We start from the raw sequence: 72,089 nt of genomic DNA, 5'->3' as shown, positions 1-72,089 counted from the left end.
GTTACATTGCATAGGTTTCTTGGTGTCTTCCATACAGATACAGTTCAGCTTTAATATTATTCACATTCATCATGGTATACTGTTTCAATGGAAGGTCCCATTGTACATATATTATTGTGACAGACTGAAGATTTAAATCTTTTTTAAACTTGTTTTCCTAAAGGGACCCTAGTTGTAAGCATGGTTGTCATAATATTAGCCTTGAATGGTTTGCAAACAATCTGAATTAATATGGAAGTATCATAGCTGTCTACAACAGCCTAATATTGTCTTGGTTTGGAGGATGAATAGTAAAGACTGTCATAATAATTCATTTGAGTAATGTTACGACTATTTTGCCCTCTAAGGCTATCAGCATATATTGAGATTGAGAAATGCATCAATGAAGTAAAAAGAACCATGTGGATTAGAAGAGGAAATAGAAATTCTTATCATATGGAACTATTGCTCTTGCAGTTCTGTTACAGCAATGGTCAGTCCTTAACTCTGTAACGCTTATGCCTTTGTTGTCAATGGATCTCTGAATACTAGACATCCCCTAAGCAAAAATGTAAAGGCTCAAGAACAAACCCAATATCCATGTTCCTTTAATCTAATCTTCCAGTCCATTACTATTTATTTGTGAAACTAAGCATCATTCTGTTCAAAGGTAGTAGAAAACGTTGGCGATTTTTGACAAAAAACACTACTCCTTTTAAATATTTACATGTGAACAAAAACTTGTTTGAATGATGATATCACTAATCCACATTTTCAAAGTAATCCCGATGCCAAACTGAACCTGTGCACAGTTCTCTCTAAGCTTTGCACTGAGCAATAGCAATAGAAGCAGCTACACCTAATGTTACCTCCTAAGGGAAAGAAATATTTAGCCTCAGAAATTATTTCCTCCTGTGGAAATTAAACTTGTCTTAATGGGTAGCCTAGTGACCCATCTGCCTCCAGTGGGAGACCTATTTTTTATGTTACTCAGTCTCTGGTTGGTTCAATGATCTTGCATGAATAATTGCTTCTGGAGCATTTTATCTGATTACATTGTATACAATTGCATTAAATTCATCAGATTCCAAATTCCAGGAGAACCAGACTTCCCAACTATACTGAATCCATTTATGTGCAGTAGGAAAATTAGGTTTCTACATTCATGTCTTCACAATAATGTCAAAGAGCAAAGATCTAATGTGATTAATTAATAAAAAAATTATGTCAGTATGTTACCATATTGAATATATTTTGAGGGGCATGCATTAATGAAGTTTGGGAATATGTAGAACGGATGTACGATGGAACAACACATGCGTAAATCACGCATGCCTTTACATGCGTCGTTACGACATATGTCTTTATCACATATGCATTTACAACTAAATTTGTTTTAAAAGCATGTTTTGTAAAGGAACATGTGTGGTAAATTCTCCCCCACCCTGAACCGTACTCCTGACACCATGCTCCACCCACCCAAGCCCTTAAAACTGCCCCTTCCACCCCTGCCCTGAGCCCTAACCCCCCAGCATAACATACTCTGTCCTAAAACCTACCCGACCCCCACCTCACCCTAAACCATAAAACCTACCTCTTCCTAGAAACGACCCCACCCTGTTATAAAATCTACCCCAGCCCCCTCCCTAAACCCTAAAAGGTACCCTGCCCTGTCCTAAAAACTTACCCCGCCCTGTCCTAAAAACTACCCACCCTAAACTACAAAACCTACCTGTCCTAAAAACTGCCCCTCCTTGTCCTAAAAACCAAGCCAACTCCCTGCCCTGAAACCTATTCCGCCCTGTCCTAAAAACTACCTACCCCCTTCCTAATCCCTAAAACCTACTCTGTCCTAAAAACTACCCCGACCCCCAGTCCCCACCCTGAACCATGAAACCTACCCTGCCCTGCTCTAAAAACTACATCAACCCCTGCCTTGTCCAAAACCCTAAAAGCTACCCTGCCCTGTCCTAAAACTTACCCAGCCCTGTCCTAAAAAACTACCTGTACCCCCGCCCTAAACCCTAAAACCTACCCTGTCCTAAAACCTACCCCATACTGTCCTAAAAACTACCCCAACCCCCACCCTAACCCTAAAGCCTACCCTGTCCTGTCCTAAAAACTACCCTACCCTAAAAACCCAAAAGTTACTCTTGCCTGCCCTAAAACCTACTCCATCCTGTCCTAAAAACTTTCCCGACCCCCCACCTAGTCCTAAGCCCTAAAAGCTACCCTGTCCTAAAAACTAGCCTGACGCATAAAACCTTCCACAGCCTGTCCTAAAACCTACCTGACCCCCTGACCCTGTCATAAAAACTACCCCAGTGCCTTCCCCAAACCAGGTCCCACTTAACTTTTTCTCCTCTGGTCGCTGCTCCTTCCTGTCCTGCCCGGACTGCTCTTTCTGTCATCACCACGCATATGCATGGTAAAGGCACGCATGCTAATCGCATGCGTAGTAAACGCATATGAGTGGTAATGGCAGCGTGGTCAATGCATAACGTTGCATTGACCGCGTTGCTAGTAATGTTTCCTGTGTAGAACCATGTTTAAATCAGCAAGCTTGTGCCCTCTATCAAATGTTACTTTCAGCAAACCTTCATCCCGACAGTGTCTGTGATAATGCTGCTAAAGGCTTGACATAAAGTAGAGGGAGCTCAGGCCACGTTGCTGAGCTAAACATGGCACCAAAGACCCCTCCTCGATGGCCTGTATATTCATGCATCCTATGTGGCTGTGCTGCGTGCCTCATTGTCATTATCTGCCCAACAGAAGTCCCAAGATTAAAGTGTTCCCTCTGATCAGCAGGTAAGCAGCCAGATGATGGTGGATTCCTGTAGATGAATATCAGTTCTTGTAACCATGCCATGAGACTAAAGATGGTGGCAGTGGTTGCAAGTTTGATAGTAGCTTCAAGGACCCCACCTTGAAGTATCTGTAGTTCACGATCATGGGGTCTGTGATAGGCAGATGATGGTGATCTGGTGCAATTGGGAATTGATGTGGACTGCCACTGTCACTGGAAGAGTTAAAGTTAGTGTTTTCCTGTCTTGAGCAGCAGAGCTTATGGCTTGAGTGTGGGTGTCACTAAGGTGAAAATGCTCCATGCTTCATCATGGTAAGGCATAGTACCCAAAGCTTTAGATATGAATTATTCACCACTTCTGCCATATGAGAAGGAGCCTAGATTCTTCACCTCACCATAGCTGAGAAGGTAAGGTAAATTGTATGACCTCCACCCCTCATTCTTATTCTTTGATGGTGGCCTAGAGCAAGGCAGTGCATGCTCAATGATGGATAGACAGACTTCTATAAGTCAAACCTAATGTGAGGGCTACCTTTAACTTCATGATTTGATGTGTCTACTGCTGGACTTTGTCAATCAATCAATCAGTCGACTTATAGAGAACAACTTGTCACCCATGAGGGTATCGAGGTGCTGGCAGGGTCCAGGGTCTAAGTTGAAGAGCCAGGTTTTCAGCGTCCTAAGGGACAGGTGGAGGGGAAGCTGTTCCAGGCTATGGCCCTGAGGTAGGAGAAGGAGCATTTTCCTATTCTGCTGAGATCTATGGGAGGAATAAGGGTCAACAAAAGGGAGGAGAAGCTGAGGTGTCTGGAGGGTTTGTGTAATCTTAGTCGATAGTTGATGTAGGTGAGTCCAGAGACATGCAGGACTTTGAACATGTAAGTGAGGAGCTTGAACTGGTGTCTCTTCTGAACTGGGAGCCAGTGGAGTTTTTTCGATGAGAGGTGATATGGGTGTGATGAGAGAGGTCCACGATAAGTCTTCTTGCAGCATTCAGGTTGGTCTGTATACTCAGTAGTAGATGGGCCTTGATTCCTACGAAGAGGGTTTTTCTGTAGTCCAGTTGATTGGTGATGAGGCTTGGGTTATTGTACGTCTTTCATTTTGGAGAAGCCACTTGAAATCTTATGTTATATGCACAGGATGAAGAAGCAGGAGGATGACACTGCGTTGACTTGGGACCTCAAGGTGAATTTGTTGTCCAGGATGATACCGGATACCTGGCATGGTCAGCTCGGGTTGGAGGGGCCCCAGTTCTGTGGGCCACCAGGAGGGGTCCCAGGGGGAGTGATTGACACCAGAGTTCAAGACATCCGTCATGTTTGTTTGGAACTTGAGGCAGTTGTTCCTGCTCCAATTGGTGACGTTGGTCATGCATTGAATAAAGGTAGTTGTGGTGACGGTGGAGTTTCTGGAGAGGGAGAGGATGAGTTGCATGTCATCAGCATTCGATATAATGTTGAGTCATTAGAATCTGACTATGTTGGCAAGGGGGACATGTAGATGTTGAACAGGGTGGGGCTGAGTGATGAACCTTGAGGGACTCCACAGATCATTTGTTTGGATTCGGAGGTGAAAGATGAATGGTGGACCTGTTATGTTCTGTCAGTGAGGAAGGAAGCAATCTATCTGACGGTGGCTACATGGATGCCTATATTGTGATGTTTGACGATGAGCATGTGGCGGGAAATGGTGTTGAAGGCTGCTGAGAGATTGATGAGGATAAGGGAGGATGTCTTTCCTTTGTCAATGAGTGGCCCAATATCATTTGTGTTTGTGAACAGGGCTGTCTTGGTGCAGTGGCTGCTGCAGAATCCAGATTAGAAATCATCCAGGAGGTGACTATGTTCTAGGTAGATGATGACTTATTGGTTAATTGATTTTTCAATTACTTTGGCCGGGACAGGATCAGGGAGGCACGTCTGTAGCTGCTGAGTTTGTTGGAGTGCTCTAAAGGTTTTTTCAGCAGGGGTTTTATTTCTGTGTGCTTCCATTCTTCTGGCAAGGTGGCAGAATCCAGTGAGGTATTGAGTAGTGGTGGTATGACACACATAGGCTGACTGCAACATGGTGTAGACCTTCCTTACGGAAATAATGGCTCTCACTCAACCTATAGAGCAGCCCTAAACAAACTATAGAGCATCCTTCTAAGTTGGTACAACACTCATGTTTGATAGGTGGAGAGTAAGCCACTACAGATATAGGTGGTCATTCTAACCCTGGCGGTAAAAACCGCCAGGGCGAATGACCGCGGTAGCACCGCCAACAGGCTGGCGGTGCACCGCTGGGCATTCTGACCGCGGCGGTTCAGCCGTGGCCAGAAACGGAAAGTCGGCGGTGTACCGCCGACTTTCCGCTGCCCTTGAGAATCCTCCATGGCGGCGGAGCGTGCTCCGCCGCCATGGGGATTCTGACACCCCCTACCGCCATCCTGTTCCCCTGGGGGCCCCTGCAGTGCCCATGCCAATGGCATGGGCACTGCAGGGGCCCCCGTAAGAGGGCCCCAAAAAGAATTTCAGTGTCTGCCTAGCAGACACTGAAATTCGTGACGGGTGCTACTGCACCCGTCGCACTCCAGCAACTCCGCTGGCTCCATTCGGAGCCGGCCTCATCGTTGCTGGGTCTTTCCCGCTGTGCTGGCGGGCAGCCTTTTGGCGGTCGCCCGCCAGCACAGCGGGAAAGCCAGAATGGCCGCCGCGGTCTTGTGACCGCGGTGCGGTCATTTGGCGGTAACCGCATGGCGGGCGGCGACCGCCGCCCGCCGCGGTTAGAATCACCGCCATAATCTGCTCTGTGCTAGTCCCTAAATGTTGACACTACCATATTCACTTGTGAATATTGGAAATGGGTGTGTCAATCACTGACAATCTTACACAAATTGATAACTTACTAGTGAATTAATGTACATACAGGGGCTCATTTACAAAGAAATAACGCAGCATGGCACTGCAAGCCAGCTTGCTGTGCCATGGTGCATTATATTGAAATTGCAGGGATGCGTTGAATTTATAGAAATACAACACATTACAGTACTTTCTTCTGCACTGGCGCACAAACTGCTGCCTAGCACCAACATAGGCACCTTTGTGTCATGGTGCAAGGGTGTCTGTGTTGCAGGGATGAATGTTTATGTGCAGAAAGGGACACCCTCCTGCACATAAACAATCATTAATGGTGTTTCCCTCTTTCTATTTGTACTGCAGAGTGCAGCACACATAGAAAAAGAAAAAGGGGGAGAAATAATGTTAATGCCACCCCGGCCTGGTAAATCTGGGAATGCACCAGATTCCATGGGTATGGTAGCATAGTGTATTGCTTTTCACTTAAGATAAGAGGACACAATGCCAAAAGGATTCCGCACTTCCTAAACATCAAGCATAAGAGAATAAGCATATAACTCAAGTGCAATAGAACGCGTGTCTTCTAAGAATAAGTACATCAGTTAGGTGATCATGAGAAGAAATGTGCAATGCATTAACAGAGCATGTATACATGAGCTAAATAATCAAGTTTGAGATACTTCACTGATTGAGTTAAGGTCATCATCCTTGCCAGCGGGACCGGGAAGCCCTCAGATCAGTCAGACAGGAGACTTGATCGGGATCACAAGCAGATATTGTGCAATGGGCCAGTTCCACAGGTAAATTCCTGCCTGAGCCTCAAGTCTCCCCGTCTTTTATACATGAAAACACCTCAAGGAGAGAGTTCTAGAATCCCCTGCCCTCTGTTATGAAACTAAATGCTGGATGTATTTCGCCTGCATCGACAACAGTCACAGGAGCATGCCAGACTCCGAAGTTTGTTCCCAGACAGATCTGTACATTCCTCTGGTAAAAACAATCTCAGCCTTGTGACCTCTTATCAAGTGCACATCCCACACAGTATGTTCCGAAACTGTCTGACTTGGTACTTGTGAACGGAACAACAATCTCTGAAGAAAAAAACTTGCAACTGCTGCAGGACACAAAATGGAGTCACTCAAACAGAATGGAGTTGATGGTCAAATCTATATAGCATCACACTCCACGCTTTAAGCATTTACTATCATAATATATTATTTTGATATCAACTTTCTTAGGTTGAAGAATGGATATTCAATTTGGCACACATTGTATACAGCAACATAGCATTATTATGACATGGATTACCATAATTATTTCACCTGAAATAGAACATAGCTGACCATAATCAGGTAACAATCTAAATACCCAGTCCCACACCATTTATCTACATCCTGTTTTACTCGCTTGACCAGTTGTCAGAGTCACCAGATCCTCGGGGTCTGGGCACGTTCCCAACATGTCCACCACAAGACAGCTCCAATACTCTGATTAGAATGTCACAGAGTCTAAGAGAGTCCAAGTGGGAAAAAGGGGATTAGGTAGGGAACAGCTGGGAAGGAGACCTGCAGGAAGCAAAAGGTTAAGCAACACAACATCAGAATAAAATCACATTTAGGTTCATAAAAACTCTCTGTTGAATCTAGGTTTCAATGTTACTCAGAACATGAAATAACACTCTGTTGAGTCTAGAGTTCAATGATACTCGAAACATGAAGGAACACTCTGTTGAATCTAGAATTCTATGATACTCGGAACATGAAATAACACTCTGTTGAGTCTAGAGTGCAATGATACTCGGAACATGTAGTAACACTGTTGAATCTAGAGTTCTATGATACTCAGAACATGAAATAACACTATGTTGAGTCTAGAGTTCAATGATACTCGGAACATTAAGTAACACTCTGTTGAATCTAGAGTTCTATGATACTCGGAACATGAAATAACATTCTGTTGAATCTAGAGTTCTGTGATACTCGGAACATGAAATAACACTTAGACTGAAAGAACATGAATGGCCTAGTACTAGACTTTAAATAGGCCTCAAGAAATCTAGGTACCTGAAAAGGAATCAAGAATGGTTAATGCTATGTTTCATATGAGCTTTTCATAACATGTCACATAACGTCTAGAAATACAGGAACCTTCTAGAAAACTGCTGCAGAACAAACACTGCCTTTTTAACATGAGGACTAAAGGCCGTCTGAAAACCATCCCTGGAAAACAATTGGAATTGTACTAGGAACTTAATATGCACAAAGAACGTCACATTTAGGATTTGTCATCTTCACAAAATAAATATGTGCACATTAAATAACACTACACTTCAAAGTTTTTTGTATGACCATGAAATGATTTCACACACTGTTACCGATCTGGGAATCAAGTTTTACATGAGGGAAATGAATCGTGCAGTCTGCCGATTCCAACAGGAATATGTAAATGCCATGAAATGATCGCGCAAACCTTTGCCGATCCTAACACCAAGATTGTCATGCAGGAAATGAATCGCGCACACAGCCGATTCCAACAGGAATATGTAAATGCCATGAAATGATCGCGCAAACCTTTGCAGATCCGAACACCAAGATTGTCATGCAGGAAATGAATCACGCACACAGCCGATTCCAACAGGAATATGTAAATGCCATGAAATGATCGCACAAACCTTTGCCGATCCGAACACCAAGATTGTCAGGAAGGAAATGAATCGCGCACACAGCTGATTCTAACTAGAGCATGCAAATGCCATGAAATGATCGTGCTAACCTTTGCCGATCCGAACACCAAGATTAACATCAGAGCAAAGATTTGCGTATTCTGAAAGTTTCAAAAATAGGCCCAAAAATTCAAGAGTCTTTTTAGAGCGGGGTCGGGAGCCCTTCCCGACCACCGTCTTACCACCCTGCTCTAGGATCACCAAGATAATGCCATGCAGGCCTGGAACTTCAAGGTAGGCCTCCGGAACAGGAGCTTAGGAAATTGCTGCTGCTCTGTACCGGGACCTCTGAATAGTGAGCACGTGGAGCTGGGCTGGCTCTCTTATATAGAGTCTGGCCCAGCCCACAGACCACACCCAGTCATGCTGCAGAGAAAACTTCTAGAAGGTCCTAGAAAGGGACCACATCCTAACACACTCAATAAGTCTGCAGCAATACCGTGCAATTGAACAGTTATTGCAAACATCATTTATAGTGTTTTTCAAGGTTAAAGTCTGCAATGCAAAATGTTTAAAAAACAGCATATAAACACAATGCATGAATTATGCTCTTGCATATAGGCTGAGTTTTGCATTTTCGTTGCCCGTAGAGCGCGCACTGTCCTGATGTTGACACCAGCCCATTCAATGCTTCAATATGAGACTGGATTGATTTAGAATGGTCTAACAGGTTAAAACAACACAACCCTTCAAATTTCAAACATCCATGATTATGTTTTAAAAGCAAGTCATAAATTGCTGCTCTGATTTGCAAAGCAGCTTTCCATGATCCGCTCACATCTAGTAATAATTCTGCCAAAGCAACAGATGTGTGTGATTAATATTTTTTTACCATTGAACATGCTAACCTATTCGTATCTCAAGTGTTATACATTTTTAATCCTAGCACCACTACCAGAGAAGCACTTAAGGCTATATATTCAGCATTAAACAATAAGCAAATTTGTGAGTCAAAACCCTAATCAAGCTGCTTTGTTTCTTTCGTGTTCTGGGTATGTAATGCTGGTTGTAACGGAAACATCATAATTCCTACCCATGTGAAAGCACTTAGCCCTCCAGTTATATTTGCTGGGATATAGGTATAGGTGCCATTACCACAAGAAAATAACCACCCAACGTCCAACGTTGCTTAATATGATCAGAGGCAGATGCTACATTCTTGTAGAACATACTATTATTTAAATTTTTACACATACTATCATTTCGTTTTTCACATAAAGTTTGTTGTTCCATCGGCATTCTTGAGAGGCAACTGATGTCACTTCCAGGTGCATTTGATCTCATTTACCAATCTTTTTGGTGTCACATGTTAGATTATAGCAAACATCACCTGCAGTAACATTGTAAGTTATCACCTGAGTTAAATTGTTCCATTTATCAGCAATGGTTTCCAAAACCTGCAATATTCATATAAAGACTGTTGAGTTTGTACTTCACCCAGTCTGTATTTGTGGAATTAAGGGCCACATGTCCCATGATCCGGTTTTGCGACTTGCAAACTGCAAATCTTAGCGACTCACAATCTGCGAGTCGCAAAACAGGATGTACAACAGTGTACTTTACACTGTTTTCGATTCCCAATGGGGTCGCAAATGACCTACCTCATAAATATTCATGAGGTAGGTCGCAATTTGCAACCCCATTGGGAATGGCTACCCTCACAGGGATGGTGGCCTGCTGGAGACAGCAGACCACCATGTCTGTGACTGCTTTTAAATAAAGCAGTTTTTTTTTATTTTTATGCAGCCCGTTTTCCTTAAAGGAAATCAAGATGCATTTCAAAATCAAAAATTAAAGTTTTCTTTTCATTTTTTTCAGAGCAGGCAGTGGTCTGTGGGACCACTGCCTGCTCTGAAAAAATATTTATGCTGCCATTGTTAAAAAGGGAAGGGGTCCCAAACTGATGCGAACTGCAATTGTTTTGTCACAAAACAATCATACATACCATTTGGATTCGGTATTAGGAAGTGACGCCCTTGACACGCCCCTTCCTACTACCGAATCGCAAAACCTAAACTGCGATTCGGTAAAAAGTTACCAAATTGCAGTTTGGGCTTTGTACATCCCAAGAAGCATTTTTCAAGTCTGCGAATCGGCCAGTTTGCTACTTGAAAAATGCTTCGTACATCTGGCCCTAAATACTTGCAACAAAATACTGAGAGGAGTTTGTATGGCAACTAGGCAGATGGGAATGACATCCATAATGATTTTCATATTCGTCATGCATAAGTCCGACCTGTTGAGAATAGTTGGCTCCAAATAAGTCCACACATTTTCAGGTTGATGCAGCAGAGGTGTTGATTGGTGCTGTTGGTTGATTGTAGCTGGGGTCCTTGGCCCCTCTCAACCCCACTCATACACAACCATACATACTCCAAGCAGTGCACTCAGAACACAGGAACCTCGTAGTATGATCTGTAAAAGAGACAAGTATGATTACTCTCGCAAGTAACATTGATCAGCTGGCTCCATATTACAAAATCAACAAATGTAATTAATTTAATTTAATGGTATTGAACTGGGAGCATGCTTGCTTGGATACGCTATACATGGCCAGAATAAGTATCCACCCCTGTACATGCATATCGACATCCTTGAATAATTGCCATTGGTCCAATGTAATTAATCTGCCATATTTCTCCGAGCAGCTTTCCTCTCCCTGGTTGGCCCCTAACTGTCTGTGGAATGGTTCTCTGCTGAGTGTGTTGACAAATAGGACATTGTATAATCACTGTTTGATCAAGTCTGGGGGAATGTGCATCCCTCTAATCTCTGGCCACCTGTTAGTGGCCTTCTCTCCCAGGTGTCCACATTTTTGGTAAGCCCATTTAGCCATCCCCACCAAGTCAGAATCCTGGGTAGACACTTCTGCTTCTGAGATTTTAGCTTTTTAGTCTGCAAGGGAATCAAACCATTGTTCTGAGTCAGCGGGACAGTGGGCGTTTACATGATATACTGTTACTGCAATCTGCTCTAACGTTTCCCAAATTTCCTGCCACAATTCTTTGCCCCACACCTCCTTAGAATCTATTTGACAGTTACGTGCATGCCACCTTGGGAGCCAGGCAGCTATCCTATTGGCAGCAGACTATGAATCGGTATAAATGTGACACTTCTCAGGTAGTTCTTGTTTTAAAGCTTGATATACAGCAAACAATTATGCATATTGACCACTCTTCCCTTCTCCAGTTGTAGGAAGTAGCTTCTTTGTCACATGATTATATGACACTGCCTTCCAATGTCTCTTTCCCCCCACATACTTTGCTGAACCATCACTGAACCATACACGCTTCCTGTCCTCAAGGGACAAGGACTCGAATAGCTCACCCCACTTCACTGGGGACTCTCTTACCTCTTGCACCTCCTCCAATAGTTCTTCATCTCCCACGGGGGACTGTGTCACCTTTTCATGCAGGGCTGCAGTTCCTGCTGGTCCAATCCAAGACCTATCCTATATGTACCATTTCCTCTTATTAGCATTTGCTTCTTGTGCATGCCCTATTCGGTGAGTTTTAGGTTAACTCATCCCCCATTGCATTATCGGAATCTCGGGCCTCAGAATCACATTGTGTCCTATTGCCATCTGTTCAGTGTCTACCAGAGCACAATAACACACCTGTAACTGTTTTTCAAATGGAGTGTACCACTCTCCAGCATCTGGCAGCCCTTTGGTCCACAAACCCAGGGGCACACTCTTCCTTCTCTATTTTTGCCACATACTCCAATTTGCGTATTGCCCCTGAACTGTCACATGCAACTCAGTGTCTCCCTACTGTACTGGCCACAAATCTGAAGCATGTTGTATGGTCTCCTTTGCCAGCTCGAAAGCACAATGCTGCTGCTCATCCCATTCAAACCTATGTTTCCTCTGAGTCACTTTGTACAAAGATGCCAAAATCTGACTCAAGTGAGGGATATGGTGCCTCCAGAAGCCAAACAATCCAATGAACCACTGGGTCTCCTGCTCATTACTGGGTGTAGCAAATTCCAGTACATTTTGTCTCACGTGGGGCAACACCCCCCATTGTCTCTGATTCCATTGAATTTCTAGGAATTTCACACTTTGGGATGTTCCTTGCACCTTTTTGGGATTTATCTACCCTTGAGATAATGTTTGAGATGCTATAGCCTCAGTATTGTGTGGTTGCAGGAGGCTGGCTTGGTTTGTAGTGGGTGCCTAAGGTACTTACACCTCATACCAGGTACAGGTACCCCTTATTAGTAAAATGTAGGCAGTGTTCTAGCAGCTTAGGCTATCTAGAGGTAGCTGTAGCAGAACAGCTTAGACTGAACTATGAGACATGCAAAGCTCCTGCAATACCATTATAGTTCCACAGTACTTATACAAAACAAAAGACACTACTTAGTGTTACCAAAAATAAAGATACTTTATTTTAGTGACACAAGGCCAAAAATATCTTAGAGGCAATACTCCTTCTGGAGGTAAGTATTATACACAATGTTAGAAATGGGGTTTCTGGTTGGCTAGGGTATGCACCTCAGCCATGCAGAACCTACCCACTCTAGTCAGGGCAAGGGAGTTACACGTCCAAGATAACCCCTGCTCACCCCCTTGGTAGCTTGGCATGAGCAGTCAGGCCTATTCCAGAGGCAATGTGTAAAGCATTTGCACAACACACACAACACACGTGACGCAATATCTCCATCCCCAAAGGAAACACAACACCAGATTATATGAAAATATACTAAATTGTACACAACGCAATTATTAGACCAAACATCACATATCAGTAGTATCCTGCTACCTTAGCAGTTGTCAGAACGTTACACATTAGTTACTTTGCAAACTAGCAGTAGTCACATATAACACACAGGTTACTCAGTATTCTGCAACATAAGCAGTAGTCAAGAAACACGTTATTACACCAAAACACTTGTCATAAGAATATCATAAACGCCCATAGTAGGAACATTATAAACCATATGGCAAGTCTTCAAAACATATTAGTATGGTATGCCCATAATAGGAACATTTACATACATATGTAAAAATCATAAAGCATGTTGGCAATATATGTATTCACCAAGTCTGTAGAAAGAATTTAGAATAAATATATGGATCCTTTAGGGAATACCTGGATTAATGATGAAGGCACCTCCAGTGCCTAGAAGACGAAAAATGGGGCCCGGTGCTCTTTTGTGCAAAACGGGGGCCTCTGGTATCCTTTGGGCTAGAAGAGAGCGGCTTGCACCTCCTCTGTGCTGTGGATGGGCCCCTGCACGGGCCCATGATCACTGGGGGCCCCCTGGGCCTCAACCAGCCCTTACAAGGGAGGGCCCAAGTCACCAGATAATGTAGGGGGGGGCTCGGCAGCCCCACGACGTTCCGGCCAAAGACAGGGCCTTCCGGTGCCCCAGGGGTTCTCTACGGAGCGGTCCTCGCCCCGGGGACACCAATAGGAGAATGCTTGCTCCAGGTTTGAAAAAAGAGGTTTTCTTCGTGCCCCGGGGGCACCAGGAAGCGCACTCACTGGTGCTTAGGTGAAGCAGCCTCCTCGGGCTGCGGCGGTGATTTCTAGCACCAGGACGTGTTTTTCAAAAGTGCTCGGACCACAATTGAGGCCCGGCTCGCGGCGGTGATTCTCACAGCAGCAGAGCACTACGCAAGCACAAAACACAGGAAAGGGACAGCGCTTACAAGCGCTACAGATATCCCCAAAGAGGCGCTTTCCAAATCACTTAACTCAGTAAAGTGAAGCACCCCTGGTGCTTAAAAGTGGATGCAGGGGTCAGGGGCAACAGCACCCTGCCCCTGGGAGCAGAGTTCTAGGAAAAGGCCCACAGGTGGAGGGACCCAGCAACAGGCCAGCACAAAGAGGATGCAGCAAGTGGCAAGTCCTTTACTGTGACCAAGCAGGTCACAGGTCAGCACAGCAGCAGCAGTCCATGGTGGTTCCTGGTGAGTCCTTCCAGCATTTCTGTGTCCAGTTTCAAGATGATTCCAAGAGTCTCCAAATTGTGGGGAAAATTCCCCTGTACTTATACTCAGTCCTTGCAGTGTTTTAAAATGGTGGGGAGAGGAGGTTCTAACCAGTTACTCCTTCAGCACAGGCTCTAAAGATCAGTGGGAGGTAAATGACACTATTGTGTGAGGCACATCCTTTACAAATGTAGGTGTGCCCTGCCTCTCCCTTCTCTCAGCCCAGGAAGACCATTCAGTATGCAGATGCACCTCTGTGACACCTCCGCCCACCCTGTGTACAGGTTGTCTGAAAAGTATACACAAAGCCCCAACTGACACTTTGCCCAGACGTGGATTGGAGTCAAGCTAAAACACACCAGAGTCATAAGCACAGAGAAATGTACACTTTCTAGAAGTGGCATTTCTGTAATAGTAATAAAAGATACACCTACACCAGTAAGCAGCATTTATTATCACCATCACAACCATACCAAACACGCCTATGCTACCCCTCATAAATCAGACAATACCCCTTACACATAAGGCAGGGCATTTCTAATCCAATCCTATGAAGAGGCAGCACTCACAGCAGTGAGGCACCAAGTTAGGCTGTTTGTCACTACTAGGACAGGCCAGGCCTTCTACATACATGGCACCCTGCCCATAGGGCTAGCTAGGGCGTACCTTACTGATGACCTATATGTAGTAAAAGGGGAATTCTGGGTCTAGCATGTAAATTTAGATACCAGGTCCCTGTGTCAGAAAATTGCTCACACAGGCCCTGCGCTAGCAGGCCTGAGATAGGTTTGAAAGTCTACTTCAGTGGGTAGCGCAAGCAGTGCTGCAGGCCCACTAGTAGTATTTAATTTACAGGCCCTGGGTATAGAGATACCACTGTACAAGGGACTTACAGGTAAATTAAATATGCCAATTAGGTATAATCCAATCATACCAACTTTAGGTGGGAGAGCACCTGCACTTTAGCACTGGTCAGCAGTGATAAAGTGCTCAGAGTCCCAGAGCCAACAGCGACAGGTCAGAAAACATAGGAGGACGGAGGCAAAAAGACTGTGGATGATCCTGCTTAAGGAAAAAAGTCAAACACACAACATATACACTAGTAACCAACAACAGGTAAATAAACAGTCATAGAATAGTGCAAACAATAGAAAATACAATAGATTACAATGGGCCTAGGCGCAACACAGACCATATACTAAAATAGTGGAATGCGAATGTTGAATTCCCCACTAGGCAAGTGTAGTGTGTAGAGGGGCGCTGGGAATGTACAAAAACACCAAAACTAAGTAAAGTACCCCACCCCAGAACCCAGGAAAGCAGAAGTAAAGTACAGCAAGTTTCCTCAGTCGTGAAAAGGAATTTTGTAAGAACCAAGCAAGACTGCAAGCAACAAATGATGGATTCCTGGACCTCAAGACATGTGGAGAAAGGAGACCAAGTTGGACAGGAAGGACAGGAGCCCCTGCCAACCTAGAAGTAGGTGCAAAAGTGGGTTCTCCAGTCAGAAGAAAAGTACAGAAGAGCACCAGAGAAGATGGCTGCAGGTTCCTTCTTGGTGCAGGAGATGTCCCACATCGAGTTGTTGGATTCAGGCGGTTTGCATTGCTGGATTCTGCCAGCAAGCCTTGTTTCAAGCAAGTATGCGGTTTGCATCAAAAAGAAGCTGCCTGGACCCAGGAGGGACCTGGGGTTTCAACTCAGACTGAGGAGACAAAAGGGACACTTCATAGAGCCCTCAGAAGACCAGGCAGCACCCACAGGAGTCCCAGAACATGGGGGCAAAGAAGATGCAAAGTGCGGTTGTCGCAGCAGTACACTGGAAGGTCCCACGCTGCCGGAGAACAACTCAGGGAGCTGTGTGTCACAGGATGGAGTGCTGGGGACCTGGACTACCCTGTGCATGAAGGGTTATTGTAAGAAGTGAACAGAAGCCCAAGGAGCTACAGAAGGCGTGGTGCACAGGAGTACTGTTGCAGCATGGGGAGGCAAGCTCTTACCTTCACCAAATTTGGACAGCTGGACCTTTGGACGGTCTGGGTCACTTTAGTCCACCACCTCTGTTCCAGGAAGCATGCTCGTCATCAGGATAGGAGCCCCAGAGTACCGGTTGTCATCACAGAAGGGTGCCTGCAGGAGCAGGGAAGTGATAGACATAGATTGACGCGAAGTCTCTGCCGTTGAAGTTCCTGCCGCTGAAGCTGGGAGCAATGGCATACCCAATCCCAACTCTTATACTACAAAAAATGACTTACCTAATATCCTGGGAGCAGAGCCTAAAACATATTGTAGTGGCTCGCCAAAGGAGAAGTCCCAGCAAGAAATACTTTGTACATATGAGACTAGGGAAAATCTACCAGAAAATGGGCATGACCATGACCTAACGATTAAGATTCTATCCTGGAATGTGGCAGGCCTGACTCAGAAAATAGCTAATCCTGACTGGTGCAGACTTATAGATCAACACCACATCATTTTATTACAGGAGACATGGGCGCCATCTGTAGCAAATAGAGAAGGCTATTGGACCTTCCAGAAGGCTGCACTACCATCACCATCAGGTAGGGCTTCAGGCGGCCTGATAATTTGGTTAAAACACGACTTGTTCCCAAAAGTTAAAGAGATAGTATCCCCTTTGAGGGATTTATTAGCCGTTGCAGTTGAAATTAGTACTGTTAAAGGTCTTGTTAACATAATAATTGTAAATTTATATATTAGACCTGGCACCCAAAGGACCCAGACCATCCAGATGAGTTCAATAGTAGACTTTCTTAACTGCTTACCTAATGGGCGGGGCATAATGGTTGCGGGCGACTTCAATATGCAATTGAACCGCGGAGATGGCAATCAGCAAGAGGGATCCCAGTTCACAGACTCATGGGATAGATCAGGGCCGGTGCAAATTACATCTAAGAAAGAAGGAGGAGCCTCAGAACTACTGGAAGACCTAATAAAAATAAAGGGATTAAGAATAGTAAATGGGAATACCAGATCAGACAATCCGGCGTCACCTACATATAGGAGAGGTGTATATACTAGCCACCTGGACTATGTCTTAGTAAATGACGCCCTCTGGAAATCCCTAACTGACATGATAGTTCTCCCTCGCATTGACAGTGACCATCTAGCCTTAAGTACCTCCTTTTCCACTATCTTATTTAGTTCCAAGACACTATCAACGTGGACTTCAAATAGTGCCCTCTTTAGGACCAATGACCGTAAAAATGTGAAATGGGATCGGGTTGAAAGTGATGTAAATTTCCAGCTAGCGATCTATAGAACAGTTGCAACAACACTTTCCCCCCTGAAACATACAAATATCAAATTGGTTGATTTGGTCTATCTCCATAACATCTTGGCCATCCGACTAAAACCACACTTCCAGACGGTAAGGAGGCGGACAGAGACTGTGATTAAAACCTCTAGGTGGTTCTCCAACTCCTGCCGTCAAGCTAAGATACACTTACTGGGAGCACTTAAGGAAGGGAATTTAAGAGAGATAAGGAAGAGCAGGACTGTATACAAAGATGTACTTAAAAATGCAAAAAAAGAATGGGCGAATAGAAATTGGAACAAGATGGTTGTGGCGCTCCAGGAGAAGGATCTCAACCTATTCTGGAAACTAGTGTCAGATAAGAGTAGCCCTCAAGAAATGGAAAGTTACCCTGTCATCCAGCCAGAAACTTGGATGACGCACTTTTCAAATATATACAGAAAACCACATACCAATAGTACTATTACACCCCTACTAAAACCTAATGATCCTGTTGGCAATACCCTAACGTGGGGGAGTACAACACCACCCAAATTTGACCTGGACCTATTCTCCATAAAAGAAACAACAGAGGCTCTCCAATCCACACGCAAGGGAAAGGCCCCTGGTCTTGATGGTATCCCAGGAGATTTATATCTTTCTCGTCTGACAACGTGGTCATTGTATCTAAACGCACTTAGTAACGAGATACTGAGGGGGGGAGGACTCCCTACTACATGGCAAGGAGCAGTTATAGTCCCTATTTATAAGAAAGGGCCAAGGGAACAACCTAACAACTATAGGCCTATCAGTCTTATTGATGTTAGCCAAAAAATCTTCGCTAAGCAAGTGCTGAACAGATTACAGACATGGATAGATGATGCCCAAATTCTCTCCGAATCCCAGGGAGGATTCAGAAGAGGAGTGAGTACAATAGACCAGGCATTTAGGTTTAACCTCCTCTGCTGGAAATACCTGTCACTCAATAAAAGTCAATTGTATGTAGCTTTTATCGACTTAAAAGCTGCTTTTGACATGGTACCTCGGGATACATTATGGGAAGTTATGGAGAGTTATCAACCCAATAGCGAACTACTAAGACTGATTAGATATCTCCATGAAGGGACTTATGCTCATGTACGTTGGTCAGATAGTGGCGACCTAACGGAAGCCATACCCGTCAATAGAGGGGTTAGGCAGGGCTGCATCTTGGCACCAACACTATTTAATCTCTACATAAACGGTGCTGTGGACCAATTGCTACACTGTAATCATGATGCCCCTAGATTAGCTGGAACCCCGGTCTCTATTTTAATGTTCGCCGATGACACCTTACTAATTTCAAGAACACCTATGGGCTTGCAAAATGAATTGGACACTTTTTATAATTTTTGCTCCAACAGAGGACTTGAAATTAATCCAACAAAATCTAAGTTTATGGCCTTTAACCCACACAAACTATTTAGGGGAAAAATGATGATAGCAGGCCAACCAGTGGAGAGAGTCAGACAATTTGATTATTTGGGGATTAGGTTAAGTGACGACCAACGTTGGTCGGCACAGATTAAGAAGAGTCTGACAACACTTAGGCAAAGGTCTATAGTGATAGCTAAGAAAATAGCTAATACTTGTGAAGGGGAGATAACACCTGCCATCACCGTCTACAAAGCAGTGGCAGTAGCGGCCTCAATTTATGGTGCCGAGCTTTGGGGTCATACCAACTCTAGGTGTCTGACCACTGTAGAAAACCGGTTTATTCGAAATTTCCTAAAGTTGCCGATGAGCACCCCTCTCACTCCACTCAGATTTGACTTAGCCCTAAATGAAATACACAATGAAATTGCATTAAGACCCCTAATGTATTGGATTAATCTTTGGACCTCAGAGGACCGGTCCACTCTCCATAAAGCACTAGATGAATTTCTTGCAAATGACAGCGTACTAAAGATCCCTTGGTTCAGACACATCAGAGATACGTGTAAATTTCTCAAAATGGAGGAGGTGTGGAGTGCTCCCCACAATTTGGCAAAGGGAACAAAGGAACGTGTAAAAAGGTGCTACTGGGAGAGCATTCTGACCCAAATTTGGCTAAAAAATCATGGTAGTCTGACTTTGCAGTTCTTAGACCATAAATGTAGTCCCAAGTTCGAGGCCTATATGGATAATGTAAATCCTCCATATACCAAAACACTATTTATTAAATTTAGACTAGGGACTCTTCCGCTTAAGTCATTTACAGCGCAATGGAGACCGGAGGACTGCAATTCAATATACTGCCATCATTGTCAAAAGACAAAAGAGTCACTTGCGCACTTTATGTTTTTCTGCCCTAGATATTTGGTACCTAGGAAAAAGTGGATTGCTCCACTATGTAGGGCAATTGGGATAAGGGAATGGAATACGGCATTACGACTCCTAACAACTGATACAAATGATAAAATAGTTTTTTCTGTGGTGGGATATCTGCGAAGTGCATGGTTAATAAGAACAAAAGAACTATTATAAATGTGTAATTTTAATACATTGGTTTTAGACTATATTCACTTAATACATCAGTTCTTAACCGGATGAACCTAAAACCTAAACGGTCTGGATTTTTAGTTTAAAGAATAATGATGATTTGTATGTTTTATAAATATATGACCTCACTATTTATCTAGGGTTCTTAAAAAAGTAAATTATGCAATTTTCTCCTTTTATCTCGGATAACAGAGACAAATGATAAAATTGGTCACTCAGCGGCAAGGTTCTTGTAAAATACACAGGTGACACGAACTTGAATTCTGATAATCACGTGCTTCTAATAACTTGGTTTTAGATTATACTTAATTAGTTTGATAAAATTTTAATTAATTGAAGTTAAATTTTAACAACCTAATATTTTTATACGTTTTGAGATTTCGTAAAAACAAAAAATGTTTAAAAATAACGTTGTCTATACATTCTTAAAATTTTTAAAGTGCTATGTTTCTTAATCATGTTATGTCTTGTATTGTTTACTTTTATGGCTTATAGCCGAAATAAAGTTATATATGATGATGATGATGATGACTCCGTCATTTCACTGGAGATTCCTTTGGTTCTTCTGGTGCAGGGTGAAGACAGGCAGTCCTCAAAGCGTGCACACCTTGGAAACGGTTGCAAATGCTGGCTGGAGCTGAAGTTTCAGGTCACAGTAGTCTCCTGGATACTTTGTTGCAGTTATGGCAGTTCCTGAGGCAGTCTGCGGTTGATCTGATGGTCAGAAGATTAAGTAGAGGATGCATAGGATTCTTCGAGGAGTCTTGCAAGCTGAATCTGAAGAGGAACCCACAGGAGAGACCCTAAATAGCCCTGGGAGGGGGATTGGCTACATACCCAGGCATGCACCTATCAGGAGGGGTCTCTGAAGTCACCTGCTGGCACTGGCCACTCAGAGGTCTCCAGAGGGCCCCCACACCTTGGAATCCTAGATGGCTAACACCAGGGACACTCTGGAGGAGCTCTGGGCACCAGCCCTGGGGTGGTGATGGACAGGGGAGTGGTCACTTCCCTTTCTTTTGTCAAGTTTTACACCAAAGCACAGGCTGGGGGTCCCTGAACCGGTGTAGATTGGATTATGCAAGAAGGGCACTGTTTGTGCCATTCAAAGCATTTCAAGAGGCTCTGGGAGGCTACTCCTCCCAAGCCTGTAACACCTATTTCCAAAGGGAGAGTGTGTAACAACGTTGTCCCAAAGGAAATGCATTGTTCTGTCTTCCTGCAATTGAGTTGCTCACTCTCCTAGAGGGCAGAAACCTGTCTATGAGGTGGCAGCAGCTGGGGCTGCAGTGGAAACCTCAGAGAACTGGCTTGGAAGTACTGGGGATCCATGGTGGAGCCCAAGGGTGCATGGGATTGCCCCCCCATACCAGATTTGGACTGGGGAGACAAGTGCATGATCTTAGCCACCTCACATGGCCATATCCTGAGTTACCATTGTGAAGCTACATATATGTATTGACCTATTTGTAGTGCACACTTATAATGGTGTCCTCACACTCACAAAGTCCTGGGAATGAGCCCTGGACAACATGGGGGGACCTTTGCTAGTGCAAGGGTGCCCTCACATACAGTAACTTTGCACCTAGCCTTCAGTAAATGAAGGTTAGAGATATAGGTGACTTATAAGTTACCAGCAGTGAAAATGGCTGTGAAATAGTGTGTGCACTATTTCACACAGTCTGCAGTGACAGTCCTGTTGAAAGGTTTGTATGAGCTCCTCATGGGTGGCAAAAGAAATACTGCAGCCCATAAGGATCTCCTGAAACCCCAATGCCCTGGGTACCTAGGTAACATATACTAGGGACTTATAAGGGGGGGTCCAGTGTGCCAATCCGAACTGGAAAATGGAGTCACTAAAATGTAGTGACAAATTTGGTAAGTAGAGAGAGCATAAGCAATGGAGTTCTGGTTAGCAGAACTTCAGTGACACAGTTAAGCATATTGACCACACACATAGGCCACAAACTATGAGCACTGGAGTCCTGGCTAGCAGGATCTCAGTGAGACAGGCAAAACACACTTATGAACAGGCAGAAATTGGGGGTAACATGCCAAGAAAGATGGTACTTTCCCAGACTCATCTGCAGAGCTAACCTGCAATACCTAATCACTAGCTGCTCAAATTGCATTTTCCTGATATTAGAAAGTAGTATGAAAACTGAAGTCTTCACCCTCTACATACTGTGTTTTGCATTCATGGCCTCAGACTCTAACCTTAACCCCTTTGCTGATAAGTCTTTTCTCCCTGCTGTGCTAAGCCTTTTTTTTTTTACTATTTGTGTTAGTTCCCTCTAAGGCCCCATAATGTTTGGTCAACATAAGCTATCAATGCCACATTTACGTCCTTTTTTCCATTATCCTAGGGATTCTAAAGATACCAAGGGTTAGTGAATTCTCCTGGAGGGGACAGAGAAATTAGCCAAAATGCAGCAAAAGTTTGAGTTTGTTTTGTAAAAATGGGAAAAAGTGATGCAGAAGAAAGTATTTGTTTTTTTTCCCTTCAAATGGCATCAATCAAAAGTTTGCAGTGCTAAAATCACAAGCTTCCCAGCTTTCAGGAACAGACAGGATAGAGTCAGGAAGCCAAATTGTTCAACACAGTTTTGGCACTTTACATGGGCATATCCAATTTCTCCTATTTTTTGTGCTTTCAACGTCCTTCCAGTTAGTGACGGAAATGGGTGTAAAACCAATGGTGGATCCTGGAAAACTATCCATGTCTGAAAAGTAGATACAATTCTGAATTCAGTAAGGGATCATTTGTTTAGATCCTTCAAGGTCTTCCTATGGAAAGTAACAGTTGAAATGAAAATATATTGACATTGAGTTAAAAAAACAAAAACATTTCTGTCTACATTTTCATCTGTAACTTCGACTAAGGCAGATTTTCAAACATAATATGCAGTTACATCTGCTGGACCCTTCTGGCTGCCAGGATATATAGGACTTGTAGGATCTCCGTTAGATCTGACATCCTAGGCGTGGTTTCCCCTGTCTTTTTGCCTCCTCTTTCTGTGTTTTTGACTGTGTGCTGGGCTTCGTTTTTACTGGTTTTGCTGCTCTGGGCGTTTTACCACTGCTGACCAGTGGTAAAGTGTAAGTGCTCTCTTTATAAACTGTATTTGTTATTGGCTTTTCCATGATTGACATATCTGAATTACTAGTAAGTCCCTAGAAAAGTACGATAGAGAAGCTGGTAGAACCAAGGCTGAAATCCATGTGCAGCACCTGCCACGTGGCTGAAGAATTGACGCATCACCCTTTTGCGGCTGCTGAAATTGACGTATCACCTGCATTGTGTCTGGAAAATCAACACAATACCAGCTTGCGGCTGCCGAAATCGACACATCACTCACACAGTACAGCTCTTCACCATCAAGCATTAGGATTTCACACACATCATCTCTGGGTGTCAAAACCACAGTGAACTTGCACGGACCTGAGGCTACCCATCCGGAAATTGATGCATTGCTCGTCTGCGGGAGGAAGAAATGACGCATTGCCTCTCTGACCGGAGAAGAATCGAGACACGGCCTCCCTTGCGAGTCAGGAATCAACGCATTTCTTATTTTTCTGATGCACGCTTGCCTGTGCAGCTTTATTTTTTATGCATAACAGGTACTGTGTGTAAAAACAAGCCATCCATTTATTTCTATGGATTAAGACTCTTTTTAATTTAAGAATTTGTATCTTTGCTTGTGTATGTTAGATTTTTTTTGCTGTTTTGGTCTTGTTTTAATCAGAAAAATATTGGCTATTTTCTAAACTGATGTTGAGTCCTTTTGTGGTGTTTTCACTGTGTTACTGTGTGTAATTGTACAAATATTTTACACATTGCCTCTAGGGTAAGCATGACTGCTTGTGCCAAGATACTAAGGGGTTAACCCGGGGTTATCTGAGCTGTGTATCTCCCTTACCCTGACTAGAGTGAGGGTCCCTGCTTGGAAAGAGTGCAAACTGACTGCCAACCAGATACCTCATTTCTAACAATCTTCAAGAACCTAAGCTACCCAGAGCGAATAACTGAGCAGCACCTTGCAATGGGTTTTCATTGTATACACGGTATACAGCAGTTCATTTGGTAAAATAAAAAGAGGGAAGAATACTTATCAAAGAAAGCTATGTTTTTTCCAAAATGGGCACCTTAAATGGAATTTAGAAGCAGTGGTTATTTGTACATTTCTGAATTTGTGGATACCTATGCTAAAATGTGAATTAGAGGGCATGTCTCAAAATGACTTCTTTCTTAAACATTGTCTTACATTTGGGGGGTGCAAATACAGAGAAAAATAATTGGTAATAATACTTGTCCTACTATTCTCTGTTACCCCAAGTCTCCCAATAAAAATAGTACCTCACATGTGTGGGTTGGCCTACTGCCTGCATCAGGAAATGGCCCAAAATGCAAAGTAGACACATCACATTTTTCCTCTGAAAACTGATGCGATTTTTGTAAAGTGCCTAGCTGTGGATTTTGGGATCTAGTGCAGCCGGCACTTAGGGAAACCTAGCAAACCTGCACATTTTTTAAAACTAGACACTTAGTAAAATCCAGAATGGGGTGACTTGTAGGTCTCTCACTAGGTTCTGTCACCCAGAATCCTTTGCAAAACTCAAAATGTGTCTAAAAACACATTTCACTCGTGTTTTGGTGATGTAAAGTTATGGAATATGAAGGGGGGCACAAGTTTCCTTCTGCCTAGCTTTCCTCCAAATCTCCCAATTAAAATGGTATCTCATTTGTGTGGGAAGACGTAGTGCCCCGGACAGGAAATTCTCAAAAATGCAGCATGTACACATGACACTTTTCTACTGAAAATGGACACTTTTTTTGCAAAGCACCAAGGCACAAGGATTTTGGCCTTTAGCACAGTCAGCATTTAAGGAAAACCTAGCAAACCTGCAGATTTTTGAAAACTATACAACACCTAGAGTAATCCAGAATGGGGTGACTTGTGGGGCGCTCATCAGGTTCTGTTACCCAGAATCCTTTGTAAACTTCAAAGTTTGTCTAAAAACACTTGTTTCTCACATTTTGGTGATGTAACGCTCTGGAATCTGAGGGGAATCCCAAACTTCCTTCTACACAGCATTCCCTAAAGCCTTGTGATAAAAACAGTACCTCACTTGTGTGTGTAGGCCTCTTGCCCGTGACTAGAAATAAGAAATGCCCCAAAACACAACATGGATCCATTACATTTTCCCACTGGAAACGGACGTGTTTTGTACAATGTGCCTAACTGTGGATTTTGGGCTGTAGCTCAGCCGGCACCTAAGAAAACCATGCAAATCTGAACAGTTTTTAAAACTAGACACCCGTGGGGCTCTCACCACATTTTCCTACAGAGAATCCCTTTCAAACCTCACAATTTGTGTATAAAATACATTTCTGTGAAGGAAAGTTCTGGAATATGAGGGAGCCACACATTTCCTACCACTGAGTGTTCCTCTTGGTCTCTGGATAAAAAAGACACCTCACTTGCGTAAGCGGGCCAATTGCCTTCAACAGAGAAGGGCCAAAACCTGTAGAGGTTGAGGAGGGCACCATAGCATGCTCATAAGCACAAGGTTTTCTTTTGCGTTTTAAGCTGACTCTGCTTTGGGGACCCACACAAGTGAGATATCATTTTTATCTGGAGGCCGAAGGGCACGCTGGGTCATAGGAAGTTTGTAGTTTATTTCTGTTTTGGAAGAATATGGCTCAGAAATGCAAGGAAAATGTATACTTTTAGTCACATTTTGAGGTTTACAGGGCATTGTGGGTAAGAACACTTGTTGGGATCCACAAGAGGCACTCCAACCTGTACTACCCTTGGTGTCTAGTTTTGAAACATATCTAGAGTTTGTAGATTTTCCCTAGACAAGAAGTGAGCATGCAACCGAGTCTCTTACTTCTGTCATGTCCCAAATACGCCCTTAGGTTTTGTTAATAAAATTCCTCATCCACCACCTAGTTGGTGGCATGCTTTATCATTGGTGTTCAACTAACGTCCCAGCTGTGTGCTTCGACACCTGATTACAGTGATACAGGTATTTTCATGAGTTGAATTCCATAACTGAGAGGAGAAGTGGAATAAATACATCTTGTGGCAACCCACTGTTCTTCTAACATGCTCATAGTGGTTGGATTTGGTAGATGGGTGAGTGATGGTTCAATATATAAAACTGTATTAAAAAGAGATTTCACACAAATTAAATGCACTGTTAATAATTGATAGGTCAAAAAACTGAAGCAATGATCACAGATCATGAGCTGTAAAGCCATGACAAGGCACCAACTGCTTTACAGGCTAGTCACACTGCTTTCATACGGGACGCACAGAAGACCATTCACACTGCCAGCCGTGGTGCACACCTTTGCAGAGACAGACAGAAAAGACAATTATTCCTGTCTAACCATATATTTATAAAGTACACAAACATACTGGTTTATTTTGGCATGAGGGTGAGTGATGGTTCAATATATAACATTTATTTAGCAAGATATTTCACAAAAATGGAATGTACTGTCAATAAGTGATAGGTGAAAAATAGAAGTAATGACTCACAGCTCATGAACTGTAAAGGCATGGCAAGGCACCAACTGCTTTAAAGGTCATTCACAGACCTTTCACACATGACATATACAGCACCATTCAGGCTGCCAGCCATGGGACCAGCACATTACAACAAAAAGACAGTGTTATTCAAGGGTCCATCACTTTCAAATGCCCACATGACTGACACAGCAATCATACCTGCTGATGAAGTGTGTGGACTGGGGTTTGGCTAGCAGTGTGTGTAATAACCAGCAGCAAGTCACTACTCACACACTGTCAGCCAAGCGCCAGCTCACACAAATCACTAGCCAATCACCAGTCCTAACACACTGCAAGTCAAGAGCCAGTCAATGCATACCACTAGCCAAGAATCAGCTCACATACAGTGCCAACCAAGCACCAAGCACCAGTCCACACACACCACTAGTCAAGCGCTAGTCCACGCACACCACTAGCTAACGGCCAGCCCATGCTCACTGCCAGTCAAGCGCAACTCCACGCACACTGCCAGTCAAGCACCAGTCCACACACATTATCAGCCAAGCACCAGTCCACGTATATTGCCAGCCAAGCGCAACTCCATGCACACCACCAGCCACGCTCAACTCCACACACCGCCCTTCACATTGTTTTTAACAAAAAAGGAAAACATAAACTAATTGCAGGTAAATACAAAACTGCAAATACAAAAGTTCTAAATACATGACACTAATGCCAATTGGGAAACTCCCAAAGACATAAAACAAGATGGAACAGGCAGTTCACTTTTATGCTCATGGTGGCTGCCCAAAAATATTTTGCGTTTGATACATTCTGAAACAAGTGGGCACACACAGCCTAGGTTTAGAAGAACAGTCAGGGAAGTACATATGACTCTTTCCACACACCTCTTCATATACAGGCAGTACATCTCCTACTCGGAAAGTTTTTTGGGGACGTGGGAGGAATATGATCAGCAAATTGGCGATCTTTCAACCTAGCTACATCCTTCACCACTCCAACTCTAGAAACACTTGCCTCTTCTACCACAATAAGGCTGCTTATCACAGACTGCAGAACCTGAACAAAGTCATCTTTGACTCTGCAGAACATTCCTTGAATACACTAAAAGTTGTAAAGGTTGCTAAGTGGAATAAATGGATAGCCAACTTCTTATACCAAATGTAAGCCTTACGAACAACAGTGTAAGGTTCCAACCACTGATCTAGTCTGTCAACACCACCCATGTCCCTATTATAGCGTCAAATGCACACTTGTTTGTGCACTTCAGCAACCTGACCTCAAACAGTCACAGGTGAAGTACTGTCATCATAGATGGTGGTCATTATTAATACAACTCTACTGTCTGCAAATTTCATAGCTAGAAGTTCATCTCTACGCAAAGCACTGCTTTTTATAGACAAGTGCTCTTGGGTAACCTTTACGATTAGAGCAGATTGTGCCACAAGAAACAGTGTCCACTTTGGCCAATTTCTTGAACAATTGCCCACCAGTGTAGAAGTTATCTACATATAAGTGATGACCTTTGTTAAAAAGACTTCTACCAAGTTCCCACACAATCTTCTCACTAACTCCAAAAGTGGACAGGCAACCAGAGGGATATATACTGGAATCCCTACCAGTGTACATCCTGGATTTATACATATATCCACTCCTCTCAGACATCATATACATTCTAATTCCATAATGTACCCTCTTGCTAGGAATGTACTGCCTAATAACCAAACGGCCCTTGATGACGTGATCTCTGAAAAACAATCTAGAAAGTAACCAAGAACAAGCCGAAACTCTAAAGCGTTATCAACAAAACGCAGCATCTGAAGCTGAAGCAAATACCGATCACAAGTCATGGTTGCAGGAAATTCAGCTGCTGCCATCAAGGGACTAGTAGACCAATATGAAGACAGCAGCAGCTTCCTTATCAAGCCCATCAAAAAGGTTGAGCCCAAAAAATTCTTCATCTCATCCAGAGTTATAGGAGTCCACCAGGTAGCACTAGAGAAGGCCTAAGTCTGGTACCTTTATCCCTCGAATACTGTTCAGCATACAAATGAGTCTGTTCAACAATCTCATCCAAAATATGTTGTCCATAACTGAAAGAAATTTACATGCAAAAGGTTTATAGTAGTCACTCTACACCCAGCGACACCAGTAAAGGCAGGCAACCCTGGCTGCACCAAGTTTGGGGCAACCCAGAGTTCAGCTCTTCCAATGGGAAGCCTCTCAGGCCCAGTCTGCAATACAGTTCCCTTTTGCTGTGGCATATCAGTATCCTCCTCTAAATCAGTCACTTCAACCACACTGAGAATGGCTTCATCATCAGATGACTCTTCTCTGACAGAAAATTCACTGCCAGAATTTTGCACTTCTTCCTTCAGATGGAGAGTCAGTCTCATAATCATGGTCGGAGGAAGATTCAAATAGCATATGAACAACCTGCTGAGTGGTCGTCTTGTGGCTAGCCCTAATCCTTATTAATAAAAGTAACTTGACAAATAAGTCAACAACAACAAACACTGTGCAAAATAAGTAGTAAATAAAGTGTGGCTTTATCACAAAGACCTATATACTGAAAAACAATACCACTCATTTCAAAGGCAGCTAGACCCACCAGCACCTACTCTGCACAGCAATCACCAATGATTTCCCACTAGATTGAAAAAAAAAGAAAATTACTTAAAGGACAGCACAATACACTTTGAGCATAAACCCAGAGGTAATTTCATGCAAAATCATACAGAAGCTAAGTATGCTACTATTATTACAGCATTTACAAAAAACACATTCATGCATGGCCATGATACTCATTTAGAGTAAACAGTACAAAAAGCTTTTTCTTACCAAACATATGCAGCTGCAGATCAACCAGCGCCGAAACCACAAGCAGGAGTTGCAGCAAAGGAAAACAAAAGCTTTACACTACAAAAAAGTAGAAATAAAACATTACACTCACAAATGACAAATGATAACAATAAATAAAAACATTAACAAGATGAAACAATATGACGTCTGCCTATCCCCATTCAAATGCCAGTCACACACATTGACTGTCAAATGTCAGTCCATGCTCAACAATCTGTCCATGCACATCACCTCCCAAGTGTTAGTCCATACACGCAGACCATCAGCCAAGCTCCATTTCTCACACAAAAACAGAAACTTTTTCTGGTCTAATGGTTTTCTGCCCCCCCTGACAAATGGTGAATCTGTCCCCAAGGGGGGAAGAAAATGGCCAAAGCATTTCCCCAAAAGGGAAGCAACCCTTGCCCAAAGGGTCGCGGCCCCAACAATAATAAGGAAAATCCCTGGTGGCCTAGTGCCCCCCCCCCACCCCGCAGATGGCAGCCCAGCCTAAAAACATACGATCTGCCCTATGAGAGGGGGAATACATAATTAAATGACCCCCAAGGGGGGGGTGACCCTTGCCTAAGAGGTCACTCCCCGCAATCAATATTAAAATTTACAATTTCTGGCTTCTACTGGGTTTCAGCCCCCAGGGGGCTGATTGGCCTAAAAGAGGCCAAATCATCTCTCAGGGGAGCCAAAAGATGAAGTTTATGTGTCCTCAGTGGAGCAACCCTTGCCTAAGGAGTTGCTTCCCCAACACAAAAAACGAAAAATACCCGGTGGCGTAGTGGTGTGGATTCCTGCTTCATGATCGTGGCTCCACCAGTGATTGTGAAGCAGAAATCCACTGTTTACATGCTCTGGAGGAAAGTACTTCCCCCTGCATATATACAATTCCAAAATAACCCCCCACCCTACCGGGAGAAGGACTTACCCAAGTATCCTCTCCCTAGATGTGATGGAAGCAAATGGCTTCCTGTGCTTTCCAGCCTGCATTTGATAATGTCAGCAAGCCACAGGCGTGCCAATGCCATCTGATCGCCAATGGTGGGGTGGGGGTGGCAGCAGAAGTGCTGCAGTCCCCTATGTGGTGGGGTTAAAGTGGGCTACCCACAGGGTTCCGTCCTCCTTACATGCCCGCCAGTGTACATAACGGAACCATTCCGTCACAAGCACCGAAGGGGTTAAATGGCAAACCAACAAACTGAAATATTTGGGAAAAGAGTTTGCAAGCTCCTTTTCAGTAGCTAAACTTCACATAGAAAACTCCTCACTAGCAAAATTAACTGATGAATGTCACCAAAAGGTATTTCATGGTGGGGTAGGGCTGGAACAATAAAAACAATGGCTGCCCCTCAAGTCAACTTCTACCTCAGCATGTTCCCACTTTACTTTTCCACCTCCTTCTTTTCATCAATTAAGGCCCAGTTAGGTGGCTTTTTGTGGAAGGGGAAATTTTTTTTAGAATTTCACTTCGTAATCCACAGTTACATAAAGACCATGGCAACATAAATCTTCCTAACTTCATAAATTACCAAACCGCTTTTTTAGCCAGATCAACCATTTGGTAGATGCACCTGCTATGCCTCACTGTACAGCATGGGCAAACATAGAGTTAGACCTAACTTCCCCACTTTCACTCATCAATATTCTAACAACTAAACATATAAAGGTACCTAACTCTTACCAACTTATTAAATACTCCATCTCTGCTATCAAAACAATAAGGCAAGTGCTTCTCTCATAAACTCAAAGGCTCAGAACATCCCTTTCTTTGGCTCAATCCAACTATAAAACTTGATCCCAAATCATTTTACTGGGAATGATGGGCCTCATTCTGCATTTTCAATGTCAAAGAAATTATCGACCCCGTGAATCCACTGACTTTCACTACACTAGCCCATACATTTGACCTTCAACCAATCAACTTTAACAACTTCCTGCCCCTCAAAGTTGCTCTTAGAGGCCTTCAAAACCTCACAAAGCAAACTATCTACATTTATTTCAAAATTTGTTGACTGAAAACCATAAAGTAGCCATCATTTATATTATTCTTAAAAATATCACCAACACTACCAGACATGATCCAAAAGACAAGGTCCACCTCATGCTGTAAATACAACTTTGACCTCATCTCTCCATCACAATGGCTCAACATCTGGAAATATCTTCTACAACACAACATCTCATCTCTGATATCATAATGCAAACTTGGCTGTTCTATGGAACTGCTAACACCCTTCGGGTGACCTAGATCATCTTCTTTTTTTACTACAAACACATTAACCCTTTCTGGCAAGATATCCAATCTACGCTAGCAAAGATATTCAATACTCAAATATACCTAATACACACTAGAGTCTCCCTAGGTATACATGCCACATCAGACCTGGACACACCAAAGGCCAGATGTACAAAGCCCTTTTGCACTTCTTAACAGGCCAAATTGGTATTCTCCTTATCTTATGTACAAAGGCCTTTAAGAAATCGCAAATTGTGATTTCTACACTGTAGAAATCAGATTTTGTGATTCCCAGAATAGGAAATTGTGAATAGGGATTTCCTATATGCAATTCCTATTCTGATGTACAAAGCGATTCCAAAATGCGACTTGGGCATTCAGAAGATGCAGTTACCACCAACTTGAAATCGGTGGTAACCAGATGCAATTAAAAAAAGCACCCCAATGTGCTTTAATTAATTGCAATAGCACACACATGCCCCTTAGGCATATGTGTACTCTATAGGTTCACCCCTATTTTTGGGATGCACCAAGGAGGGGCTTTTGCCCTTTGGCATCCATAGCTTTGCATTTCCTAAATACCGATTTCTTAATGAGAAATCTCTATTTAGGAAATGCAAAACCAGCTCATTGACTAAAATGTAATAGGATTTCTTAATACCAATTTCCTAATAGCAATTCCTTCTTTGTAGGAATAGCTATTAGGAAATGGGTATCTCTGTACATAGCAATTAGCATTTCTTAAAAAGCGATTTCTATGAAGTCACTATTTAAGAAATGCTAAATTGCATTTTTGTACACCTGGCCCTAAGATATCTATCTACCTGGGATATTTTGCATGTTGATATATTGCTAGCACTATGGGGCATATTTATACTTGTTTTGTTCCAAATTTGCATCATTTTTTTAATGCAAATTTATTGCAAAACTAACTCCATATTTATACTTTGGTGCTAGACCCGTTGAGCCCCACATTTATGGAGTTAAAGTCATTTTTTGGACGTGGAAACCTACCTTGCATTAATGAGATGCAAGGTAGGTGTTCCCGTGCAAAAACTGACTCTACGGCCTTAGCACCATATTTACCCCCATGCTAAAATCAGGCACGGGGGAAAGAGGGGTCAAATAATGGGGCAAAGCTTGCTTTGCCCCATTATTTAATGCCTGGGACAGGGCAGGTATTAGGGGACCTGTGGGCCTATTTCCATGGTGGAACACCATGGTATAAGCCCACAGGTGCCCTCCCCAGGTCCCAGGGACACACCCACCCACACTAGAGGGACAGCAGAGAATGGGGAACCCCATCCCAGGTAAGTATAGGCAAGTACAGGTAAGTATTTGTTTTTTAAGTGCCATTAGGGGCCCGTAAATGGACCCCCCTACATGGCACTGGGTGCAATGGCCATGCCCAGGGGACCCTGGTGGGCATGACACCTGTTTTTTCTAAGACTGGAGTCTTGTGGTATGGATGGTTTTTCATCAGAAAATGGCTCTAGGCAGGTTAGAGTCATTTTTATTATTCTAACCTGCCTAACATCATTTTTTATTGCAAAACCCCCTTATTCCATACCCCCAACCCCACCGGACTAACGTAATTTTTTTCGCGCTTGCCTACTCTTTGCACTGGCTTGCACCAGTCCATAAATATGGTGCCCGGCTGGTGCATAGAAATGGTGCAAGCCGGTGCTAAACATTTTCGTGCAAAACTGCGTTAATGCAGTTTTGCACCAAAAAGTAAAACAAAACAGGCCCTATGTTTCAAAACAGTTCTTGCTAATTGGAAAAACTACAACAACCTTTCATATTATACATGATGGGCTTGGGCATGTTTTTCTAGACGTGCAGACAATCTTTTACGTAACCCGACTTTTAACAAAAAATCATCTTGCCTCTCATGGTCTAAATTGGACATATACTCACAAAAGATCAACACACCTTGACTCTCAGCAGGAGATTCATAGTAACAATATCAATAATTAGTAATCAGTTCCCAACATTCGCCCTCTGTATTCACACTCTCTTCTTCCTATTCCTCTTCCTCTCTCTGTTTCCTCTCTGTTCCCTGATCTTTTGCACATTTGCCTTTTTGAGCAACACGACAAAGAGATGCTCGTGCTGCTCATTGGTTTTTCTACTAACTAACGTCTTATTCTCTTAGTCATTGCTAAATGTTGTCACATTCCTTACTGCCATCAACTAATATGTTACCTCGTGATTTCTCGCAACGGCTTGGTTCTATCAGATACAAATGCAATACAGTAATACAAATATTTAGAAATAAAAAAGTAAGTAATATGAAGATTTCATATTCACCTCAATGCCAAACATGTGCCTTGCCCCTGCAAAAAATGAAAAACAGAAAATCATATGAAAGGCCTCGTCAAAATAATGTACTAGGATATGATCCCACGGCATAGAAACTTATTTTAACGCAGTGCAAATATTAATGATCACATTTGATGCGTCCTATGCATTCCAAATCCCGTTGAGTCTTCGGTTTAATTAATACACATTTTGGATGCTTGCAGCCTGCTATCTCATTTAATGATATTGAGAGCCGAAAAATACAAATTATTTAAATTAAGATGTTTAAGCACAAAGTGCCTACAATTCTGAAAACACTAAATGCTATCTCCTTAATCTCTTGCGCTCTGTTTACAAATTATTAATTTATTTAATGGAATAATAAAGACATTTTTATAATTCATTTAACTTTAATGGATACAAAATAAACAATTAACTGTGATCCTCTGTGTTGGAGTGCACAATATTATCATTAAAAATGATGTCCCTTAAACGTAGTGAAATAAGGTATTAAAAATCTCAAAAGAAATTGTGTATTAATAAATAAAAACATGTAGCTGATCTGGTGGCCACCATAATAAACAACATGTACAAATATAAAAAAAAGTCTAATGAAAATTTATTTTGTTTATTCATAATTAAATGTACTGAAAAATGAATGTTAATATGTACTAAAAGTATTAATAGTTTAAAGATTATTAAATGTTTTAGTCTTCAAGTTTTAGCATTGGTTTTAAAAACGGTTCACCTTTTAGTAATTTTCCAGTGGCAAAGTTTTGAAAGTGTTAACTCTTCAAATTATATTTCTCTAAGCTGTGTGACTTGCTCACTGTGGAAAAGTTATGTTCTTTTATGTTGTGACTATTGTCTGTCTTCCTGGGATGAGATAATGTGTACCCAGTAACAATAGCCGTCAGTGCTTATGTATAACCTGCAAACATTGTGTTTTACTGGGAACTGGTGACTGCAGTGAGAGAAACCAATTGTGAATGGAGAAAATGAAGAAAAGGTACTTCTGAGAGCCGGAATAATTTTAATTGGTTCTGACCTAAATCACCCATAGAAAGACCAAAAGAAAATAAGCTGGTTGATTTTTAGGGATTTAATTTAGCAAATGATAGGCAAGTTCAGTTCCTTCCAGTTTTCAGCTGCATGCAGATTCCATTTAACTTCAGTGCTGTTTAGATGTCTTAGCTTTTGTCTATGATTCTGTCAGTTCAGATGCATTAAGGCCAAACATCACTGAACTGTTCCCTCTTATGCATTTGTCCAACAAAGATTATGAGAAAATGTTCCACTGAAGAAGAATTTGCTGCTTGCTGATCCATTTTTGAGAAGTATAACCAAATTTCTTGCAGATTTGTATGTTTTCTCTCACTGGAAAACCCAACAAATATTTTTTGTTAGCGCCGTAGTCAGATATTTTTCAAATTAATTTTGTCTTCTTTTCTTTTTTGCATGGAGCCCAAACAATAGTTAAGGATGCCAAACTCTAAATTTGACTGTCTCATATATTTTGATTTAAAAAAATGCATCTGTGATAACTAAATGTAATCTTTGTCTATCATTCATCTGTTATTGTTGTTATTCTGCATGGTGGTTCTTGAAAGTTTAATGCTAAATATTATGTCTAGTTTAAGATTCTTTCGAAGGTTTGGTCATCCTGTATTGTTTCTGTTTTTATATCATTTGGTCTTGCATTTGATTTACGTGATCTTAGCATTGTTAATCTGAAGGATAATAAATGTTTGAACTTAATTAAAGTGATATGGCGATTCATGGCCACATAGGTCCTGGTGCATATAAATTACTGACTCCAAATTGAAATTGATGTTTATTGATTTGATTTTGTTAACGTTGATTGTTAGGGCATTATCATACTCCTATCTGAGTCAAAAGATTCATGTCTAACTCTAAGGGTAGTATATGGTTACCCTATACATGTCACAATATAGATAAATTCTCAAAAGCAATTTAAGGCAGGACACGCCCACATCTGCTCTTTATGTATTATGTAAAAAAAAAAATATTTCAGTTGTCAGTGCCCATACAAAAATCAACTAACGAAGCTAAACAAAATTTTGAAGCCTCAAGAAATCGCCATGTAGTCACATCGCTGGTCTATTCAGAGGATTTCATAACCTTCTTTGAACAGTGTTGTTTAAAAACACTTGCAATTTTAACAGTAGAACACCGGGTCTGCATCATCAACAACATGCACCTGTGCAATAATTGGCTTGCTTGTGTATCTCTCTTTACAAATTAGGAATTTATGCGCCTGAATATGAGTTTATACTTATGATTTTGTATTATGATTTGCTCTCATGGTTGCATATCACAGTAGTGAACTCAGTAACATTGGCCAGCACCTAAATAAAACAAACAAAGCAAACACACACACATTTTAACGCAAATACAAATGTACATTGTTTTACAAATAATTATCATGAACTTAAAACAAATTAAATGTAAGAGTACATTAACTCATTAAATTATCCATTAAATACTTCAAAACTAAACATCTATTAATTTACTTTATACATTTTATTGTCTTTTTTCATAATCACCTGAACCCCACCCTATGTCCATAAAACTTATAAAATGGAGTTGTTTTTCCTTTATATCATGCTGACCATTTTTTTCCTCAAACAAATGTACGGTCCGGTCTAGTCTGGTGAATAATGACTGATAAGGGACCTGGAACCAAATCACATATCGACCTTGCTCGTACCCTCTGCAGCAGTCAGTCCACATTATAATATTATCAATAGTTCTCCATTGTCAGTTATCCCATGAGTTCTGTGCCACCTGTGGGACAAAACAGCATTATGGATTTGCCCATTGATATTACTGTACACAAAACACAAAACTGCACCAGTATTCATCTGCCTTTCCGAGGGTAAGCAGCACTGCACTTTTACCACCCTATTTATTGTCTCCTGCACTGAGGCAGGTGGTCATACAAACTCTTTCTTCTAATTTCAACCTGGAGCTGCTGAGCTGGAACATTGCAGGCTTATACTCCAAACTTTGGATGAAGATTGGTCTATATTCATCAATATCTTTGACATTGTTTTATTGCAAGAGACCTGGACACAGCTTAATGGCTTGGTAATCTTCTACCCTTCCCCCCCTCAAAATGTGAGTACAGCTTTGATTCAAACTCAGATTCTACCCACACAAGTGAGGTACAATTTGTATCGGGAGACTTGGGGGAATGCTAGGTAGGAGGAAATTTGTGAATCCCCACAGATTTCAGAACTTTGAATCACAGAAATGTGAGGAAAATGTGTTTTTGAACAAATTCTGAGACTTGCAAGGGATTCTGGTTAGAAACATATGGTGAGAGCCACACAAGTCACCCAATCCTGGATTTCCCTATGTATCTAGTTTTTACAAATGTACACATTGTCAAGGGTTCCCTCTGTGCTGGCTGAGTTGGAGCCCAAAATCCACAGCTAGGCACATTGCAAAAAATGTCAGTTTTCAATGGAAAAATGTGATGTGTCTATGTTGCATTTTGGGCCATTTTCTGTCGCGGGCACTAGGCCTACCCACACAAGTGAGGTACCATTTCTATCAGGAGATATTATCCAATGTCTATCTCTGCATTTGAGCCTTCCAAATGTAAGGCAGTGAGTAAAACAGAAGTCAATTTGAGAAATGCCCTGTAATTCACATGCTGGAATGGTTATCCCCAAATTCAGATTTGTTCAAATATCCACTGCTTCCAAACTCCATATCTTGTGCCCATTTCAGAAATACATAGGTTTCCTTTATACCTATTTTTCACTCTTGATATTTTACCAAATCAATTGTTGTATGCTGGGCACACACTGAAAAAACACTGCTAGCTGTAGCTCAGTTATTGGATCTGGGAACACAGGGTTCTTGGTGAACCTATACATTTGCAAGCAAAAGGGTCCAGCAGATGCAAGGGTATATTGCTTTTGAAAATCTGCCATTGTTAAAAGAAGCTACAGGTGAAATTGTAAACACAAATAGCTGTCTTTTTCAACTCAATTTCAATATTTTTCATTTCAACTGTTAATTTCTATATGAAGACTTTGAAGAATCTACACAAGTGACCCCTTGCTGAATTCAGAATTTTATGTACTTTTCAGAAATGTGTAAATGTCCGGCATCCACCATTGGTTTTATACCCATTTCTATCACTAACTTGGAAGGAGGCTGGAAGCACAAAAAATAGGAAAAAGTGGCTATGTCCCAGTAAAATGCCAAAACTCTGTTGAAAAATATGATTTCTTGATTCAAGTCTGCCTGTTCCTGAAAGCTAGGGAGATGGTGCTCTTAGCACCACAAACTCTTTGTTGATGCAATTTGCAAGAGCAAAAACAGATGCTTTCTTCTGCAGCATTTTTACACATTTTTTTCAAAAAACGTGAAATTTTGCTGTATTTTAGCTAATTTCTCGGCAATTCAAAAGCCCTGAATACCTCTAGAATCCCCAGGATGTTGCTAAAAAAGGATGCAAATTTGTCTTGAATAGCCTACGTAGACATAAAAGTTAACGGGCCAAAGGTAGGAACTACTTCAAATAGCCAAAAGAAGGCTTAACACAGGAGGGGAAATGGCTTAGCAAAAAAAAAACTTTAAGTGAACTTCTACGTTTTTAAAATTCTATTTCCTAACTTTAATGTCCCTGTTACTTTTGGTTAATTTCAGTACATTTCTATGTTTTTTTTTAACGTAAAGTAATTTTAATTGCGTTGTGTTATCCAACCACCGCTGCGCACAGTCAAAGCCGGGCCCTGCTGCCAACCCCCTACAACCCCTCAAACCAGTGCCAGGCATGGCCTTTTGCTGTGCACTGTGTGGGGTTAGTTGCAGGACCTGGCCTGCTGCCAGGCCCTGCAGCCAACCCCCTAAAACCACCCACCCCCGACAGGGGTTGACTCTCAGCAGCAGTTCACAGAAAGAATGGCCTGTTTACAGTCACCAACGAGATTTTGTGCAAAAAAAAACAAGGGTGGAAACACCTCCATCAAGGTTTACAAATGCCTTTTTCATAGTGAAAATGGAGGGCAAAAAAACACGTTTTGTCTTGACTGTGCCCTCAAAATTTGGATGATTAGTAGTTTACACAAGTGTAGCTTCAACTTGAGCATCTGCTTTGTGTATATCTGTAAGTGCTTCCCATTAATGTTTAATTACTGTGAAATGAGCACAAGACAAAGTGGCTGTGCATAGGGTTCGCACCTCCTATAGATAAGTATTTTGTAGTAACGCAAACAGTGTCCATATGTTACAAAAGGTACTGAAGAGGGTGCCAAACTGGTAAGCACCCAACCACTTAGGTGACAGTAGTGTCAGTTGAAAAATCAAATGACGCTTAGAAATTCCATACTGTTATACGTCCGTTATATTCTGTGCAAGCATGTTTAAGATGTCCGATAGGCTTATCTTGGTTGTGTGTGCTGTTTAGAACACAAGATTGATTTACATGGACTTGACCACCACATCTTCAAGATCTTTCTTCAATCAGAAATAAAAAAAAATGGTGAAATTGAAATATACCTAGTCTTGGGCCTTGAAAAAGTCACGTGTTGGCTATTGTATCTCTGGATTCATGATGGCTGTTACCTTTATGAATTATTTGGATGAATAAAATCGCTACCATATACTCACAGTGAATCGGAATTCTGACTGCTACAACAAGAAGGAATGGACTTTTGTGATGTACCTTGGTATAACAGAACTGTATTGTGAAATGAGCATTGTGCCAGAATGAATCTTGCCAGGTGCATTTATCAAAGAAGAGACCACAATTTTGTGCATAATGTCTGCCCAACTGAAATAGTTTGTGTTTGCTATTTAGTAAGTGCTATCTTGTTGTATGAATATATAGTGAGTCTCCTACATTACAGCTGTGTAAAGGACACCAAGGAAATGTCTTCAGAGACTTTGGTGGTCATTCTGACCCTGGCGGTCTTTGACCGCCAGGGCGGAGGACCGCGGGAGCACCGCCGACAGGCCGGCGGTGCTCCAATGGGGATTCCGACCGCGGCAGTAAAGCCGCGGTCGGACCGGCACCACTGGCGGGGTCCCGCCAGTGTACCGCGGCCCCATTGAATCCTCCGCGGCGGCGCAGCTTGCTGCACCGCCGCGGGGATTCCGACCCCCCCTACCGCCATCCAGATCCCGGCGGTCGGACCGCCGAGATCCGGATGGCGGTAGGGGGGGTCGCGGGGCCCCTGGGGGCCCCTGCAGTGCCCATGCCACTGGCATGGGCATTGCAGGGGCCCCCGTAAGAGGGCCCCTACATGTATTTCACTGTCTGCTGCGCAGACAGTGAAATACGCGACGGGTGCAACTGCACCCGTCGCACAGCTTCCACTCCGCCGGCTCGATTCCGAGCCGGCTTCATCGTGGAAGCCTCTTTCCCGCTGGGCTGGCTGGCGGTCTGAAGGCGACCGCCCGCCAGCCCAGCGGGAAAGTCAGAATTACCGCCGCGGTCTTTCGACCGCGGAACGGTAACCTGACGGCGGGACTTTGGCGGGCGGCCTCCGCCGCCCGCCAAGGTCAGAATGAGGGCCTTTGTCTTTCTGTAACTTTGCCAATGTGATTCTTCCTCGTGCATCTTCTTCAGGTAACTTTACAAGGGCTAACTGCAGAGAAAACATACTTGCAATGGGAACCACAGGGGAGGCTGAAGGCTCCTGTGGTCCCAGCTAGTTCCCAGCTCTTGCGGAAGCTGGCATTGCTCCCACAAGCAGAGAGCTGTTTTAAATGGCAGCTCCTTGCTTGCAGGGGCTATTTTTCCATCTCTTTCCCTACACACATGTTTGCGTGCAGGGAAATAAATTAAAACTCCTCATTAAGAAATCAGGAGCTGTTTGACAGGGGAGCTGTCAACTGCTGCCAAGCAAATATAAACAGCTACTTCCAGATGGTGGGTACCTCAGGAGGTAGCAGGAGCCAGCCCAGGGGGTGGAGGGCCCCTGGGCCATGCATGGGTCCACAAGGGGGGGAGCAGAGTGGCCCCCTCCATCTTTGTCATTTTGACCCCGGAATGTGGCCGCCAGGGGTCCACGATAGGTGTCAGACCCTGGGGCCTGGTGGGATCCATGTGACCCCCCCTATTGTTTGTTTTTCTTTGTTCTTTGTGGTCTCAGGAAGTGGTGGTCGCCGGGCATGGGGGTAACTGCAAGGTCCTCTGCATATTTCAAAATCATAGCCCCAGAGAGACGGCAACATAACAAAACCAAAGGTTACAGTGACGTTATAGTTAGGAAATAGAATTTAAAAAACACATAGATATTTTCTTTAAAAAACAATGGTTACAGGGACGTTACAGTGAGGCTCAAATTTTAACCGTACCAAACCATAGAAATTCACCAGTTATATTTCTCAAGTAACTATAACTTCCGCCCGCGCCATGAACAATGTTTTCATCAAAAATGTGACTGCAAATAATACATTGATATTATCAATGATATTATGAAAGATGGCATGATTGCAGTAATTAGTGGAATAATTCACAGTGCATGGCAAGGGCATGAGTTATAGTTACCTTAGGGTAGGAGTTATATTTCCTAACTATAACATCCCTGTAACATTTGTTTTTTTCAGTGAATTTGTATGTTTTTTTTATGTACAGTAATTTTAATTACTATACTTTAATCTAACTACTGCAGCACATGACAGGACAAACCCCCGAAGAACACCCAACCTTGCACTGTGCACAGCCTTCACCAGTGCGCAGGGCAGGTTGCCCACAAGATCTGGCATGCCGCCAGACCGTGTGACCAACACCCCTAGCCCAAAACCATGATGTGCACAGTGCCTTGGCCGTGCGCGGCAGGAGTTGGCCACGGTTTCTCTAGGTGTGAGAATAAGTGTGAGAGGTTGTATCTGGGGTTGAGAGTGGCTGTCAGATTGTCTGTGTGTATGAGAGTGCATACATCAGTGTTTTACTGGGTGTCAGGGTGTGGGTGGGTCTGTGAGGGGTTGTGTGAGTGGGTGTGTAACTGTCTGAGTGGCTCTGAGTGGGTGTCTGAAAGTCTAACCGGAGCTGTGAGTGAATGCATGAGAGTCTGAGTGGGTCTCTGTGTGAGTGCGTGAGTGTCTGAGTGGAACTGTGAGTGGGTTTGTAAGTGTCTGAGTGGATGTGTGAGTGGGAGAGTTAATTAAAAGAGAGACAGAGAATGCAAAAAATGGGGAGCAGGAGAGATATAGGCGGTCATTCTGACTTTGGCGGGCGGCGGAGGCCGCCCGCCAAAGTCCCGCCGTCAGAATACCGCTGCGCGGTCAGAAGACCGCCGCGGTAATTCTGAGTTTCCCGCTGTGCTGGCGGGCGACCGCCAGAAGGCCGCCCGCCAGCCCAGCGGGAAACCCCCTTCCATGAGGATGCCGGCTCAGAGTGGAAGGGGTGCGACGGGTGCAGTTGCACCCGTCGCGATTTTCAGTGTCTGCTTGGCAGACACTGAAAATCTTGGTGGGGCCCTGTCAGGGGCCCCACGACACCCGTTCCCGCCAGCCAGGTTCTGGCGGTCAAAACCACCAGAACCAGGCTGGCAGTAAGGGGGTCGGAATCGCCATGGCAGCGCTGCTTGCAGCGCCGCCATGGAGGATTCCCTTGGGCAGCAGGAAACCGGCGAGACACCGCCGGTTTCCCGTTTCTGACCTCGGCTGTACCGCCGCGGTCAGAATGCCCATGGGAGCACCGCCAGCCTGTTGGCGGTGCTCCCGCGGTCATTGGCCCTGGCGGTCCATGACCGCCAGGGTCAGAATGACCCCCATAGTTTTTTTGTTTTTGATGTCTGAAATACTCAGAAACAGTTATTTTTTCCAATTTAAAATGACACATTTTTTTTAATAGAACAATTTTATTTTATTTAAAAAAAAAAAAAAGCTCAATGTGAAGGTCTTAAGGGCTCCGCGCTGTCCCTCCTCATTTATTTATTTAACATTTTTTAAAAATAAAATGCCCTTTGCAGACTGTCTGGGATCATGGGGGAGCACTTAAGGGCAGCAGCTCTGTGCTTGCTGAAGCATTTAATCTCTGTCCTCTGCACACGTGCAGGGGATAGAGATGAAATCTCTGCTGTTTGACAGTGAGACCTGCTTTAAATGGATTTACACTAAACAACAAAATATGTGAAGGAAGCTAGCTTTCTCCTAAATTTGGTATAATCCTGTGCATATGTTCCAGCTGTAATCGTGCTCAAAACTCCTATGGGAATTAACATGAAAATGCATGTTTTTTCACCCCTACCTTTTTTTCGCTCCCCCCCCCCCACTTGACGGATTGCTCCGGAACTTCCCATGCACAACAAGAATCACAGGCACATTTTTTTTAATACAAATTTCCGTAAAGATTCACCAAAACATGACAGAGATCTAGGCAATTCAAAAACCCTTCTTCTACGGAAACATGTTCTTAACTATAATAACCTACGCGAGACCCCATAAGTATTTGATGTCACAGACCATTTCATGAGTAATGTAGTATGTATGATGACAAGCTGTGCATCACTATAACATCCCTGTCACCTTTGTTTTTCTTCAGTGACTTTCAAAGGGCTGTTATAATCTATTGCCTTACTATAATATAATTATAATGTTTAAAAACTGATGGACACATATATAACTCCGTAGCAGGTGCTTTTGAACCCATAGTTGTAAGAACAGCACTGCATGCCACCTCAGTGCTGGTAGAGCTGAACCAAAAGTAACATAAGTATTTTTGTGAGAAAAGCAGTAACCCATACAGCTTTACACATATTATGCATGATATATAGTCTTTGCAGCAGGCACATTAACCCTTTGTATTACTTTAGGGCGACTGGCACAAGACAAAAGCGGGAACATTAATCAGGAGAGTTTTCTATCACTTACAAACTGATTCAGTCAGGGGCAGTGGTTAGAAAAATCACAACTGCATCGGGCTGATATCACTGCAACAGTCTGGGGACTCACACACGTTTACAGCTGCTCAGTTCCATTGTTGATGAACATGGGAGAGTTACTGATGGTTCTCTCTGTCTGCAATACTGAGGAAGATGTCATGTGAGCTGATTAATATATTTTTTTATTTTACATTTTGAGTTCTGCGGTTCCTCTGCAGCTCCACAAATATAGACAGACTGTACTCTATGGTTTTTGTCCCAATTATGGACCAGAACGGTCCCGCGGTTCCAATCAGCAGATTTGTCAATGTAAAAAAAAAAAGTTTAAAGTATTTGCACTGTTTGCAAATGTACCATAAGGCTGTGCATATTTGGAAGTCCAAAATACCTACTATATATTTAGTTTTTATTAAATAAGTGCTTTATGCTTTACATAGTGCAGCCAATCTGTGGCTGAGAATCACACACTCTCTCAATGGGAAAAGAAGGGTCTCCCATTCTCTTGGTTTATATTAAACCACACCTATTTTCTGTTATGACCACTCCCTAAAACAGTTATTCTTCTTCTAACAGTTGAGAGAGAACCTTCCCTTGGAATATCTTCCAATTACGAAACCTTTTTCTTATCACTAAAGGGAGTGCTCCACCTGGAAATCCTTTAGTTATTGGTGAAGAAGAAGAAGAAGTGCTGTCTACTTGTAGAAAGGAGAGTGGGGTATGGCATTTTCTTACTATACTGAGTGGTGAGAAAAAGGTGTCTGAAAAGTATGTCAAATTAAAACTTTGTGGGAAGAAGTTATTACCTGCAACAGCTAAGAAATATAGGGGGTCATTCTGACCCCGGGGGTCTAAGACCGCCGGGGCCAGGGTCGGCGGGAGCACCGCCGACAGGCCGGCGGTGCTCCCAAGGGCATTCCGACCGCGGCGGTAAAGCCGCGGTCGGACCGGCAACACTGGCGGTCTCCCGCCAGTGTACCGCCGCCCTTTGGAATCCTCCAAGGCGGCGCAGCTAGCTGCGCCGCCGAGGGGATTCCGACCCCCCCTACCGCCATCCAGTTCCCGGCGGTCCGCCCCCAGGGAACCGGATGGCGGTAGGGGGGGTCACGGGGCCCCTGGGGGCCCCTGCAGTGCCCATGCCACTGGCATGGGCACTGCAGGGGCCCCCGTAAGAGGGCCCCTACAAGTATTTCACTGTCTGCTTGGCAGACAGTGAAATACGCGACGGGTGCAACAGCACCCGTCGCACCTTCCCACTCCGCCGGCTCGATTACGAGCCGGCATCCTCGTGGGAAGGGAGTTTTTCCCTGGGCTGGCGGGCGGTCTTTTGGCGACCGCCCGCCAGCCCAGGGAAAAACTTAGAATACCCTCCGCGGTCTACTGACCGCGGTGCAGTATTTCGGAGGGGGGAACTCTGGCGGGCGGCCTCCGCCGCCCGCCAGAGTTAGAATGACCCCCATAGTCACAGTGCATCCGCATGTGGAAACACATGCAGACTATACATAAACTGACATATCTGTGGATGGTCAGGGAGAGGAAAACAAGAACAGCAGATGTTGCAGGTGCATCATCTTTAACTGCACTTCTGTAGAGATTACTGTGCCAGCTACCTGCAGAGAATTAGGGGTTATGGTACGTCACTGTGCCACCTGTCACAAGCTTGTGGCAGCGAAGGCCTAGAATTGTAATTATTTTTTTGCTCAGGTGAAAAGGCACCAGTGCTAGGTTTTTTATCATATTACTTTTGTTGCACTGTTCCACAACACAGTTCCAAAAGTTTCGGCATTTAGTTTTTTACTTTTTTTTATCAGTTTAAAAAGAAAAAAAAGAAAAAATGTGAAAACATTACAAAAAAGTCAAAAAGGTACTTTTTAGAACCACCATTGAATCAATTAAAGAACTGTTTCTGACTCTATTATTTTTGTGTACATTTGCCTGTATGTTGTTTGATGTATGAAAAACCAAGTATATGAGTGTGTCAGTGTATGTAATAGTATCGCCCACGGTGTATGAGTGTATGTACGAGTGAGTAAGTGAGTTACTGAATGCAACAGTGTGTGCAAAGGTTTGTCAATGCATGTATAGGAATGTCCATGAGACTCTTAGTGTATGTATGAGAGAGTGTCTGAGTGTGTTAGTGAATGCAACAGTGTGTGCAGTGGTTTATCAGTGTATGTATGACTGTATGCCTGAGTGCCTGAGTGTATGTATGAGTGAGTGTGTGAGTGAGTGGGTCAGTGAATGCATGAGTGTGTGCCTGGGTGTCTGTGTGCATATATGAGTGAGTATCTGAGTGTGCCACTGGATGTATCAGTGTGTGTCTGGGTGAGTCAGTGTATAGCATCAGTGTGTGCCTGGGAGTGTCAGTGTATTCATCAGTGTGTGCCTAGGTATGTAAGTGAATACATTGGTGTGTCAAGGGTGTGTCAGTGTATAGCTTCAGTGTGTGCCTGGGTGTGTCAGTGTAAAGATCAGCGTGTGTCTGGGTGTGTCGCATAGGCTCTCATTATTCTAATGAGACTACTGGATTTGGAGCAGCAAGATCGCCCACGGTGTGGGAGACTGACTCTGACCCACTGCGGTTAACACATGTTGCTCTAAATCCGGGTTTTGCTCCGGCTAACTAGCAGTGCCTCATCTCCACCGAGAGATAGAGATGATTGGGCAGCCGAGCGCATTATATATTATACTTTTCAGGGAAGTCATGGTCACTCAGGTCGCATCCGGTTCTCTCATTCACAATTCGGTCTCATATGTAAATGACAATAAGAAGCAGTATGAGTTTTAAAGACTGGTTTAATAAAACGACTGCATTTTAGGTAGCAAAGCGTGAGCTGCAATAACCAGGACGACACAACATGACAATATTAAAATGGTGATGAGGAGAGTGAAGCATAAGAATAATGCTATCATATTGTCACTAGAATTTATGGACTATTTCCTATCTAAGTCATAATCTGAGCACAGCATGTTAAGCTCTAATTCACCCTCATACCTGAGCAAAGGACTGTAGTCTGCGTTAGCATTTGGAGCAAAGCATTCAGCAATCAGCATACAGTTGTGGTTCCCTGGCTGGAATCTCCCTCTTAACATGTAATGGGACTAGGAAGTGTTTTTATAATAACACAGTTAATGTTCTAAGAAAATTACCCTACGTAAGGATGTGTATTTTCTATGAATGTTGGAGACTAAACTTCTTCCACGTTCACTGGCAATGTACCAAACCGTAGCCTTGACTGAAGCACAAAGTGATCAAGAATGCCTTGGTTGAGAACACAGTGCTGGGCTAAGCAAAAACAGTTAGATAGATGAAAATAAAACAAGACCTTAAAACTGGTTATTGTAAAAATAACAATGCGAAGCCGAATAAAATATATCTAGGTCAAAGTGCACAGCGGCCTACTGTGTTAAACTAACGTGCATGGAGCTATAACTAAAATGGCTACACAACACCCTCCCATTGTCGGTTAAAGTTGTTCAAAGCCAAAATTAAAATTTCATTGCTAAAAGCTCAAACCAAGATATATATAAAAACCAGGTCAATTTTGAAAAGTTAAAAGGACACACAAGCATACTCCGTGGAAATTTACAACATGAGCATGTGGCTTATAACTGAATTCAACGGACATGTCAATTTAGAAAAGTTCCAAACTAAGTACGAGCCATGGAGAACAGGAGATCTTCCACTTCGGCAGGTGTCAAAACCGTAAAGTCTGTGTCAAAAACCATAAAGTCTGTGCCAAAAATGATCAAGGAGCAAGCGTGTTCCATAGCCCCAGTGTCAACCAAGTCGGCATCCCGTGGAGTGCCCATTGATGAGTTGTTGGCAACTTCCTCCAGGAAGGGTAACTCATAATTAGCTTCACGTAGCAAACACAACCTCAGTGTGCATGTCTGGTAATGAACCCTCAGTGAGAACATCAACAGATCAGCATCTATTGCCGGGGGGTGCTGCTGTGAAAGACAAATTTCCAGTGCATGTTCGAAAGAGCACCAGAGGCACCGAAACACGGGCTGCACACAATACAGAACAAGTCTGAATGACAAAGACCAGTCACACTCCAATTGCTCCAGGAGTGTTGCTCCAAAATGCTGCATCATACGCTCACGACACAGCTGCGCTGATGGGAGGGCCGTCGTTTCTCCTCGTTGCAGCGGGATAGCCATTGCGCATAACAGCAACAGCAGGATGCCAGTTAATAAAGCCAAAGTTATCAAAAATCCCCCAAAAATACTACTGAAAATTGAGTGGGTAGCTGAAGGTATCAAACCGAATATGGAGGAGAGGGTGTGAACGAAACCAGAACCAACAGCTTTGAAAAAATGTGCCATTCCAGTCGTACTGGACGCATTGAATATTCATCCCACGAGTTCACCAAAGTGTCTCGGAAAGTTCGTATTTAACAGGGTCTGAATTTCTGCTGATGACCTTGCCACCTGATGTGCGTGGGTCTCGCGCGCAGATGTAAGGGCCACACACTTTTGAAACAGTAAAGCCTTGAGTCTACTCAACTTGTCAAAATTCACTTTTGAAGTAGCAATGTAATGCCAAATATCAGCTACCTCCTTAAATTTAGTGGGGGGGAAACAATACGCTCCCGCAGCATGTAACGACCTTAGAGACTAAGACAACATAAACTATTCTGCCCGCATGCCACAACAACTTTCACTATTGAGAAGAACGTAGCTGCCGTTTGAAAGCACCTGGAACGTGGGTCTAATCAAAGGGACTGGGACTCCCTTAAGAAAACAAGCCAAGTTTGCAGCCGAGGCATTACACACCTCATGCAAGGACAAATCATGGAATGGCTGACTGAAGTCTTGCATTCACTGCCGCTAAGAAAGACCTCTTTCATGCCATTGAAGCATTTGTACGAGAAGGGAAGCTCCCACACCTCATGGATGTAACTATCTCCCAGCTTTTCATATCTGCCTACCGGAATGTGTTTTAACCAGGAGCTGAATTGTATTAACCACTCAGCCAATGGTATTTCGGCCACGGTAAAAGGCAACTTTTCTAATTTCTCTATGTTAAGCATGACATAAGTTTTTTCCTTTTTAGCCATTAGTTGTTGTTGTCGCGTTAGATTAAAAGAAGAAAATATCTCCCTTGCACTGACGTGCTGCATGGAATGCGACCCGCCTTCAATGTTTGAAGCGTCCAACCTAACTGCATAATGGACCTGATTTGACTCTGTCCATGGTATAAAGAAGACATATCAGATTGTATAATGTCTATAGCAGAAGAGACAATGTTGTTAATTGTATATACCCGGTCGGGCAAGGTGTTAATCCCAGCATCCACGACGGCTAATGCCTTTTTTAAATTTTCCTGACCTATTTGCCATTACCGGGCAGCAGCATCTTGTTGGGAAAGTTTCCAAATTTCATTGTATACTGCATATAAGAAACGCTTCCTACATGGTGTTCTGGGGCCTGGCAAGAAATCTTGTAGGTCAGTGGAGTTAGACAGGAGACTGAGGTGTTCTCTAACTGCGTCTAGTGAGGATGATTTTGGCCAATGCTGGCATAATTTTCCCACACTATATGTTGGAATTATGTCTGCATGATCTGGTGATATATAGCGAGGGTCTGGCCTACTCGTCCTAAAACCCCTCTAAGAGTTAATAAAACATTGATGACACCCATTGGTATCTATTGGCCACAATACCCACCTGCCAGGACGTGTCTTTGAAGCATTAAACGTATCATTCTGGGCCCACTCATCGAGCATATCTTCAGTTGCATTCGAATGTTTTTGCCATTTGTAGAATTTTGCAGGGGCAGGTATACTGGATATGTTCAATACCCTGATCGTTGCTGAGCTTAAACAACTCATTTGTTGCACTGTTTCATTTAAAAAGATCATTTGAATAGGAATAAGACATACTCTAAACAAAGTTTCTTTTCCCTTAATTTGCCAATTTTTTGTTCCCCAGACACTTTTCAGATCAATTGATTTGGACCAATATTCATAGCCTTCTATCGATAGCCGGGAAACAAAGGATTCCGAATATATAAATTTCGGATTGGTCAATAAGATGTGTAAATCCTTAGTAGGTGGTACCTTAAAATAATATGACTCACCATTCTTTTGATTGTGCCCAGAAAAATATGCAAACTTTTCAGAATATGTTTTTGAACTCCCTTGCGGTGGAGTTGGGCAATGTTCCCATTGCGTGTAATTAAATACAGTTATGGGACTGCTCGCTCTATGTATGAAATGGTGCCCATAGTAATTATAGCAAAACATATCACCATAATTTTCTTTAAATTGGTAAACATCTTAGTTTTCAAAGACAGTATAATATTGCAATTCAGTCATCATAGAATCAACTGTTTTCACATCACAATCATCAGAAACAATTCCTGTTATCACTATATCATTCATTGATCATTTGAACACATACGGTATTTGAATAACTTCCATGGGACCATATATATCAAACATTACTTTGTCCCACACAATCCCATCAGGAATTGGCACTGCGGAAATGTTCACAAAGAATAAATCTCTTCGTACTTTATGGGATGAAAAATCTGGTTTCAAAACCTCCTCCACCAGTTTAACTGTTGATCTTTCAGGAAGAAAATGCCTGTGTATTAATAAGAAAAAGGTAATGACAAAACCAATCCAAAGTAGAAAGGCTAGGACAGTCAAAGAGAGCCATAGATAGTTCCATGGAAAAATAAAATACGTTTCTTTAAGCCAGTTTGTTAGCTTACGTGTACTTGACAAATCAGCTGTCGAAGAGGCGAATGAGTCTGAGAAATCATCGTTGAAGTCGGCAAAATAACCAGAGGCAGTTTGTGCAAAATGCATCAGTATATGTGTGAGTTTGTCAGTCTATGCATCACTGTGTGCCTGCATGTACATCATTATGTGTGTGGGTGTATCAGTGTATGCATCAGTGTGTGCCTGGGCGTGTCGGTGTATGCAACAGTCTGTGCCTGGGAGTGTCAGTGTATGCATTAGTGTCTGCCTGGGTATGTCAGTGTGTGCATCAGTGTGTGCCTGGGTGTGTCATTGTATGCATCAGTATTGTGACATAGTATGTCAGTTTATACATCACGGTGTACCTGAGTATGTCAGTGTGTGCATAGGTGTGTCTTTGTGTGCATCAGTGTGTGTCTGGGTGAGTTAGTTTATGGATCAGTGTGTGTCAGGGTGTCAGGGTATAAATCATTATCTGCCTGGGTGTATCAGTGTATGCATCAGTGGGTGTCTAGATGTGTCAGTGTATACATCAGTGTGTGCCTGGGCGTCTCGGTGTATACATCTGTGAGTACCTGGGAGTGTCCATGTGTGCATCAGTATGTGCCTGGGTGTGCCAGTGTTTACATCAGTGTGTGTCAGGGTGTGTCCGTGTATGCATCAGTGAGTGTCTGATTGTTCCAGTGTATAAATCAGTGTGTGCCTTGGTGTGTCAGCGTATACATCAGCGTGTGTGTGGGTGTGTCAGTGTGTGTGCTCCAGTATGTGCCTGGGTGTGTCATTGTATGCATCAGTGTGTGCCTGGATGTGTCAGTGTATAAATCAGTGTATGTCTGGGTGTATCAGTGTATGCATCAGCGTGTGCCTGGGTTACTCTGTGTGTGAATCAGTGTGTGCCTAGGTGTTTCTATGTATGCATCAGTGTGCCTCTGGGTGTGTTAGTGTATGCATCAGTGTTTGGCTGGATGTGTCAGTGTACACATCAATGTGTACCTGGGTGTATCAGTGCATTTATCAGCACATTTATCTGTATGTGCTTGAGTGTCTCAATGTGTGAATGAATGTGCACCTGGAGGTGCTAGTGTTAGAAATGGAGTCTCTAGTTGGCAGACATGTACACCCTTCTCCAAGTAGGGACCACAATCCTAGTCAGGGTAAATCTCGCATAATCCAAATTATCCTGTGCCCACCCTCCGGTAGCTTGGCACTGAGCCGTCAGGCTCAACTTAGAATGCAATGTGTAAAGTATTTGTGCAATAAATCATACAGAAACACAGTGAAAACACCACAGAAATACACTACATAGGTTTAGAAAAATAGATACTATTTATCTGAATAAAATGACGTCAAAAGGAGTTGTCGACTAGCCCAGCCCGGCCCACACATTGATTGGAGACAGGCTGTAAGGCACAGATGTTTTTTAAGTGCAGAGAACTGCTCACTTTTTAACCCCTTCGCTGCCAGGCCTTTTCCCCCTCCTGTGCCAGGTCTTTTTTGGCTATTTGGGGCAGTTTACGCTTAGGCCCTCATAACTTTTTGTCCACATAAGCTAGCCAAGCCAAATTTGCGTTCTTTTTTTCCAACATCCTAGGGATTCTAGAGGTACCCAGACTTTGTGGGTTCCCCTGAAGGAGGCCAAGAAATTAGCCAAAATAAGTGAAAATTTTGTTTTTTTCAAAAAAATGGGAAAAAGTGGCTGCAGAAGAAGGCTTGTGGTTTTTTCCCTGAAAATGGCATCAACAAAGGGTTTGCGGTGCTAAATTCACCAGCTCCCCAGCTTTCAGGAACAGGCAGACTTGAATCAGAAAACCCAATTTTTCAACACAAATTTGGCATTTTACTGGGACATACCCCATTTTTACAATTTTCTGTGCTTTCAGCCTCCTCCCAGTCAGTGACAGAAATTGGCATGAAACCAATGCTGTATCCCAGAAACCTAACCATTTCTGAAAAGAAGACAATATTCTGAATTCAGCAAGGGGTCATTTGTGTAGATCCTACAAGGGTTTCTTACAGAAAATAACAAATGAAAAAGAAAAATATTGAAATTGAGGTGAAAAAAACAGCAATGTTTCTCCACGTTTTACTCTGTAACTTTTTCCTGCAATGTCAGATTTTCGAAAGCAATATACCATTACGTCTGCTGGACTACTCTGGTTGTGGGGATATATAGGGCTTGTAGGTTCATCAAGAACCCTAGGTACCCAGAGCCAATAAATGAGCTGCACCCTGCAGTGCGTTTTCATTCTATACCGGGTATACAGCAATTCATTTGCTGAAATATAAAGAGTGAAAAATAGCTATCAAGAAAACCTTTGTATTTCCAAAATGGGCACAAGATAAGGTGTTGAGAAGCAGTAGTTATTTGCACATCTCTGAATTCCGGGGTGACCATACTAGCATGTGAACTACAGGGCATTTCTCAAATAGATGTCTTTTTTACACACTCTCTTATATTTGGAAGGAAAAAATGTAGAGAAAGACAAGAGGCAATAACACTTGTTTTGCTAATCTATGTTCCCCCAAGTCTCCCGATAAAAATGATACCTCACTTGTGTGGGTAGGCCTAGCGCCTGCGACAGGAAATTCCCCAAAACGCAACGTGGACACATCACATTTTGTGAAAGAAAAGAGAGGTGTTTTTGGCAAAGTGCCTACCTGTAGATTTTGGCCTCTAGCTTAGCCGGCACCTAGGGAAACCTACCAAACCTGTGCATTTCTGAAAACTAGAGACCTAGGGGAATCTAAGATGGGGTGACTTGTGGGGCTCTGACCAGGTTCTGTTACCCAGAATCCTTTGCAAACCTCAAAATTTGGCTAAGAAAACACATTTTCCTCAGATTTTGGTGACAGAAAGTTCTGGAATCAGAGAGGAGCCACAAATTTCCTTCCACCCAGCGTTCCCCCAAGTCTCCCGATAAAAATGATACCTCACTTGTGTGGGTAGGCCTAGCGCCCGAGACAGGAAATGCCCCAAAACGCAACGTGGACACATCACATTTTTTTAAAGAAAACAGAGGTGTTTTTGGCAAAGTGCCTACCTGTAGATTTTGGCCTCTAGCTCAGCCGGCACCTAGGGAAACCTACCTAACCTGTGCATTTCTGAAAACTAGAGACCTAGGGGAATCCAAGAAGGGGTGACTTGTGGGGCTCTGACCAGGTTCTGTTACCCAGAATCCTTTGCAAACCTTAAAATTTGGCTAAAAAAACACATTTTCCACTCATTTCTGTGACAGAAAGTTGTGGAATTTGAGAGGAGCCACAAATTTCCTTCCACTCAGCATTCCCCCAAGTCTCCCGATAAAAATGGTACCTCACTTGTGTGGGTAGGCCTAGAGCCCACGAAAGGAAATGGCCCAAAACACAACGTGGACACATCACATTTTTTCATAGAAAACAGTGCCTACCTGTGGATTTTGGCCTCTAGCTCAGCCAGCACCTGGGGAAACCTAGAAAACCAGCACATTTTTGAAAATTTAGAAACCCAGGGGAATCCAAGATGGGGTGACTTGCGGGGCTCTGACCAGGTTCTGTTACCCAGAATCCTTAGCAAACATCAAAATTTCACCAAAAACACACTTTTTCCTCTCATTTCGGTGACAGAAAGTTCTGGAATCTGAGCGGAGCCACAAATTTCCTTCCACCCAGTGTTCCCCTAAGTCTCTCAATAAAAATGGTACCTCACTTGTGTGGGTGGGCCGAGCGCCCACGAAAGGAAATGGCCCAAAACACAACGTGGACACATCACATTTTTTCACAGAAAACAGAGGTGTTTTTTGCAAAGTGCCTACCTGTGGATTTTGGCCTCTAGCTCAGCCGGCTCCAAGGGGGCAGAAATGGCCTAAAATAACCGAAATGACCTAAAATCGGCCAATCTGCCCCCAAGGGGGGCAGAAATGGTCTAAATACAATTTCCCCCCCCAGGGGAGCGACCCTTGCCTAATGGGTCGCTCCCCATCTAAAAAAAAACAAACAAACACAAAAAAACAGACAAAAAAATAAATTGCCCTGGAGCCTAGAGGTTTCTGCTCCCCCCCTGGGGGCAGAAATGGCTTAAAATAAATTTCCCCCTTTCCCCCCCCGGGAGCGACCCTTGCCTACGGGGTCGCTCCCCCTGCGTGACATTGGCGCCAAAAAAAATAATCCCCGGTGGCTAGTGGCTTCTGCCCCCTTGGGGGCAGATTGACCTAAAATCAGCCAATCTGCCCCCAAGGGGGGCAGAAATGGTCTAAATACAATTTGTCCCCCAGGGGAGTGAACCTTGCCTAATGGGTCGGTCCCCATCTCTAAAAAAACAAACACACAAAAAAAACCACAAAAAAAAAATTTGCCCTGACGCCTAGAGGTTTCTGCCCCCCCGGGGGCAGATCGGCCTAATTACAATAGGCCGATCTGCCCCCAGGGGGGGCAGAAATGGCCTAAAATAAATTTGCCCCCCACCCCCCCTGGGATCGACCCTTGCCTACGGGGTCGCTCCCCCTGCGTGACATTGGCGCCAAAAAAAAAATCCCTGGTGCCTAGTGGTTTCTGCCCCCTTGGGGGCAGATTGACCTAAAATCAAAATGGTCTAAATACAATTTCCCCCCCAGGGGAGCGACCCTTGCCTAATGGGTCGCGCCCCATCTCTAAAAAAACAAACAAAAAAAAAAAACACACCAAAAAAAATGTTGCCCTGGCGCCTATAGGTTTCTGCCCCCCGAGGGGGCAGATCGGCCTAATAATAGGCCGATCTGACCCCAGGGGGGGCAGAAATGGCCTAAAATAAATTTCCCCCCCACACCTCCACCCCCCCCCCCGGGAACGACCCTTGCCTACGGGGTCGCTCCCCCTGCGTGACATTGGCGCAAAAAAAAAAAATCCCCGGTGCCTAGTGGTTTCTGCCCCCTTGGGGGCAGATTGACCTAAAATCGGCCAATCTGCCCCCAAGGGGGGCAGAAATGGTCTAAATACAATTTGCCCCGCAGGGGAGCGACCCTTGCCTAATGGATCACTCCCCATCTCTAAAAAAACAAACAAACAAAAAAAAAACGACAAAAAAAATGTTGCCCTGGCGCCTATAGGTTTCTGCCCCCAGGGGGGAAGAAATGGGCTAAAATAAATTTGCCCCCCAACCCCCCCCCGGGAGTGACCCTTGCCTACTGGGTCGCTCCCCCTGCGTGGCATTGGTGCCAAAAAAAAAATCCCCGGTGCCTAGTGGTTTCTGCCCCCCTTGGGCAGATTGGCGTAGCAAAAAACAGACGATCTGGCCTAAATACAATGTTCCCCTCCAGGGGAGCGACCCTTGTCCAAGGGGTCGCTCCCCATCTGTAAAACAAAAAAAAACAAAAAATCCCCGGTGCCTAGTGGTTTCTGCCCCCCTCAGATCGGCCTAATCAAAATAGGCTGATCTACCCCCCCAGGGGGGCAGAAATGGCCTAAAATAATTCCCCCCCCCAGGGGAGCGACCCTTGCCTAAGAGGTCGCTCCCCTTGCGTGAAATTCACGAGAACAAAAAAAACTCCCTGGTGTCTAGTGGTTTCTGCCCACCTTGAGGGCAGATTGGCCTCATCAAAATAGGCCAATCTGCCCCCAAAGGGGGCAGAAATGGCCTAAATATAATTTGCCCCCTAGGGGAGCGACCCTTGCCTAAGGGGTCCTCCCCACCTAAAAAAAAAGAAAAAAAAGAAAAAAAATAGATCCCTGGTGTCCTAGAGGTTTCTGCCCCCAGGGGGGGCAGAAAAGGCCTTCCTAAAAAATGCCCCCCATTGGGAGCGACCCTTGCCCAAGGGGTCGCTCCCTTATGTCTATTTAAAAAAAAACAAAAAACATCCCTGGTGTCTAGTGGGCGTTTCAAAAGCCGAATTGCAAGCAATCCGGCTTTTGAAACGCTTGGAGAGACTTCAAAGGGAAGGAAATACATTTCCTTCCCTTTGAAGCCTCTTCGTGCCTCCCCCACGTGATCGAAAGAGAAATGCAAAGCATTTCTCTTTCGATGGGGGAGGCCCTGTGACAAATCAGCGTGCACTCGCGCGCTGACGTCACAGGGGGGGTGGGGGGTCGGGGGTGGAAGGGGAAGGGCTTCCCCTTTCATCCCTGCCTTGGGGGGTGGGTGGGGAGCACGGGGGAGCGCTAGCACGGCACGGGAACAGGGGGCCTTGGATGAGGTCACCTCGTCCAAGGCACAGAACCGGTTAAAAGTGGCATTTCTTAAATAGTAATAGAAGAGCCAACCTCACCAATAAGCAGGATTTTCTATTACCATTTTGGCCATATTAAATAAGACCAGCTTACCCCTTTCAGATCAGAATCTACCACTCAAAAAGTATATGAAGGCAGTCCTAATGCTAGCCTATGAAAGGCCTCACAGTAGTGGAAAACAAATTTAGGAGTTTTTCACCACCAGGACATATAAAACACATATGTAATGTCCTGCCTTTTACCTACATAGCACTCTGCCCTATGGGGTACCTAGGGCCTACCTTAGGTCTGACTTATATTTAGAAAAAGGAGTTTAAGGCTTGACGAGTACTTTTCAATGGCAAGTCAAAGTGGCAGTGACAAATGCACACACAAGCCTTGCAATGGCAGGTCTGAGACATGGTTAAGGGGCTACTTTTGGAAATCACAATCAGTACTCCACGCCCACTAGTAGCTTTTATTTTACAGGCCCTGGGAAAATGTAGTGAACTTTACTAGGGACTTTTGAGGAAAATCATTATGCCAATTAGGTACCAGCCAATGTTACCATATTTTTAGGTAGAGAGCACATGCACTTTAGCACTGGTTAGCAGTGGTAAAGGGTCCACAGTTCTAAAGCCAGCAAAAATGAGGTCAGAAAAAGAGGAGGAAGGCAAAAAAAATTGGGGTGACACTTCAGAGAGAGGCCATTTCCGACAATTAGGCCCTCATTACAGCATTGGCGGTAAAAGGCGCTTACCGCCGTGCAGAAGACCGCCAACACACCGCCGTGGCCGCGAAAATCCGCCACGGTCATTATGACCCACTGCCCGGAATCTGCCAAAATTCAGACACCCACACAAGTCCGCCACACCAAAGGTCAGTGATAAACTGGCAAAATCAAATCCTCCACCGTCATGACAACAGAAATACGCCCACACTATCAATACACACGAATCCACGTGGCGGTCTTTCAACTGCGGTATTCCATTGGCGGTACACACCGCCGCGCTCAAAATACACACACTCTTACAAAACACAGCCACATTGGACAATTCCAAATACACACACCTGATACACATAAACACACCACTCCCACACACCCAATACAATATAAAGCACACACCCACATCACCCACAAACCCCTACGACCAAAATTCACGAACGAAGGCCAGAGAGAGACACCACCATCAACAAACTAGCATCCACAGGCACACAACACCATCACCCACACAACTTCCACCCACCTCACACAACACACCACTACATATCACCACACTTATCACCACACACTCCACTCCACACATCACCTACACCACCCCATGGCACGGCAAAGACACCCAAGGTTCTCGGAGGAGGAGCTCAGGGTCATGGTGGAGGAAATCGTCCGGGTAGACCCACAGCTATTCGGAGCACAGGTGCAGCACACCTCAATTGCAAGGAAGATGGAGCTATGGCGAAGAATAGTAGACAGGGTCAACGCAGTTGGAGAACACCCAAGAAATCGGGAGGACATCAGGAAAAGGTGGAACGACCTACGGCAGAAGGTGCGTTCCGTGGTCTCCATACACCACCTGGCGGTTCAGCGGACTGGCGGCGGACCCCCACCTCCTCCCCCACAACTAACAACATGGGAGGAGCAGCTCTTGGCGATTCTGCATCCTGAGGGCCTCACAGGAGTTGGTGGAGGAATGGACTCTGGTAAGTCAAATCTTAACTATTACATCCCCCACCATACCTGCATGCTATCACATACCCCACCCTCACCCTCACCCCATCACTCCAACACCTCACATATGCCCCACTATCACAAACCACACATCCCAACACCAAGCCCTGCATGCAACAAGAACGCATGGACACCCATCACTAAAGCATGCCCACTGCACATACCCATACATCCCCCTAAACCATCATCAGACAAGCTCCCACACAGGAATGCCAGCACTGGGGTACACGGTCACCCACCCATTGCACACCATTACACACACAGATGCAATAATCATGCCTTTACACCCCGGCAGGACCACTACCCAACGTCACCAGACAGGAGGGTCCAGACATGTTCACTCCACCCACAGAAGAGGCCGACAGTGATGACAGCACCTCTGTCCAACTGGATCTAGATGACCAGCCCTGACCATCGTGGGCCTCGGGACAGTAGGTTCCCCTCACACTGGCACAGGCCACCACAGACCTTCCCCCCTCTGAAAACACCAGCACAGCACCCACCCAGTGGGCCCATACCTACGTCCCCAGGACACGTCAATCATCTGTGTGTCCACCACTACAGGTAGCCCAGGATAACCCACCACCCCAACAACAACAGGGACCTGGGGGCAGTGGGCACAAGGTCCAGGGGATGGAGGCACAGGAACACAGGGGAACTGGGAGGGCTGCCGTGCGACAGGGGGCGGACGGGCCAAGGGAACCCACTCTCCAAGAGGCCCTCTCCTCCATCATGGGAGCATACCACCACTCCCAGGAGACGATGGCAAGGTTTCAGGAGACCCAGCGCATGCAGGAGGAACAGTATTTGGGCTTCAGGGAGGAACTCAGAACCATCAGCTCCACCCTGCGCAGCATCGTAGGGGTGCTGAAGGAAGTACTAAACACCAGGACGGACACTGTGGCACTCCAAGGGGCCCCTGACACTAGCATGGACGATGAACTGCCCACCACCTCTGCCGGGGCTAGTGGACAGGACGCCCCGCCACAGGACCACCACACCAGCACCCCACCCCCTGCAGACGGACAACCACCCCGCAAACGGTCCCTGATATCCAGGAACAAGACAGAGCACGATGACAAGACCCCCGCCAAGAAATGAGACCACCCTGATTGTCATACCACTGTCCCACTTTGTCACCCTCTCCATATTTAAACTGCCCCAGCTCCACTTCCTATGCCCATATGGGTAATGCACCTGTGAGACTAATAGACTGGACTCTGCCATGGACACTCCTCCGCCATCACCCCTCACCATTTAATTTCCCCCTCCAATTATTTAGCATTTAAATAAACACACCTAAAACACAAAATGATCTGGAGTCTGTCTGTGATTTCGAAATAGTGTATTTGCTATTACAGTGACAAAATGTTCTTGAAATAGTAATGTCAACATACCTATGTCACACAGCTCTAATCCATGAGGAATCTAAGCAGATGACAGACAGTGGGACCCACATCTGTGAAACCGTAAGGGAAAGTGACAACTCAGTGACCATACACTGGATGAAAACGACAGCCAGGATAGAGGTAGTAGTGTAAAAGTACATGGAGTAGGCAGGAATGTATTCTCACCTGTGTTTCACTGGAAATATTGCTGGATCACTGAGTCCCTGTTCTGCATGCCTTCTTCCTCTGCTTCCTCCTCATCACTGTCCATAGGCTCCACAGCTGCCACAACACCGCCATTTGGACCATCCTCCTGCAGAAAAGGCACCTGGCGTCGCAAAGCCAAGTTGTGAAGCATACAGCAGGCCACAATGATCTGGCACACCTTCTTTGGTGAGTAGAATAGGGATCCACCTGTTATATGCAGGCACCTGAACCTGGCCTTCAGGAGGCCGATGGTCCGCTCGATCACCCTCCTAGTTCGCCCATGGGCATCATTGTAGCGTTCCTCTGCCCTTGTCCTGGGATTCCTCACTGGGGTCAGTAGCCATGATGGGTTGGGGTAACCAGAGTCACCTGCAAATGGCGAGGGACAACTGTTAGACACACACAAACTCTTAGGGACATCCCCAGACAACCATTCCCACTGTCTTGCTTCCAGGGGCTCACCTAATAGCCACACACGGTGCCTCTGGAGTTGACCCATCACATAAGGGATGCTGCTATTCTGCAGGATGTAGGCGTCATGCACTGAGCCAGGGAACATGGCATTCACATGGGAGATGTACTGGTCGGCCAAACATACCATCTGTACATTCTTGGAATGATAACTCTTCCGGTTTCTGTACACCTGTTCACTCCTGTGGGGGGGGAACAAAGCCACATGGGTCCCATCAATGGCACTTATGATGTTGGGGATATGTCCAAGGGCATAGAAGTCACCTTTCACTGTAGGCAAATCCTCCACCTGAGGGAAAACGATGTAGCTCTGCATGTGTTTCAGCAGGGCAGACAACACAATGGACAATTTGTTGGAAAACATAGGCTGGGACATCTCTGATGCTATGGCCACTGTTGTTTGAAAAGACCCACTTGCAAGGAAATGGAGTACTGACAGCACCTGCACTTGAGGGGGGATTCCTGTGGGATGGCGGATTGCTGACATCAGGTCTGGCTCCAACTGGGTACACAGTTCCTGGATTGTGGCACAGTCAAACCTGTAGGTGATTATCAAATGTCGCTCCTCCATTGTCGACAGGTCCACCAGCGGTCTGTACACCGGAGGATTCCGCCATCTCCTCACATGTCCCAGCGGATGGTGCCTAGGAAGGACAACAGCGACCACAGAGTCAATCATCTCAGAGGTACGTACCCACAGTTTACACAGAACACCAATCTTACACAAAATGTGGCCTGTATGTGTGTTGAGACTAGGCCTAGGTATGTGTGACACAGCTGGAAATTAGGCCATGTGGGCCCCTGAAATGGCAGCTGCCTGACCCCTAAAGTGGGACAATGGGATGTGAGGTAACTGCGCTGGCGTTGTACACCGTCACGGTAGGCGGTCGAAGACCGCGGCACAATGCTGCATTGGGTAACATCGGACCCAATGGGTCCCAGGAGCCAATGATGATGTACGCCGGCGGTGATGGTACGCACCGCCGCGCACGTGACCGCCACGGATGTGAAAGCCATTTTCTATCACTTCAATCACTCAATACCTGATCTTCGACAGGAGAGGACCTACACTGCAAGTGCTGCTGTGACATCGGTCTGAAAGAGAGTGGCTCGTGCATCTGGGGAAAGGGCCCCTGCCTTCACATCGGAGGAGTTGGAGAAGGTCATCGATGGGGCCCTCCCCCAGTACACGCTACTCTACGGTCCTCCAGACAAACAGGTAAGCACACAGGGAGCATGTTGTATGGGCTATGCCTGTGTGGAGAGGGCTGGATGTAAGAAGGAAGGGGGCAGAGTTCTGCGTGCATGAAAGACGGTGGGTGCATGTGCCACATGGCAAGGGTAGGGATGGGGGCCACTCACCTTGACGGTGCAGTTGGTAATGACTTCTCTTCTTTCCCTGTACATTTCATGTAGGTCAGCGCCCACCAGAAGAAAGATATTTGGCGTGCCATTGCCAAGGACGTCTGGACCCTGGGGATCTACCACAGACGGAGCACCCACTTCCAGAAAAGATGGGAAGACATTCGCCGCTGGAGCAATAAGACGGCGGAGGCTTAGCTGGGGATGGGCTCCCAACGTGGGAGGGGTGCCCGTCGCACCATGACCCCCCTGATGTTCAGGATCCTGGAGGTGGCCTACCTGAGTTGGATGGGCGCTTGAGGGCATCACAGCAGACACAAGGGGGTGAGTACACTATCATTCAGCTGACTTTGCACGCAGTGGAGTTGTCTGGGTGGGGGAGGAGTGCTGTGGGTTTCCCTAGGCCAGGGCGAGTTCTGTAGGCTAGGCCCCTCCGTATGGCATGGCCATGTGGCCCCCCCACCTCACCTCTGTAGAGTGCCAAGTACAGCTATTCATGCCCCTGTGTCATCTATGTGTGCAGATGTCGTCTATAGCCATGTAGGCCATTTCCCAGGAATTGCACTGTAGAGCCCAAGAGCGCGGCGTAGTGCAGGGGGCTGGTGTGTCTGTCTTGTCCGCCAGCGGTAGCGGTAAGCCATACACTCAACATGTCTTTCTTCTGTTCCCCCACCCCCTTTTTGTGGTCTCCCTGTTCTTGTGTGCATTAGCATCATCAGGCGGAGGAGCAGTGGCACCGGAGCACGAGGGAGCTGCATCCCACATGGCCATGGAGGGCCACACTTCGGACTCAGAATTTACCAGTGGGACGGAGGGTGAGGGGAGCTCCACGGCGGGGACAGGAGCTGACACCAGCGACACAGACTCGTCCTCTGATGGGAGCTCCCTTTTGGTGGCGCCAACATCTGTGCCCCCTGCATCTACAGGTACAGCTGCCACCCCCCCTACCAGCACCGCCCTCCCAGCAGCCCCTCAGCCTTTGCCCCGTGCCCGCTCACCCAGGAGGGTGGGCATCACCTTCGCCCCAGGCACCTCAGGCCCTGCCCCAGTCACCCCTGCTGCCCTCAGTGAGGAGGCCATTGACCTCCTCAGGTCACTCACTGTTGGACAGTATACCATTTTGAATGCCATCCAGGGTGTAGAAAGGCAGTTTCAACAAACCAATGCATTCCTGGAGGGCATTCATTCTGGTCAGGTGGCCCTTCACCGAGCCTTTCAAACTCTGGCCTCAGCACTGATGGCAGCCATTGTCCCTGTGTCTAGCCTCCCCCCTCCAACTTCCTCCACCCAGACCCAATACCCTGTACCTCTGCCTATCCCAAGCACACCATCAGACCTGCCTGCACACACCTCACCACACAAGGGAAGCTCAGGCAAACATAAGCACCACACATCCCACAGGCACTCACGCAAGCATCACACACATGCAGACACACCAACATCCACTTCCTCCACTGAGTCCCCCTCCTTATCGTCTCCCTCCTCCCTCCCAGTCTCATCTACACACACACCTGCATGCACTACCTCTACAGCCACTAGGTCCCTCACCAGCACACCCACCAGCACACCCCGCTCACGTGCAGTCACCACCCCACTACCATTCACACGTCCCCTGTGTCCTCTCCCAGTGTGTCTGTGACGTCCCCTCCCAAGATACACAAACGCAGGCACACACCCACCCAACAGCCAACCACCTCACTACAGCCTCCAACGCATGCACCTGCCCCCAAAGTCACAAAACGTACACCTCGTACTACCACCACTTCTTCCTCCACTCCCAAACCCCCTCCAGCTACCTGTCCCAGTGTGTCCCAAAAACTTTTCCTGTCCAGCCTTGATCTTTTTCCCACACCTCCCCCACCTCGTCGTTCTCATGGGTCCCGTAGTAGCACCTCAGCCACAACATCTCCGGGACCAGTGGTGCCTGTTGTCACAGGCATGTGGAGTGCACCGTCCACCAGAACAGACAGTGTGTCACGGAGCCACAGCACAGCCAGTCCCCCCCCTGTAAAGCACCAGAAGTTGGACAGTGCCCGGCAGGAGAGGGGGAAGACTCCAGCCACCCAAGCTGCTCCCAGGGGTCCCGGTGGGAGTGTGGACTCAGCTGTGACACCTCCCAAGAAACCCGGCAAATCTGGGAAGAGCAGCATGGCGGAGAAGACCGCCATCATCCCCGCTGCCCAGGAGGGCCCCGCCAGTCCCATCCCCGCTGCCCAGGAAGCCACCGCCAGCCCCATCCACCCTGCCCAGGAGGCCACCGCCAGCCCCATCCACGCTATTCAGGAGGCCACCGCCAGCCACATCCACGCTGCCCAGGAGGGCCCCGCCAGTCCCATCCCCGCTGCCAAGGAGGCCACCGCCAGCCCCATCCACGCTGCCCAGGATGCCACCGCCAGCCCCATCCACGCTGCCCAGGAGGGCCCGCATGCACCAACCACACTGCCCAGGAGGGCCCCGCCAGCCACAGCCCAGCTGCCCAGGAGGGCCCCGCCAGCCACAGCCCAGCTGGGCCATAAAGGACCGCCAGCCCCAGCTCAGCTGGGCCATGAAGGACCGCCAAATAAAGCTCCGCTGAACAGGGCACCGCCAAATCAAGCACCGCTGAACAGGGCAAGCACCGCTGAACAGAGCACAGCCAAATCAAGCACCGCTGAACAGGGCAAGCACCGCCGAACAGGGCACCGCCAACTCAAGCACCGCTGAACAGGGCACTGCCAACTCAAGCACTGCTGAACAGGGCACCGCCAACTCAAGCACCACTGAACAGGGCACCGCCAAATCAAGCACCGCTGAACAGGGCACCGCCAACTCAAGCACCGCTGAACAGGGCACCGCCAACTCAAGCACCGCTGAACAGGGCATCGCCAAATCAAGCACCGCTGAACAGGGCACCGCCAACTCAAGCACCGCTAGCCCATAAGCGGCTGGGGCACTGACGCAACTGGGACCGTCACGGGGTGAGTGATGCACTCTGGGCACCAGTCCCCCTCAAGAACCAGTGGAGACATGCATCCACTACCTCTGTCCTTCACAGGATGAAGCACTCTGGGCACCAGTCCCCCTCCAGAACCAGAGGAGACATGCATCCACTACCTCTGTCCTTCACAGGATGAAGCACTCTGGGCACAATGCCCCCTCCAGAACCAGTGGAGACTGTTATCCACTTGAGAGACTGTGGCTTTGCACTCCCCAGGACACAGCAGTGGGCAAGCCACCCACTGTATAGACTTGAGAGACTGTGGCTTTGCACTTCACAGGATGGAACAGTGGGCAAGCCACCCACTGTAGAGACTTGAGAGACTGTGGCTTTGTACTCCCCAGGATGGAACAGTGGGCAAGCCACCCACTGTATGGACTTGAGAGACTGTGGCTTTGCACTCCCCATGACACAGCAGTGGGCAAGCCACGCACTGTAGAGACTTGAGAGACTGTGGCTTTGCACTCCCCAGGATACAGCTGTGGGCAACCCACCCACTGTAGAGACTTGAGAGACTGTGGCTTTGCACTCCCCAGGATACATCAATGGGCATGGAGCCCCTCGTGGATCTGGCGTCGTGCACTCATCCGACTGAGGTGCCCCCCCTTCCCTTCCCCATGAGCTGCCTGTTGTATTTCTATCTGATGCCCCTGCAGTGTTCTCTCTGTTTTGATCTGGTATTGAGTGTGGGCCTCACCCATGCATTTTGTGCCCAGTGGTCCACGGACTATGAATGGTGCAATACCTGGACTACTATTCTTGGTGTATATTTAGTTAATGGTGTATATATGTATATTTTTCCGTACTGCATTTTGATATATTACAATGATTACACTCATTTCCTTTTGTCTTTGCATTCTTCCGGGGGGGTTGGGGGTGTAACTATAATGTATAGATAGGTATTGGTGTGTGTTTGTTGTAGTGGGTGAGGGTGGGGGTGGGGGTGTTGTGTGTGTGTGTCCCTGTTTTTTCCCTCTCCCCTCCCCTGTGTCGTAGGTGCAATACTCACTGTGGTCTTCGCCGCCGGCGTTGGTGCTCCTGGTAGGAAGACTATCACAGGTAGGATTTGGAGTTCCGGTTCCATGGTGTCCAGATTCCTCGTGGAGTGTGTAGAGGTGACTGTTTTCCCTTCAAAATCCTGTTTCCACCGTGTTTTTATCCACGGTGAATCCGCCCCGGAAAAGGTGGCGGATTGGCCTGTCATAATATTGTGGGCAGTACATTGTCCTCCACCTGTCTGTTGGCGGGGACTGCCGCGCTGTTTGTTTGTACCGCCGTGGCGGTCGGAGTGTTAAAGTGGCTGTCTTTGTTGGCGGTTTCTCCACGGTCGTAATTGCAATTATTTTACCGCCGGCCTGTTGGCGGTCTTACCGCCGCTTTAACACCGTCCGCCAGGGTTGTAATGACCACCATAGTCTATGCATGAGTGTGTGTCTGGGTGTGTTAGTCTACGCATGATTGTGTGCCTGATTGTGCTAATTTATGCATGCATGTGTCCATGCGTTTGTCAGTGTATGCATATGTGTATGCCGGGTGTGTTTTTTTCATCAGTGTATATTGCTGTTTTAATAGAATTATCTATGTGTGCAAAGTATACATATGTATGGTGATTGAATAGAGAAAGATGTTGTTACCTACGTTACTGCAAAACACATGTACTTTTATCTGTGTTGAAAGAGAGAAAGATAGAAAAGATAAATAGAAGTTAAAGTTTCATATTAAAATATATTTATATTGAAGGTTTATAATCTGTAATTTAAAAAAAGCTATTGTTAATAATAAAGCACAAGAAATGTATGTCATTCATACATATCATTGAATTATCTTATAATCCTTTACTTCACTATTCTCAGCTTCTATACTTTTACACTATGACTGAACTGTATAAAGATACTCATCACTAAACAGTGTGAGAAAAACAGTCATATGGACTGTAAAGAAAACCTCATAATACATAGTAGGTTATTACAAAGTAACATTGCTATGCATCACACTACAAATATTTACCAAATGATTTACCTATACTTGTTAAATAATGTAATGAATATTATAGTTTTATAATACAATTAATGTGCATGAATGATAGTGGTAGTTGAAAAGGCATACAAATACATCACCATTGATGGGCTGTATGATGCCATAAAATCTAGTAATCTATTAAACAAAAGTATGGATATCAGTGGTCTAATTCTTTTTTTATAGTTTTCCAGCTGTTCTTCAAACATACGTTTAGCAGTATTTATTTTTCTCTTCAGTAGATCGTTGTCCTGGTTTGTAGTTTGTGATCTGTGTTTCGAATTTAATGTTATCCCTATTGCTTTCTTACAAGAGTAGTACATTTCAAGATTTGTAATCCTTTATGAAGACATCACCCTTGGTAGGCCGTATAATGTCATAACTTGTTCTATTAGAAGTCCCAGAAGTATAGTATTCTAATTTTTCAGTAGTAATCCTCCTTGAACTTTGGTTCAAGGAAGAAAAGAGAAGACTTTGTTAGTTTATATGGTAATCTCTGCTTGAATGCAAGATTGCTATCATTACACTCTGTCCATCCAGTTGTATTTTTAAGCGGATGGTGTAGTGTCCAGATGTAACAAATTCTCTTTCATGAAAAATAATGGCTATACAGATATATGTTTTAACAGATATCGAGATTTGTCCTGCTTTAAAATCTGTAATTTGAGGTTCCAATTTAGTTCCATCTGCATTGCATTGCTGTAGCATTAGGATGATATACTTGCCAGTTCTTCTTATGTTCAAAGTTGATAGAAGAACTGAGTTACATTTCATGCAAGTATTATTCAGTGACACTTCTTTAAACAATTTCTCAAAACTGACAGTTTTACAGTCTGGTAGAGTTAAGTAGATAAATTGTTCTGAATCTACTTGTGTTTTTGAAGAAAAATAACACTTTTTACAGTCATGCTGCCATGAGTAACTTAGTCTAAGTAGCTCATCCATAGCTACCATCTCATCTTCTAAGATACCAAGTAGAACCATCAAGAGTTCTTGTGCATCTTCTTGAGTATTTTGAGTGAAGTGCACATATCCAGTGCAGAAATCTGAAACATTTCTAATACAAAATGCAGAATATATTTTTGTTCCATCACTTCACAAATGTTCTAACAAGGTAAGGTGTGCGTAGCACTATTTGTTTATCCTTTTTTTGTTGATTGCATAACCAGAGGAGGTAAAGAGAATAGTGCATTGAGAACTGCATTGGCATAGCAGATGGCTCCAGAGAGGTTTAAATACTGGTAACCAACAATTTCACTGGTATCTTTATAATTTTTTTCTCTAATACTTCTTCCTTCTTTTTTTTTTCTTTTTCTCTCAGAGTCGTCACTATGATTTTTTTGAACCTTTCATTTCACTGAGTTTTTAGATTTTCATAAACTGGGTATTGTTCTAAATTAGTAGCATAAAGGCTTCTCAAACGACTATACTCTATCACACAACTCAAAGCAATTATTTTACCCATAGCTCCATTACGTTACAATTTTTACATACTTGTCTAATCCAGCAGTTCTGGATAATGACTTCTCTGAAGAATCCAGTTTTGTTTGCAGCTTTCACTCAACAGTATTGTCTCTCCTTGGTGTTCCATTTTATCAATTGCTGTGAGATTCAATATTTCTACTTTCTCAATTTGCAGCAATTGTTCATTAAAACAGATACGTTCTTGAAGCGTAGGCATTAGACACCCAATGGGTTTTTGTTGTTCAATAAATTCATAAATTAGCTGTGCTGCAGAACTTTAGGAAGGAATTATGTTCTTTACAATTCAAGTTTGTAAGCAAAGTTTACCTTCTTTTGATACTATTCCTATTCTAATATCCTTCAGAATATTTCCATATTGCTTGAAAGATGCTTGATGCATGTTTCTAATTGGTTCTTTGTATTGGAAAATTAACCAAATGTTTACATTTCCAATGTTTCCTAAAGAATGTTGAGTTTCTTCATGTAAAAGTGACATAAACAGAGGTTGCCCTTTCATGGGGTAAGTTGCAAAAAATAACCAAAAACAATTACATGCTTTATTCTAAAAAGTACATCATAGTCTGTCTTCAATGTCTGTTGCATTCTCAAATGCACAAAGGTGAGCATTAAGTTAGAGCACATGCTCACCTCATCTATGATTAAAAGTTATAATTTCTTCAAAACTCTGGAAACTTTGTGACAAGCTTCACCAGATATTTGTTGGTATTCCAATTTATCATTGATTGGAAATGGTAGCATAAGTAGACAATGCATTGTAATTCCTTCGATGTTCTGCGCAGCTAATCCAGTAGGTGTTGTTACTACATATGACAAAATGCAGTCTGTAGATAAGTGGTTAGAACATGGATCAAAAAGCTTTTCACAGTGCCAGCTTGTCTACTGACAAACAAATTAATTGACTTAATACATGAACATGTACATTGCTTTTTGTGTGGAGGAATCTATGCTTTATTAATGCATTGACTTCTGTATATATTTATTTCTACTCATCTTTCAATTTTTCCATAACTGTTACAAGTCAACATTTTCTTCTCTTGCTTGTTGCATCAGGGGATCTACATCATTAATCGCAATGGCTACTTTTTTTTCTTAAATAGCGATTTCTTAAAATTCGCTATTTAAGAAATGCAAACCGTTCTTTTGATATATCTTCCCCTTGGATCATTCTTTATGCATAAGAGAATGTGAATATGAGAAGCACCTTTTGCCTGGTATTCTTTTCACCCCCCAAAAAATGCAACTTCTCCAAGAGCTGGATTTATTTGATCACATATGAAACCCAGGATGGCTTCAGACTTAAAATATCTACGTACTTTAGAAAGCTCCAAGGAGCAAAGTTCCCCTGATTTCTTCACATTAATACCCTTGATGTTATAGTTTGCTTCTGTTAGAAATTCAAATAAATCATCCTATGCATACTCTGCTCAACTAAGTGTCACAAACCAATTATGTGGATCTATGTTTCAGAGCACATATTGAAGTTCTCCATGACGGTGATAGAAGTATTCATTAGTTCCAAGTTGACATACCATCAAATTAAGTTGTACTCCAAATTTTCATCCTTACATTGTATTTTATCAGCAAACTCCCTTGCAGAAAGGTGTTGCAGACTAAGGCCCTCGTTATGAACACGGCGGTAAACACCGTCGACCACCGTGGCGACAGCGAGCAGAAAACCGCCATTGGCGGGAAACAGAAACCTGCCATATAGTGAAGAAAAAATTAGAAACTGACAAAAATCTCCCTGCCGCCAGTCACCGCCAGGACCTTGTCGGTGGAAATTTTCGACCTCCCACCCCGCCCCTGCCGAGCACACAAACACCCCACCCTCCAAATAATGAAGCACAGATCACTGCAGCGGTCTGTGGAAGCCGAACGACCATTAGCGGTACAGACCGCCACGGGCGGCAAGTGGACCCAACATACATTGGCAAATTTGAAACCCAAACACCTGACACACATCCACAACACTATAAAACACTCACAGACACACCCCACAATCCTTTGCTTCACCAATAGGAGAAGCCAGACGGACAACACAACAGTCAGACCCTGAACGTCACATCACATGACTCACACATCCAACCACACAACAGCACCCTCACCTAGATCCACACAAGACACTATTCACAACACACACCATGGTACCCCCCAACCACTCACACTTCACAGAAAGGGAGCTAAGGACCATGGTGGATGAGATACTGAAGGTCGAGCCACAATTATTCGGGGCACAGGTCCAGCACACACCCATCGCCAGGAAGATTGAGCTATGGCAGACAGTAGTCAACAAGGTCAATGAAGTGGGACACCATCCGCGCACCAGGAAAGACATCCTCAAGATATTGAATGACCTGCGTGGGAAGGTCAGGTCCATGGCATCCAGGCACCCCATTGCAGTCCAGAAGACTGGGGGAGGACCTCCACCAACACCACCCAACTACAATGACTGGGAGGAAAAGGTACTGGCCATCCTGCACCCTGAGGGACTCACTGGACTCAGTGGAGGAATGGACTCCGGTAAGTCATCTACATTTACCCCATATAAATCACACCTATAATGCATGCACCACCCCTCCCCTCCAACGCCCACCAGGACCACTACCCCACCCAGGCGCAATCACTACATCCAGTCCCCCTGCATGCCCACAAACCCACTAACAGGCCCATATCCCTCCCCGTGTGCACAGCCACCCACCCCTGCAAGGAATCACAATGGCCTACAGCACCCACAATGCACCTCTACATCCAAAGCAAAATGCAATGCAAACCTCACAAAAGCACCCTGCATGGCACCAAAGTGTGAAAACCTGCACAAAACTGCCCAGTCCTGTGCACCCCATCTGATCATGCAATTGTAACAGACATGTCCATTCCCTCTAACAGGCACTACAACCCATGCCACCCTGATGGACAGGACAAGGAGTGGCAGTGCCCCACAGGGAGACAGAGGCACCTCCCAGGACACTGGGGATGGAGCCCTGGACATTGACGATCACCCTGGCCCCTCACATAGTCCTGGACTGTCATCATCCAACAGCCCCACCCAGGACACCACTGACACCCCTACCACCCAGCCAACAACATCAGCCCAGGGAAACCATCCCCACACCTATGAATCCAGGCCACAGACTGGTGGAACACATGGACAGAGGCCACAGTCACCCCCTACCAACAAGCAGGAAGACGATGGTCCCAATACAAGTGGTACCGCCAGATTTGTGCAGGGGACACAGGCACAGGGGCTAGGCCCAGTGGGAGAGCATCGGTGGCCCAGTGGGGAGGCCACAGGATTGATGTTGCAGTCCAGGACGCGATCTCTGAGGTCCTGGGAGCATATCACCATACCCGGGACAGATTGGACCAGATAGTATCCACCCTGGAGCAGAATCAAAGGATGCAGCTAGCACACAACCAAGAGGCCATGGAGCAGTGGAAACTGCACAATGCCACAATGGCCACTATAGCAGGTGCGCTGCTGCACCTTGTCCCAACACAGCCTGAGGCCCACACAGACCAGGAAGCCCCTACTACAGGCCAGGATACAGACCGGACAACAACAGCATCAGCAGCAACTGGACATCTTCCATCCTCTCAGGACACACAGGAGACATGCATCTCAACCCGTATAGGCCAACACCAGGCACCCAAACCGTTCCTCAGGCCCAGATATGGCACTGGAACACCTGCCAAGACCAAGGCCCCCTCAAAGAAGTGA

The sequence above is a fragment of the Pleurodeles waltl genome, chromosome 2_1 (genome assembly GCF_031143425.1).
Source record: "Pleurodeles waltl isolate 20211129_DDA chromosome 2_1, aPleWal1.hap1.20221129, whole genome shotgun sequence".
NCBI classification, from domain to species: domain Eukaryota; kingdom Metazoa; phylum Chordata; class Amphibia; order Caudata; family Salamandridae; genus Pleurodeles; species Pleurodeles waltl.
The sequence above is the reverse complement of the archived record's forward strand: the minus strand, read 5'-3'. Positions refer to the sequence as shown.